Source organism: Odontesthes bonariensis, chromosome 3, assembly GCF_027942865.1.
Source record: "Odontesthes bonariensis isolate fOdoBon6 chromosome 3, fOdoBon6.hap1, whole genome shotgun sequence".
In the NCBI taxonomy this organism is placed as follows: domain Eukaryota; kingdom Metazoa; phylum Chordata; class Actinopteri; order Atheriniformes; family Atherinopsidae; genus Odontesthes; species Odontesthes bonariensis.
The window spans coordinates 12855001-12927089 of NC_134508.1; positions in this window are offsets into that span (position 1 = coordinate 12855001).

Consider the following 72089-nt stretch of genomic DNA (forward strand, 5'->3'; position numbering starts at 1 on the left):
CAGAGGATCCAAGTGAGCGTGAATAAGGGATTCTAAACACTGAAACTGTCAGGATCTGGGTTTTTTGTGATGTTTTTTGTACTTAGTTATTGGTTCTATTTTTATTCGGTACTCTTAGTGTTTTCTGTATTTAGATCAGTCTTGGTTTCACCTTAGTTCTTTTTATCATTATTCAGTTATGTTGTATTACTCCTTGTGTATTCTTTGTGTTAGATTCATTTCAAGTTGGTGTGCGCTCCCTTGCCCCCTGTGTTTTGCCATCTCTCTCTCTCTCCTCAGTCCGTCTCCTGCCCTCTGCTCTGTTCACTCTCACAGGCAACCTGTTACTAATCAGCCACCAGTTCCTGCTCCAGTAATCACCTCCCCAGTATATATGCCTTTCTAGTTCCACCACTCCTCGCCGGATCCTTTGTCTTACTCATCTGAAATCCTCGCCTGTATTCCTCGTCAGAATTTCCTGTCCTATGCCCCTGGTCCATGGTTTTCCTCGTCAGTCTTGTCCCGCAAGTATTCAGTCTGGTTTTGTTATTTTCTTAGTTTTATGTTCAGTATAGTTTTTTCAGTGTTCCAGCCGTACTGCGCCTTTTGTTTATATTTGAAAATAAATCCTTTAACTTAATTTCTGGCTCTTTTCCGTGTCTGCACCTGGGTCCTCCCTTAAACGCACCAGAGACATTCACTACATTTAGGAGTTACTTTTTCAAAATGTTTTTTTTTTTTTTTAATGTTTTTTATTTTCTAAAAGGTGGAGTATTTTTTTTTTTAAACTTTGATGCATTAAGTACAGTATTGATTACTTGCCTGATACAAGGTGACCTATTTTAGGATTTCCTTTATTCTTTAAAATATTTAGAAAATATTTTACAGTGGTCATACCCGCGTGGCTCATCTTGCTTTTTATCGCTGTCATACTCTGCTTCAAACCCCTCTTACACTTATAGACTGGTCGTAAATACACTGAAGTACTCTGCGATCCCCTGGTGTGTTACATTATACAGAAAAGTGAAAATGAAAAAGAATCCCTCCCCTTAAGTCTTTTAATGAGCATATATTCAATATTGCACTTTATAAAAGCTTTGTGAAAAATATTACTCTCTGTAAGCTTGAGGGGGCTGCAGGGCTCTGTAAACTTGTCTCTGCTGTGGGAGTGTGGGGGAGGACTGCAGGCCAGTGTCACAGGGGTGAGGCTGCTTTGCATATTCATAGAGCCCCGAAAACTAAATGGGGCAAAGGTATGGAGTTGCACGTTGAGCAATTTTAAAGATGTCGATGCCTGGTCTTATGTGCTCCTGATGAAGATGTTTTGGTTTGCGCCTGCACTTTTTTTCCCTCTACCCTGACCCACCAGAACTCTGCCTCTGCAGGCGGGGACCTTCTGCATAAATGTGTGTGAATATCTACCATACAGTCTATGTATACTCTGAATAATGAGTGCAAAAGTATCAGCTACGGATTTGTAAGTAGTCGGGTAAGCTGTGACCTTTCAGTAGTACTTACTCATGTTAATTTGATCCACAAAAATGATAAATTAAATATGTAAAAATAAATAGACAAACACTGTAAAAATAGTTTGTAAGAATTGTGTAACCCTCAAAAGTTCACAGATCATGATTTAAAAGGAGCTTGTGTCTTATTACTAAGAGCAAAGTTAACTTTAGTGCTCATGGTGACGTTGGGATAAATGTTGGCATTGCCGGTCTGAATCTGTGTGCGTGTAATCTTGTGGCTGAGGTCAACGAAGACTCATAAACAACTTCAATAAAAGAAATTGTGACTAAATGGACATACATTTATCAAAGAGGGAATATATATTTATCTTCTGTGCATGCAGTAGCATTTCGAGCAAATAATGTAGTATGATGTGGCCTTGAAATCTCTTTATTTTTATATGAATATACTTTTTCTGTTCACGGTGGCTCTTTATGATTCACCTGAACTCAAATGGAGTTGGTTACCTTGGTGACCAACGCAAGACTGGGTGATTTCCATGGTACCAGACACATTATTTTACATGTATCGTGTTGTGTTATGAAGTATTGCCAATCTCTGATATTTTCTTAGGACCAGAGCTGTTAGGGCTAGTGTTGTGCACAACAAACAACCACACATACCATAACTCTTTAGGACAATTTCAAATCACTATCTTGCATGCATGCAGGGTCGGACTGGGAAAAAAAATCGGCCCAGGCAATTTTCCCCGGGACCAGCCCCCCCCCCAAAAAAACTACCAAAATTCCTGTTTCACCCATAGCTGACAAACACACATTATTAAGCTCAATGAGAGTCGTGTTGTTGCAGCACCTGAAAAACAGCCCAAACAATTAACTACAATAACGCTTAATGAAGTCTCTACAGTCAAAATCAATAAAAAGTGCCGTATTGCATCAGTAAAATAAATAGCTTATAATTATTATTAACCACCAACGTTCAGTGCCATTCTTGCAAAATAACCACCTATTTAGTGCCTTTTTTGTGTTCTCAGTTGGGTGATTTTTCTCCAGCAACGTTTTTGTCATAGCTGTGGTGGCTACTTCCACTTGCACTAGCGGCACTACAACTGGCAGCAGCAAACAAATTGTCTATTTGAAAACATTTGGCAGCGTTGGCCTGAAGGGCTTTTTGCTTTTTGTCGCAGATCTTCTCCGCTCCCCCTTTCCTCTTCTTGGAGCCTCTGTCGTCCTCCATAATAATTTAGCCTACTCTGATCATTTTTAAGTGAAACATAGATGATGCCTAATGGCGGTATGGACAGATCCACTTGAGGGATGGGGCAGGGGGCGCAATCGTAACACGCACCTGCTTCTGAAGTTGTCCTGAAGAGGCAAAGTCAACCCCCCCAAAAAATGTATACAATACATTACGAGCCACATGGCCATTAACAGGCTGCAAGCAAATGTAGACTAGATAAATACATTTAAAAATCGTATATTTAAAAAAAAATAAAAATCGGAGGCCACCGGCCCAGATGTGGACCGGCCCACCGGGCATTTGCCCGGTCGCACAGATTGCCAGTCCGAGCCTGCATGCATTAGCGCTGTGCGATACTGCAAAATTTGGTATCGATCCAATACTAAGTAAATACAGGGCCAGTATTTCCGATACCGATACCAATACCGATACTTTTTACTACTACCATCTACTTTTGTTTAGGGGAGATCAATGTATCACAATTTATCAAGTGAATGCATCATCAACAGTGTTGGGAGTAACGGCGTTTAAGTATAATGGCGTTACTAACGGCGTTATTTTTCCAGTAACGGAGTAATCTAATTAATTACTTTCCCCATCGTTACAACGCCGTTATCGTTACTGAGAATATAAAGTGGCGCGTTACTACAATTTGGTTGTAGGCTTTCGGCTACACATCAGCTGCACGCTGCCTGGAGAGAGCAGGGGTGGGGATGATGACACCGTTGATTGGCTGGGTGGGCGGATGACCTACTCGCGCTGTATCACTGCACGCGCTAAACACACACAAGACAGCGGCGACAAGCCAGGGAAGTTCACAGGTATCGTTCTCTAACTGGAATTTCCAGAGCCGTACGGCTCCGGTATTTACTGGCACTACTTCTCACCCGTGGAGATAAAAGGCAAGAATGTGTATGTAACATGCATGTTATGCCCAGGGAAAAAAACTTTATCCACGTCTGCCTTAAGTAACTCAAATCTAATGAAGCACCTCACATCAACCCATGCGAATATGAAGCACTTGTTGCTTCTGCAGCTGCTAACCCAACCCCAAGCCCAAATGCAGCTAGCGTGAGCCCCAGGGAAGGAGGCGGAGCCACTCGAAAACAAACAACACTCGATTTTTCTGGTCAGAATTTATTTATTAATTTATTTCTATGCATCATATGGCAGGCTGCAATCTATTGAGTTCAAATAAATACCGAATGTTCTAAATTACTGTATATAGTGTTTTTATATCTTCTATATAGGGAGTATAGGGAAATATTCACTGAGTCCATTTTTTTCCTTTAGCACAAGTTTCTTGTGTTTACCTTGAATGAATTCAATCAGTTAATATAAACATATTTGATGTTAAAGTAACAGCGTTATAGAACACAAAAAATAACGCCACAGTTACTTTGCTGAGTAACTAATTACTTTTACAATGTGGTAACTGAGTTACTAACTCAATTACTTTTTGGGAGCAGTAACTAGTAACTATAACTAATTACTTTTTAAAAGTAACTTGACCAACACTGATAATCAATATGCAAATTTGAATGAAAACTTGAATTTTTATTATTATTTAATTAAATATGTAAGTTTTCCTTTAATTAATCATGTTTATGATGATAATTAACACAGGACAAAGTTTACAGGCAAATAAAAATGCTTTTTATTAAGGAACTCAGAAATGTTTATAGAAAACTTCAAACTTAAATTTCCCTTTTGGGGTGGCAATCTGCTGCATGTCTTCCCCATCTCTCTGCCCCCTGCTTCCTGTCTCTCTCTCCAACTGTCTGTCCATTAAAGGCATAAAAAGCCCCCCCCCAAAAAAAAAAAAAAATGGATCTCATCACTCAAGTATCGATCAATACCCAATACCAACGTTAGTATCAATATTTTAAATCGATCCACCCACCCCTGGCATGCATGTCTTTGGACCCTGGGAGGAAAACGTATCTCCCTGGCTGATCGGAATGTCCAAACCCAGAACCTTGTTGTTGTGAGGTGACGGTAGTAATCACTGAGCCATGTAGCAGTCACAGTGCCGTGTGGATTAAGAGTTTTTCAAACTTTGACAAAACCAACATTCCTGTGGGGGATGTTTACGTATGTGGATATAAACCAGATCTTCATTTTCTTTCCACAAAGGAAAAAGAGACAGAAAACTGCCTAATTTACAACACCCTTAAGAGCTTTTGGGAGTGAAAAATAAGCAACAGACACTTGCCATAAAAATTGGGATAAACTCGAATGAACAAAGGATCTCTTTGTTGGAGATGTTGGAGACCTCACTATCTTATCTTCACCATGAATCGCGGTTGACATATTAACACCCTCTCCCACCAGAGAAAGAGACCAGATGGCTACACACGAACTGAGAAAACTTCACTAAGACTCACTTTTAGTCAAATCTTAAAACTATATTAAATGTGTTTGATAACCGTATACAATTTCTTTCAGGTTTCCAGCTTGATCACAAGACGCATATAGAGACAATTTGTACGATTCTGGCTTAAATATTGACAAAGAACTGATCTTGGTTGAAAATGCCCAACCTGCCTGATGGAACCACATTGCCCCCTAGTGGTCTGCAGTGTTGATTAGTTGAACATTTAAAGGGGAACTCTGGGGCATTTGAAGCGTGTTTCCATTGCTAGAGGTTGTCAAATACTGATAGTAGGACACAGAGAGGTGCAAATCTGCGCTCCCTGTGTGGAGATCGCTCTGTTCGCACACCCTGTCATGCGAGGCTAATACGTGGTGGCTAAGGGGCAAGCGCTAACCCTTCCACGTAAAACAACAACTTGCACACTGCAGAAACGTCACACCACTTTATAAACCATCCGACAATAAAGTCACAAGCCTTACCATCAAAACCATATGCATGGTTCTCACATTACTGGCATGGGGACGTTACAAAACAACTTTATAAACAGCATGTAACTCACCGGCTGGTTGTAGGCTCGCGCATGTGAAAGCCCAAAAGAGTCGATGGAGAATAATCCCATATACAAAACAATTATATTCTCTAGAAAAACTGCGTTCAAGTATTTAAAACATTACAACAATACATGCCCAGTAATATTGTTGTAATGTTTTAAATACTTGAACGCAGTTTTTCTAGAGAATATAATTGTTTTGTATATGGGATTATTCTCCATCGACTCTTTTGGGCTTTCACATGCGCGAGCCTACAACTACCCGGTGAGTTACATGCTGTTTATAAAGTTGTTTTGTAACGTCCCCATGCCAGTAATGTGAGAACCATGCATATGGTTTTGATGGTAAGGCTTGTGACTTTATTGTCGGATGGTTTATAAAGTGGTGTGACGTTTCTGCGGTGTGCAAGTTGTTGTTTTACTTGGAAGGGTTAGCGCTTGCCCCTTAGCCACCACGTATTAGCCTCCCATGACAGGGTGTGCGAACAGAGCGATCTCCACACAGGGAGCGCAGATTTGCACCTCTCTGTGTCCTACTATCAGTATTTGACAACCTCTAGCAATGGAAACGCGCTTCAAATGCCCCGGAGTTCTCCTTTAAATCCCAGAGGACTCAGTAAAATGGACAAGATACATGCAACTATTAACTTCTAACGATGTCCCTTCGGTATCTATTTGGTATTTGTTTGGTATCCCCATTGTTAACACAGAAAATTAACATTGTGTGGTTCACTATTCATATGTCACGATTTCATAGATATTCATCTGAATTTTGAAAGTCATAATCATCAATTACGTTGTGTGTTATTTTGATGTCTTTATATTGCAAGTCTATGTTATATCTTTAATCTGCATATCTTAACAAGATGTGGTGTTTTCAGAATCACCGAGACAAATGTTCTATGAGACGGAGTAATGGAGAAATAAGAGTTTTTTTTTGTCTCATCCAGAAAACCCCATATAGCACAGATCATCTTACACAGACACCCAGGCAGACACTCACTACAGTTCAGGCATATCATTGGCTGAAAGAGTAGTGTAAGCTTACGTCACGCCCCGCCTCCGAGAGTCAAAACCCGGAGCCCGCGAAAAACACATCCCTCTCGTTCTCTCGTTTTCTGGCTCTCGCTTCAGGCGTCTTGTTTCTGGCTTCATGCCACTTGTTCCAGAAGAGTTTCAACTCAGAGTTTCAGAAGGAGATTTGAGCAGAGAACAGTTGCTCAGAGAGATTTGGAGATGGTTTGAGCAGAAGAGAAGAGCTCACCAGAGTTTGGGAGTTTTCCCATAATCTCAGGAGAGAGCGGAAGGACGTGAGGATGAGCGATGCAGAGGACGACCGGAGGAAACCCTCCAGTGAAACGAGAAAGAAAGACCCGAACAAAGATAAGAACAGAATGAAGTTTTCCTACCAAGAAAACCAACTCCAAGCAACCTTTTATTAATCTTCTGTGAACTTAAGTTCACTTCATCAGAGAAGCAACGGACCCACTGACACTCAGAAGATTCGATCATCTAACCACAGCCCTCGGCACCATCGTTCCCGTTTCCCGGTGAAAAGAAGCAACTGAGAAGTCCGCTAAAGTCAGCCACCACAACCAGGAAGGCCCAGAGAGCGGAAGAGAAACCCCCTCGGACCCCGCGTGGCCGCTGCCGTGTTCCGAGCTGACTAAGCAGAACTTCAGCACAGTAAGACCGACCCGTTTTCACCTTAAAGTGGGTTTGATGGATGTCTCGAGGCTTTCACAGAATGATACATTAATCCGAAATGTCAGTATTTAGCGTCAAATAGCCAACCTAAACTATTTGAATACATCCAGTATCTCTCCATTCCCCATATTTTATTTTTCATTCACTAAGTGTTTTATATAATCACCCATATTCAATGCATCTCCTGTTTGTTTTAAAGGTTCATGTTTTGGTCATATCATTTTAATAAATAGTTCATATATCTATATATATGTTATAATCACAGATTGTGTCGTATGCTTTCTTTACGTAATGTCTGTCCAACCAAACGAGAACTTCACGAAAGTAGCGAGATATGAGACTGATTATTAATTGATTATTAATTGATTATTAACTGATTATTAATTTAACATACCAGGATCGTAATATTTCAACAGTTTTCCTACCTGACTGTCATTTAAAGTAAATTATAGGTAGGTGGTGCCCTTAATTCGAGGTTTAAGATAAATCCTTATAGTTGATAACCAATAACGCTACAGCCATGTCACCCTATCTGTGACAAACGGCAGACATATTGACTGCATTCCACGTTTGGGAGGTTCTTCATGTCGTGCAGGCTAGGAAACCATCATGGACTACTGGGAATCTTAAAGGAGCTGAGTCATCATTAATTCTGCCTGGGTTTTCCCCCCGTCAGTATCACGTCATTCATGAATGATCTTTTGTGAATGGGCTGAATCTCTCCCTGAAACATTCCCTTCATAATGTGAACTACCGGTACAGGAAACCAAGAAAAGCACAGCCCAGAGTCAACTGAGACGGAAGAGGGTCAGACATACCATAAGGCCATTCAGAAAGATATTAGCTGATGTATTACATCAACATTGTTTCTGCTGAGTGGGTTTACCGTTATAGCAAGGCAGACTGTACAGATGAAATGGGCTTAGATTTCTGGAGGGGCATCATGTTTTATATGATGTCTGGCGACAAGAACGCAACCTCTGAGGGATGTCTGCTTGGATCGTGCTGACTCCATCTTTCAGCAGCTAGGATTTAGTTCCCCGGCCATGTTATATGAGTGTTGTCTGACAGAAAACAACAGCTAAAGGATGTGCTACCAACTTGCAGTCATGCATTGTGACAGAGCAACATTATCAACACATAGACAAACTTTCCCATCCAGCTGTATTTGCTAGCCACTTCTGAAAGCCAGTAGTGAGGCCTTGCGTTGTTCACTGCTTTGTTTTGGTTAAGTATTATTGCTTTTAATTGGCACTTTTGGTACAGATGTTGTTTACTTTCCTTTATAAATTAGAATTGATCAAACCTATTCATAGAACATAAGGTGATGATGAATAAATGTCTGTCAAATGTACACTTTACTCTTTAGCAGCTTGAGTTTTTTTTTTTAATTTTTTAATTTTTTTAATTTAGGCGTGATTATCATCAGGTGAAGAAGGGAAGCAAGTAATGCACTGTTAAAAATGAGCTCATTTTGTGTAATTTTTGTAAAATCAAGTTGGATACTCTGGCTGTGTACGCCACGTCTCACGCAGTGTCAGTTGTGCTAAACTACAGCTGCCTGTTACACTGAGCGGGGCTGAAGCAGGTGCAGAAACTGGTTGGATGAACATTTGGATGCATTTACATGGAGAGGGAATTTCAAGCGGAACTGAAACTTCTGTTTTGATGACCAACCCATTGGCTCTGCCCCTTCGATTTTGTGAAGTTGTCCTACCCCTGGGAAAAAATGACGGGGTCTGCAAACAGTGCAATTCATGACCGCTTATCTTGCATGGCAGCTGATGGATCAGCTTTGCAGGAGGGAGTCGTCTTGGATCATTTTTATTAGAATTCAGTTTTCCTGATAGATTTTGGATCGGATGGCACATTGCTTTTTTTTCCCCAAAGCTTTCACGGCCGAACTGGCCCTTTACAACATCCACATTTTGTTTGTACTTGCATCAAATATAAGATACAGCTGGCTGAGAACGACCAACTTCTTTTGCCACACCCTCAGTTGAATTACCTTCTTTAGGGAGTTTCATAATCATTTCCACCGTTTCCTGCCTAGTGCAACAGGTTGTTAAGCTTTGCAAGCATTCTCGTGTAACTGCAAGACAGTTGTGCTGTACAGAAAAAGCTTTACATATTTTAATGTTTGTACCTATGCCCTGTGTAGTTTGATGTGCGCTTCTCTCTGTGCCTTTTGATTTCCCCGTTGGTGATAAAGTGAATCTAAATTTTAATTGGAGCTGCAGACTCATTTGCGTATTTAGACTTATGCAGGTATTTGTTTTAGATGCAAATTACAGTATAAGTTTTTTTTCCTCACTATTGAGTGATTCCCTAACTTCATATGAATAAAGCGAGTTTTATAAAACATTTGGGTGTTTTTTTTATAAAGCTATAAAAGCTATGAAGCTGAATAATGTTTTTTTTTTTTGTTTTTACGGAATAAAAAAGCAGAATGAACGAACATACCTGAAGTGTGGTGATTCCATAATATTTGCCAGGTGTCGTTGAACCACTTTTATTTACTCCATCAATCAACTGCCGTTCGTTTTTTTTTTTACCTGATAAAGCGTCTTCCTTGGGCATGTTAACTTATGTGCCAGCCTGACTTAATATATGACTATATTGAACAAAATGGACAATTTTTTTTTCATTTCTTTCTTTTCTCTTTTTCACGAAGCTCGGTAAGGTTCCTTTGTGGTATTTTCAGATGTGGCCAGTGAAAGCCTGTGTGGCTCAAATATGCTGTACACGTCTGTGCTGTGTTCGCATATTACCGTAGCAGTCCAAGTCATTTGTGGCCTTAAGGTAGGTTCCACTAATTTTGTGGTCCTGAGTTCAGAATGAGATGGATATATTCTCCTGGTATCCACTCTCCATATCTCGTCTATTAGTTGAGCTGTATACAGCTTTTACCAGTATACAGAAAGATGGAAACATCGCAAATGTATTGCTGCTTCCATTTTCTGCCGCAGGGGGCAATAATCAAAGGAGAGATCTCTCGACTTAACTCTCCCCAGTGACCTCCTCTAGCTCTTCTGAATTTAGCCTAAGCATTCCAAAGCCAGTCTCACCTGTTTGGACATATCGGAAGTACCTCTCCTGGCAGGTGTCCTGAAGGAATCCTGACCAGATGTTAGAACAACCTTAAAGGGGAACTCCGGGGCATTTGAAGCGCGTTTCCATTGCTAGAGGTTGTCAAATACTGATAGTAGGACACAGAGAGGTGCAAATCTGCGCTCCCTGTGTGGAGATCGCGCTGTTCGCACAGCGTGTCATGCGAGGCTAATACGTGGTGGCTAAGGGGCAACTGCTAACCCTTCCACGTAAAACAACAACTTGCACACTGCAGAAACGTCACACCACTTTATAAACCATCCGACAATAAAGTCACAAGCCTTACCATCAAAACCAAATGCATGGTTCTCACATTACTGGCATGGGGACGTTACAAAACAACTTTATAAACAGCATGTAACTCACCGGCTGGTTGTAGGCTCGCGCATGTGAAAGCCCAAAAGAGTCGATGGACGATAATCCCATATACAAAACAATTATTTTCTCTAGAAAAACTGCGTTTAAGTATTTAAAACATTACAACAATATTACTGGGCATGTATTGTTGTAATGTTTTAAATACTTGAACGCAGTTTTTCTAGAGAAGATAATTGTTTTGTATATGGGATTATCGTCCATCGACTCTTTTGGGCTTTCACATGCGCGAGCCTACAACCAGCCAGTGAGTTACATGCTGTTTATAAAGTTGTTTTGTAACGTCCCCATGCCAGTAATGTGAGAACCATGCATATGGTTTTGATGGTAAGGCTTGTGACTTTATTGTCGGATGGTTTATAAAGTGGTGTGACGTTTCTGCTGTGTGCAAGTTGTTGTTTTACGTGGAAGGGTTAGCAGTTGCCCCTTAGCCACCACGTATTAGCCTCGCATGACACGCTGTGCGAACAGCGCGATCTCCACACAGGGAGCGCAGATTTGCACCTCTCTGTGTCCTACTATCAGTATTTGACAACCTCTAGCAATGGAAACGCGCTTCAAATGCCCCGGAGTTCCCCTTTAACTGGCTCTTTTCTATGCAGAGAAAAAGCAACCCAGATGGCTTATGAGCCCAGTCATCCTTTAGAGGGAGCTAATTTGAACTGTTTGTATTTACGTCATTCTTTCCACAACACATGGCCATAGATGAAGGTTGAAACGTAGATTGACTGGTAAATCGCAAGCTTTGCCTGCTTGCCTTGGTTACTCCTCACTACGACAAACGGTTACAATGTTTGCATCACTGCAGATGCTGTCCCTATCCCACTCTCCGTTTTACCGCCCACTCATGAGCACGACCCAGAGATACTTAAACTCCTCCTCTTGAGGCAATGACTGATCCCCATCTTCGAGTGGGCAATCCATCCTTTTTCGACTGATGACCATGGCATCAGACTTGGAGATGCTGTTCCTCATAGTGGTAGCTCATAATGGGAACAGGACCACATGCAATTTTAAGTCATCAGAACTAAAGTCCCCCAGGTTCTTGGTTGTGCCTATAAATTCAATCCATAAAAGTTTTGAACTGTAAGACTTACCAAGTAGATCTTGGTAGTAGAATTGGTGACATCATCCCTGATGGAGTCCAGCATGCATTGGTAAGGGCCTGACTTGATGCCTGCAGTGCGAAGCGAGCACTGAATGGCCTGTAAGAAGGGCCGTCTCCCAAAGGACTTCGAACAAGACACCACATGGGACATGTTCATAAGTCTTCTCTGTGTCCACAAAACACATGAAAACCTACAAGCACCCTTCAATATCCCTGTGAAGGTAAAGCGCTGGTCCATTGTTTCATGACCAGGATGAAAATTAATCTGAGATTCAGCTATCTGTTGGACTCTTCGCTCCATCACCCCGGCAGAGACTTTCCCAGGGAGGCTGAGAAGTCTGATCTTCCTGTGGCTGGAACACACCCTCTGAACCCATTTTGTAAAAATAACTCTGGCCTGCTTGTCCTGTGGGACTGTCCCTGACTTCCATAAGGAACTCGGAGTCAATCTTATCCACTCCCAGGGTCTTACTGCCACGGAGTTATTTTAAAATCTCAGTAGCTTCATCCCTAATAATTGGTGAGAGCCCCTCAAAGTCCCTTGTCTGCGCCTAATTTTCTCTTCACACGATAAATAACATTTTCTTCAGCTCACGGGGACATTTACTGCAGCTTTGTGCTAAGATATGGTTTCTTTTCCATTTTGTTTAGCATTTGATCTTGGCAATATTCGAGGTCCCAGCAAAAGAAAACAAATCTGCAAGCGTTGTCAGCTTGACAGCGGCCTTTGTCAGAGGAAAGCAAAGTGAGAGATCTGTCAGGGCCAGTAAAAGGATTTTTCCTGTCCTGATGCACTTTCAGTCAGATAAGCTGTCCCAAGATCCTCTCCACAAACTCCACTCACTTCTGTTCTCCCCAGTCTCCGTGGAAACACTTGGAAAACATGATTGATTGAAAGGTCCAGGCAGAGGAGTAATGTCAGCACTCGCTGCCTAGCTGAGGTCTGCATCAGTGACACAGTTAACACACATTCTCCATCCAACGCGGAAAATCTCCAGACATCTCACAGGTCTCCAAACAAATGTCACAAGGACCACTCTCCCTCGCTTTTCCATTTTACATAGAGTTAAGGAGTTCATCCAAGTGCTGACAGTCAGTGAGGACAGAAAGACACTTTGAATTTCGAGGAGCTATGACTGCAGTCATATTTTATAAATGCTTGTATTGTTCTTTGTCTACTGTTCTATGTATTATGGTACATCAGTCCTTCAAAACCTATATGCTGTTTCCGTCATGCTTACGAGCTGGAGCCAAAGAAAACATATCCAGCTTTATTGGAACAGTCAGGGGAAAATATAATTAATCTCAGTAAGTAACTTGCCAGGACTGATGCACGTCTAAAACTCTTGATTCAAATGGGGCCGTAAATGTAATCCGTGATTACAGTTTTGCGGGAAAAGTGGTCCTTCAGGATCCATTTGCTCTGAGTGAAGTTAACATGCTGCTACTTTAAAATGATAATTCACATTTACTAGAGCCATGTAAAAATGAGCCATTTGTCATTTATTTATCATATGACACACGTGTAAATGGATTAAATAGCTGAAGTTGGAGTCCATTCTCTCCTGCTTCTACTCCTCTATTCCTCATCCCTCACTCCCACAGTCTCCTCTGCTGTCACCAGAGCTGTGCTCATATCCATTACACGGCTCTGCTTCTGTGATAAATCTGTCTGTCAGAAAGACATCATAATCAAATTGTTCCAGAGGTCATTTAACATTGCAGAGGAGGGACTTCACTTTAGCCTTTGGAAGATCCAGCTCAAATACAATTTATGTGTCAGAGATGAATTGTGGAATGAAACATCCACAGAGAAAATGAACTGTCTTCCATCACTGATATTTAGGTGCTTTTTTTTCTCTCCACCTTGTCTGAGATTTAAATGGTAATAAATAAGGCAAATGTTGATAACAGGACTTTAGTTTGGTGAATGACTAAACAAAACAGAACTCTAAAGATTCAGTCACTTAAGTAGAGAAAAGCTGCATCTCAAATTCGGGTGGACGCTTTTAATTAGGTCTTCATGTTCGCAGTAACTTTATCAACACAACTGACCTAGAACTATGCTGGTCTTTCAGGTCATAGAATACATCTGAACTACCTAATACAAGACAAGGATGTTTTCTTCATGAACAATAACAATGATTCACATTTTATGGGAAACACTGTATATGTCCACATTATGTAAATGTTAAGATCTGCTCGATCTGCCCCATTTGGATCGACTTATATTTTTTGGGGCTCCAGTAGAAGAGGAGACTTCTGTGTGGAGTTTGTATGTTCTGCGATGTGCGCCTGCCTGGGATTTCTCTGGGGGTTTCCTCCCATAATCCTTAGACAAGCAGGGTTGAAAGGTTGCATGCGAATATGAATGGCTTTCTGTGTTAGTTCTCCAATGTACTCCACCTCTTGTTCAATGTCAGCAGGGACTTGCTCGAGTTTCACTATCCTCTACAGGACAAAGAGGGTGTTGATAATGGATAGATGGATGACATGCATTCTGGATGTTTCCCTGTTCTAAGTGTGCTGCATACTTTTTGTGTGCATGTAAAAATTCTGTAACAGTAAACTGCCCAAAGTTATTCTTTTCCAGAGAAGATGCTGCTGGGCTTCCTAACAGTCCAGGATTTTTTCTCTTAAACACTTAATATAACTATTTTATTACTATGCATAATGGCTGCCTTGTGGTAAGTTTGGCACACCTTAAACAAAGAATGAGTAGCTGACCGCAGTACACTGTTTCATTCGACGTACAAACAGGATCACGTAGGGCCATGTGGGCACTGCAGCATTGTCCAATATGCAGAGAAAAAAAAAGTATGGTCTTATGGTAGACCTCGATAATAAAATTATGAGACCTAAGCTAGGCTCTTTAAATACTGATCAGCTGCAGCCTCAATTGGCCCCAGCTCTCATAGATATAAGACTTACCAAGTAGAAATGGGTATCTAGTACCCAGATAAATTGTTACCTATTCTGAACTGGTTGATATAGAAATATTGATGGGCTGTGCAGTTGTCAGAATTTAGGTGACATACATTGATTTGAACTGTCATGGTGACAAAGATACCTGCATCAGTGCTGTCTTGTCATGCCTGACCAAAAAAAACCTTCTGAAAAGCAGACGAAACCGATTCTAGGTGCAACAAAATTGCATTGAATGTTCTGTGTTCAAGTGTTACCTCATGAAATACAGTTTGAACATTTTCATAGATCTAAGGCAGTGCAGAGCGCATGATTGCCTTAGAAATGCAGCGTCAGCGACTATTTTTCACCACGCCACCTGTGGGCCCTGATGTTTAAGAGATATGCTAAAGAAAAACAAATCCAACTCTCAAGCTTGTCACTCAAAGCTAGCACCGTTCTCTTCAGAGACATCAAACGGTCATTATGTCTGGATGCAGATTGGTTTAAAGTATTTCTAATTTATATTTCTATATAAACCCACCAATAATGTTGGTTAGTTAGCAGCTAATACTTGGTCAGTAAATAGTGGTCAGACACTCAGGTTCAAGCCATTCATCCTTAGAAACAGGAGTAAATTGTAAGGATGTAAGCAAGTTTATTGTGAAAGATTTGTTGCTCTTTAATACAGTGTAGTTAAGTCGGCCTGTATCCAGTAGCTAATAATAGCTAATTAAATGCTAATAAAATGCAAGGCAATTAGCATAAGTTTTAACCTAGTATAAAGGCATTCCTGACTTAGTTGCACTCCACGTTGGTTCACTGGTTTCAGGTTTGTCTGGATGTGCGATTATACTACTGCAGTCAATGCCTCATGCATGTTTATTTCTTGCACAGTATTTGCTGATGTTGATGACATTCTGAGCTTTTTCCTGGATTTTCAGTGTCAGTTTCAGGCTTCCAAATAGGCGTAGTGGCTCAAACAATGTTCTAATGAATTAAATGGAATAAAAAGTACTGAATTGAATTGAATATACTTTATTTATCTCTTGCGGGAAATTCTTTCGCCACAGCGCTCCAGTGCACAAATTACAAAAGATTAAATATAACAAGAGTCCCCCCCCAAACAATGTACAAAATAAAAGATAAGCATAGAATAAAACAAATATATATAAATATATTAATTATATATAAATTGTACATGAAGTGAGGAGTTATACAGTTTGATGGCCACTGGCAGGAATGAATTCCTGTGGCGCTCTGTGGTGCAGCGTGATGTAATAAGTCTGTCACTAAAGGAGAATTTGACAGTTGAATAACGTGACATTTCTAATGTGTCATTACTATCAAGCCTTTTCGCACATTTACATGCCATGTTTTCATGTTTTGCATCAAATTTTGGAGAGCAGCATCAATGAGTGTCAATAAGTATCTCTTGTATTAGCAAAGATTTCCTCACTACTCGATTTCCTAATTTTGATGCAACACGTGCATTCTTGATGACACAAACACGACTGAACAATGCGTATGATGCTGCCAGTTTGCGGCCTCTACACAAAGCATCGGACAATCTCTGCTGTAATTCCAGAATTGCCATTTCATTGTGTCATGTTACTTTGTCAATCGCTCATAGAAAGTGGATACTGACTAAGATCGAAATGGTCATTGGAAGGGTATAAATGGTCCATTTATTTGGAAGCCTTTCCCAGCTATATACACCCTACAGAGGTTGACAGGCCTTCACAGCAAAGGAAAAAAATCCTCTAAGTTTTTGCTTTGTATGTTGGACACATTCTTGTAGTGGAGTTAACTTTTACTCTTTCTGCGAAAGAATCTTGAGTTGAGAATCAATCCATTGTGCTAGGAATCAAGCTTAATTATAATCTTCAACTGTAAATTTCCACTCTCATCCTCCCCTTGGTGCTGGAATAACAAAATAAAAAGCCCCTTAATCAGGAGGGTGCAGTGTCAAGAGCATCCAAAGTAAGAAGACAGTTACTATAGGCAGCATTAGAGCTTTTATCCTCATTTTCAGGCACAGCTACTTTTCTTTATCTGTTCAGAACAACAGGACTTCATCAGCGGTTTCAGTGTACGATGCTGTTGTTAAGTAGCTTAGAGCAGTGTGGTCAACCACCAGTTTCAAAAGCTCACCTGGTGATTGTAGTTTGGCTTTGAAAATTAACAATTGGAAGGTTTTGAATTCACTCACATTTCATATTGCAGAAATTCACAAGTGTTCAGTTTGTCCACAGTTGTGTTGGTACTCATTTGGAATTTAGCAATCAATTTATTAATGCTATTCACAAACAAATTTAGCTTATAGACCTGAAACAAGTTATGGATTCTTATTCTGTGTGAGTAATGGTTTTAATACATTCCACTTAGAACTCTTGAGTTGACCTGTTTTCTCTCTCAGGGGTCATTTTTCTCCTCACCATAAGATTATCTGATGACGTTAACACTGTTAAAAACCTGGGGTGACAGTGTGTATTTTTCTGTAATGGGTGTTTATCTAATTCACACTGTGTAGTACATGTCTGTGCAACTTCACAAAAGAAAATCTTTTGGGCATTGTGAGTTGGGGTTACTGCAGGAACAGTTTTTCCAACATCAAGGCCCATGTCATGCTTGTTTTTGAAGTGAAATAAACATTTACAAATAAATAATTGATTATATCTGTATTATTTTTGGGGGGGAAGGAGTAAGGAAGTATGCATGTTTTGAGTTCTTCAAAGACCTACCTAATGCATAAGTAATGCTTTCCACTTTCAAGTGTAAAGTCCCACTTTTGCCTCAGGTATTTCATTTTCTCTGTGTTTGCATCTCTGGCAGTTTTCCCCATGAACAGTAATCAAACGAAATTTAGAGAGGGAACACATGGAAAGGCAAGACATGATCATATTTACACACTAGGCATCACAAAGCTTCCTATCTTTGTCAGTCTCGTCTGCTTTTCTATTATCCCAACACAGTGACAGGGTTACCAGAAAATTGGTTCTGTTTTCAGCTCATGTAGAGTTATTCCACAGCAATCGCAGCGTATGGCGTTGCAAAAGCTGTCGGCTCTCCTGTGACCTGAGAGCAGGTCAGCAGGTATGGGGCTACGATGGCGGAAATGTAATTCTCTTGAGGAGATTGGATTCAGGCTGCTTGACCCTGCGGCAAAGCTTAGCTCTCAGCGTTGCACATCTGTTTGGACATTAATTGGCTTCAGTGGTTCAGGAAGGGCTCTTAGAATAGAGCACAGCTCAGGGAAAAAAAAAAAAAGAAGAGAGAGAAATTGACTGTGGTCCCTTCCTAATCGATGTTATCCTTAAGGCCAAAGTCGGATGTACAAGAAGCAATCATGAAAACAATGCCATGTACAAGAGTGATATTGTGAGACAGCAGCTTTGCAGATGGGAGGGTGAACTAGTTAACTAGAGCAAATCCATTAAAACACACCCCCCCCAGTTTTTTCAGGTTCATAATAACAGAACTGTAGTAATAATGGCAACTGCAACAGATGTAGTCCCTACATTTGGGATAGCGACAAAAAGCAAAAAAAACCCTGCTGAATTTAAGACATCATGGTCCTGAAAGGAGGAGACTAGCTGTTTACGTCTCATGCTATTGATAAGTGATGTTCAAAAGAAATCTGTGATTGTGTGTAATATAGGATGAAAAAGTTCAATAATATGAATGTTAAACAGCCAAGAAATGCATTTACGGGGGATTTCTATTGAATTCACTTTCCCTTAATTGATGAAAACTATAAGCTGTAGCTGCTTCTCTATGAAAAGCTGTTATCAATTATAATAGTTTGGATAGGTCTTTGAGATGTCTGCAATTGATTTTGACTGCAGTCAAAAATTCCAACAACAGCTTAGTTACTCGCAGGACAAAGAACATGTTTGTAAAGCATATGTAATGGTTTCTCAGTACAGGTATCTACAATTCGCAACAAAATTAGGAATGGTTATAATTATGGTTTCAGATAACCACAGTTTCATGATTCGTGTTCAAGCTATGGTTATTTCCCCTCAAATCAAGATCTTTCATTTTCGCTCCCCCTAGTTTGTTTTTACATAAGAAACTACAGCAAATGGGAGGCAAGAGCAGAGCCTTTTATCTAAATACACCCTGTCACTGCAAACATATGGCCATTTTACCTCTGCCATGTCAAAGTAGCCTGAGGCTGGAATATGAATTTGGACAGTGTTTTCATAATGCTGCTGCCTGTGCATGACGAGAGCTACCAAAACAGAATATACTGCAACTGGCTCTAGTTATTCCAATTTCTAACTATCTTATCCGCCACAGTAGTCACCATTACTGCTGTTGACGCTCCCCAAAATGCTTTGCTGAGACAATATCTGCATCATTGTTTGTTTGAGATACAATGTTTGAAATATCGTTGACTGAATATTTTATTAAATGGCATTTTGACTCATTTGAATAATTATTAGTTTGATAAATATGGTTAAACAAAAGCTCTGATAAGTTCTAGTGCTGTCGACATGTAATTAAGACCTGACAACTTGGAGGTTGTTGACATCTGAAGTGTTGACTCCTATAGTAAAACTTAAGTAACTAGTGCTTTCTATAATTGGGTGGTGGCATACACTCGGCTACAAGTTAATTTTTTTGCTTGTGTAAAAATACCACCGGAACTGTAGCTGCTGATTGGACAGTGTGTGTCAAAAGTGAGAACCTGCATTGAATTCTGTTACATTGGCTGTAGCCCTCTGGGACTGTGTTGATCCGCTTGTTTTATGTAGCTTACCCAGAGACAAGCACATCTTGCCAGCCTGAGTACTCAGCCAGAATTTATACTGGCCATACTTTTTCACTGTCAATCATTATACCTTTTAATTAATGACAATTTGGACCAGTGACCCGAGAAGGCTACACTTTCACACTTTTATTAAATTTTTATATTTGAATTGGAAGATTTGATTAGGAGATCAATGATCGTGAAATCTCAAGCGGCCAGGCTCAGTACTATACAGCCTGACCTGATTTGTAAGAAGGAGAGAGTTTTAGTAATAGTGATAAACTGTACAGCAGATGGCTTTAGACTGCATTGACTTCAGCACCATGGACAGATCCATGAAATTTAGCTCCAGCTTTTGTGCTTGCGACTGATCACGTTGTTCATCTCAAGTCTGAAGAAATGGGACCCAGTTATGTATTGATTTTTACTAAAAATGAGTCAATGGTGAATTATTGTTGAAATGTACGATTAAAGGGAAGTAGAACATCTCTTCTGTTAGTATTGACTGAACATATCATCGACCAATTTTGTTTGCACGACTACTTTTTCTCTTTGACTTGAATAGGTTGGTTAGCACAAATATATGCAAATACTTGTGTATTATTGGGTAATATTACATGATTTTTTTTAAACAATTTGTTAATTGGCATTTTAATCTGCAGCTACTCATGGCTTAAAATGCTAATGTTTGGAAAATTAATAGCAGTTTAAGCCCTTTTAAGCACTCTTGCGCAGTAAATTTGATCATTGGATGCTTTTCATTCTTGGTGCCACAGTAGATCGAGTATGTTTAAGTTTTGAACAATAGATCAGTGTAAAGAGGGCATCACTCTGGGCTCTGGGATACTGTAAAGGAAGATTTGTTTTATTTGTTTTTTCATTATCAATTTATTGATTTTGAAGAAACAAAGAGCAACAGTAACAACTATACTAAGTTGCATCCCTGTATAGAAATGTAATCGTAATGGTCTGCTGGGACATGTAATGGTGTTGTCCAGCACATTAAAAAATCCATGCGGAGGCTGGAGCAATTCTCATCCTACCATAATGTGGTGTAATGAGTTTAAAGCTACATCCCCTCGGGTCATCTCTTAGCCGTGAACATGAGACTGGAATCTCAACAGGCTTTGCCATTATTTGAAGGATATTGTGTTGTAATAATTTTTGACATCATTATACTCCAGTAAAGATCTTTTTCTGCTCAGAGCAAAGCTGGCTTTTACCTTCTGTGCTGACTTGTTTATTAAAAAACCTTCCTGCTCTCACTCATATTTCTTAGGAGAACTGTGTAATTATGTTAAAAGTGGAGAATTTCTTGCTCTTTCAATATTCAAGGTCCTTGTCGAATTATGCTACGCCATATGAAATGAATTGGCTTTCGTTGCAAAATACAATCTTTGAATGTTGTCTGTTGTTTGAGTTCTTAGTACTTGAGGAAAATAATTTTTTCCAAAAGTCACAGAAAGAGAGCACTTCTCCTGCCTCCTTGTGAGTTGAAAACAAGGTTTTCTGTTTGTGTTTGAGTGGAATCAATAGGAGTCAACAGTAAACGTGTAAACATGATCAAACTTGAAAGTGCTTGGACAAGACTTCAATATGGTATGTCTTACTTCCAGTGAAGCGGAAAACCATCACTTGTCCTTCTGTCATTGCTCATGAATGGCATGTGTCAGATCAATGGATTCGGTCCTCTCAAGCAAACAAAGCGTGACAGTAAAATGTACAGACGCGTCCATGCACATCCTGCATTTTAAACGAGCATCTTCTCAGGTGAGGTTGAAAATATAGAACAAAAAAAACAAAACGTGCAAGTAGTGGTGAAGAGTTGACAATACAACAGCAGTCTTCGAAATCCCATCGGCTTCATTTAGATGCTGTTAGCTGTAGAACAAAAGTTTCAGAGTCGCTTGTAAGACAATCCGAAAGCAGAAGTGTCATGAGCAGTGCAAGACATTCAGGGTGATGACCCCTGACGAGTATTCCAGCTCTAGATCTAATGAGGCCTGGTTCACTGGTGTCTTATCCTTATTACTTTTAGTTATAATGAGGGTCAGGTTGTTGGGCCATTCAGCTCTGATCATCCGCATTAAGAACCAACAAAGGGAGAGACGGATGGAAGAAAAACTGGTTCTTCAAAGAAAGGGGATTTTTTCTTTTTCTTTTTTTTTTTTTACTGCTCTGCTTGTGGACATAGTGTATGTTTTTGTCTGGATATAGAATACCCAGAATGCATCTTGTGCATTCCGTTTGATTTAGTTTTCTATCAGCAATTATCAGAGGGAAGGTACGGATACATGAACAGCCTTTGATAATTACACTTGGCTTCACAAATAGTCTCACACATGAATACATACATGCGCAACTAACATCTGTTGTCTGTTTCCAGCTCCTTTCCTCTGATCCTCTAGTGTTCATTTGGACTGCGTAAAACAAAGTGTAATCAGTCAATAACGAGAATTTTTCTTTTAAAAGGTCCCTTGCGGCTGCAACATTAAAAACGCATACAAGTGATTAAATTACGTGTTCTTGTCCTGCTCTTCTGCATGGGTTGATGAGGTTATTGGGAATTAATTGAGAGAATTCAGAGTGGAGGAGTTTATTAAGGTAGAGGATGATCAAAGCAAAGCATGGTTTGAAGCAGCAGAAAAAGCTTGGGGAAGCCAAAGAAGACGATCATGGTAAGGAATCATTATCATCATCATCATCAGTTTAGGCTCATTTCCCTTTTCAAGGTTGACTCATGTCATCGCACAATCAACTGTGTCTACCAACAACGGCACTAATGTACGTATAATGTTGGCTTAAGATATCAAAACATCAAATTTCAAAGCACACTTTTGCCTCCAACCACAAAAATCTTTATTAATGTCAATGATGTTTGCCATCAAGATGTGATGACCTTGGGGCTGACAGTCATAGATGCTCTGCATTCACACATCTGAATGCACATTAGCTGTGCGTCAGGCCTCAGCCCACACATCTCTGCTCCTTCTCTGAAAGCTTTTATCAGTGTCACTTGATCCTAAGGAAGGAGAGAGTAGCTGCTGTACAGAAGGTCTTTGTGGTTTTTGAATGAAGGGGTGGGGGACTGATGTCTCAACTTTGAAAACCCAAGATCAAAACACTCTCCGCAGGAGGCTGCATGCACATACATGTTACATGTTGGCAGTTCCATGCTGTGCAGCATATGCTGCAGGGAGTGTGCTGCACAGAGAGAAATGTCCAGATACGGCACTCCAAACACTGATGCTTTGCTGAGTTTGGAACATTCAAAAAGACCTTCAAACGGTTGGCATTACAAGGAGAAATGTGCACTCGTGAAAGAAGCTGGAGCTGCTCTACTTTCAAATTGCAAAAGCCCTCTTAGCAAACACAGTAGTTCCTACAGGAGAGGAGTCCTTCTTCTTCCATTTGGGAGGATGGATAAAGACGCATGGTAAGGCAGCTGGCTGCAGTCACTAACACGTGACACGGCACGCCGCACACGGTGAATTAGCAGAGAACTGATTTTTGTCATAATGGGTTACTTACGCTCATTACGTCACAGTGAATAGTCTCATGAACTTGCTCAAATAGCTTTCTTTAAACCTGTGTTTGCAGATTTATGGGGGGCAGGAGAAATGAGCAGGAGATCTGTTTATGTATCCCTGAAAAATAAAGCTGATGGCCACCTGTTAACATGGTGCTTTTTCATTAGTAAGCAGGAAAAAACTAATAGTTAATTGTAATTGTGTTGCATACCACTTTGACTCAAAACACCAAAAAAACCCATTCTCTTTCTTTTTAATCTTTCTTTTTTTCAGCCACCCTCCTTTAGTTCTGAGGTTTTACATAACAGAACATTAAATAAATCAAGTTGAGGTCTTGACTTCGGACCACTGCAACTACTCCTGTATTTGGGATCATTGTTGTGCTGCATGACCCAGTTTCAACCAAACTTTAGTTGTCAGACAATTGGCCTAAGTCGGTTTCACCTGACAACCGTTCCTAACGAGCCATACTCGTTCAGTCTGTCGCTAATTGTACTGTCATGACTTATAACATTTATCTTGCTAACTGTGGCCTGTAGAGTCAGAGATGTTCTCTCTTTGTTTGTTTAGTTTTTTTTGCAGTTTCTCTGAGCGTTGCATGATCTGACCATGCTGTGTTGAATGTTTTCCCACTTGTGACAAATTACTCTCACTGTAGAACAATGGACTCCCAATGATTTGCATTTTCTACAGCCTTATAACCCTTCTGCGATTGACGAGCAGCAACAATTACTTCTTAAGGTAATTGCTGATGTCTTTCCTCCTTGCCATTGTGTTTACACACTGGAATACTTCAAAAGGCCAAAACCTCTGCTTTTGTAGAGGTGCTCACACCTGCTGACGATCAGTTAATCGAGTGTATTTGATTCGCAGCACCTGGTTGCTTCTTACCCTCTTAGATTCTCTGGAAGCAGTGGTTGTGGCCTTAGTTTTTCACACATTGCTTTAGCTTCGTATTAATAACAACAACACAATGTGAAGTGTTGATGCTCATCTGAGGTCATATCTACTTAACTTTAAAACCAGTTAAGGACCAGAAATCAACTTTTTTTCCATGTCCTTGTATGTAAAACTTCATTTCTTTTTCACATGACTGGACGTTAAAATACCTTTTTTCACAGCTCACATTTGGACTGCAACAGCAGGCAGTGCACAGACAGAGTGTCCCACATAGCCATGGCAGTGAACCAGCAAGCACAAAAGCGGGACCACCCTCCCTCTTCCCCATCATTATTGCACCTGTGTAATGCCTCTCTATTGTGACAAATCAAAAATGTTCGTCTCTGGAGCGTGAAAATGGTTTAACGCCAGACCCATGATTCTCCATTCAACCACCAGATGCCCTCAGTCTTTCCCACCTGTCATAATCACCTGATACCTCCCACCTGCCAACGGACCTGCTCCTGTTTCCTTGTGACTGGTGTGCTGCCACTACTTTCATCGTTCCACTTCCTCAGTTTGTCAAAGTTGTTTCTGACCACTGTGTTCCAGTCACTACCCAAACTTGTTCCCACCTGCCATCTGTATCTTTACTTGTCTGTCATTAAGTACTCGGCTCTTCCTGCCAGCCTTGGTTTTCTATGTCAGCATTTGGTTTTCTATCCTGGGCTCTGTACACCTTAGTAGTGTAACACACCAGTGACTGAAAGCGGTAAAACATTTCCTATTACTCACGTTGCCTCCCGTTTATGCTTGACCATGTTGCTTTCTCAGTTTTACATCCTCGGTGAAAGAATTTAAGAGAGGAAATGAAAAGCAATTGTGCTATTTGGCACACAAGGGTGTGGAGATAAATATTTTTTTGGAGTTAAAATTTCCTAGGTAGTTTGAAAAACTGCTCAGCTATGTCCCTCTCTGAAAAAGTTGTATGGCGTTTCAGCCATGTAAGCTCTAAAGCCAGAAGTTCTGAATATAATACATAAACGTTTTATGCTGTGTTTTTCTATATTTAATTTAAGTAATTTGATGTTTATTTAATAGAGACAGATACAACACACATAATTCAGCAACTTATGATTTAGTAAATTATCCAATGCAATGTGTTACTGAATGGGTGAAGACTGCCAATTCCCCTAAAAGGGATTTTAAAATAAAACACTGAAAATATGTGCAGAAGTGCAGAAATTACAGTTGTTTATTTATCTGTGTTGAAGCTAAATAAGAAATGTCACAATTTTCAGTCTGGAAGATCTCAGAGAAAATCTAAACTATTTCAGTGTTCAGTAGCTTGAAATGGTGCTTGCTCTGTCTTGATATTGTTTGACCTGGGGGTTGTCTTATTGATTGAGTTTTCATTAGTGGACCGTGACTCACAGTTGTTGTTGGCATGTGAGTGATGAAAGTGGATGGGTGTATTTGTGCAGAAGAACCTGGAGACTTCGGAGCAGTCGCCATCTTTTGTGCTGTGGAGAGGCACGTTTAATATTGACTAACTTGTGGAAGTGGAGTGGAGGTAGCGGCCTGAGGCCACCGCCTCTCGATGCTGCCACTTAAAACCAGCGAAATGAAATGGAGGAAGTGATGAAGGGAAAGATGCCACTCATCTGGCCCGACCCCACCACCTCCTTATCACCAAAAGCAGCCAGTGGCTGGAGGGCCCCCACACAGATGAGAAGCTGAGGCCACAGGGTGTAAACCAAAACATTCTCAGGGTATGAATGATGCATGATCTGGCTGAACTAACTCAACTCTAAACATAGTCAAACTGCTGCAAATCAGGGCTCTGAAAGGTTGAAAGTTTCAGGCTTGCAAGTCTGCATCAATGTATGGCTTGTGTTTCAGAGAGGTCAAAGGTTAATTGCCTCTCCAGTAGTCTCTGGGGTAGACTGCTGTGTGCTGCAACTACATTGTATTTCATAAGCACAGTACTGTGACTCTGCCTGTCTTTCTCTCGTCTCTGTCTTGGTTTGTGTACTGCAGACTATAGCCGTGTGGGAGGATGCTACCCCTGGCATTGCAATGGTGAGCTGACCAATTTCAAAACACATCTGTTCAATTATACCTGAGCACCTTGAGATAATTAACTCTCTTCCCTCTGGCTTCAGCTGAATTACTATTGATTCCAGCAACTTAGAAACCAGCCTAAACTCTTAACTTCAGGAGTGTAAGCAGAGAGATTATAAAGTCATAAAATTGCTCAGCTTCACAATCAGCAGATTTTAATGCTTGTTGTGCGCACAAAGCTGTTCCTAGGCAGTACTATGGAGAATTAAAGAGACCTTTGCAGTCACACAGTCAGATAGCAGTCTTTGAATTTACAATTGGTTCAGTGTTTTGAATGCCATTGGCCAACCTAGGAGTGGTTACCATAGAAACAAACTCCACTGAATCTTGTAATTATAAAACAAAGAAAATGTACATGTTAACGAATAATCTACACTCTTTGCAGAAGTTAAAGCACTCTGAAAGCCATCGCCTTTGTGAAGACTGATGTGCATTACCACTGGATCCGTTGCCATAGCAGCCATCCTTCAGTGATTCCAATAACGGCTTCAAATGAAGAGCTGATGCAAAGGAAATGCGTCTTCATATTGTTGAGAGAAAAGTGAAAGTAACAAAATATTAGGGAGAAGGTGGAAATTTCAGTAGCAGGCTGCTGTGAGGGAACATGAGATGTCTCATGAGCAGGTTTTTAATATTCACAGAATCACACACAGTCACACGATTGGACGTGCTTTCAGTGCGAAGCATTTTCATTTACAGAATATTTGATTTGCCCCAACCTATCTGCCCTCAGCTGCCGCATGGGCGCAAGATATTCTTAGGAAATACATTTGTTTTTATCACTACTTCTAAGATAACAGACCAGGAAATTCTTTCATGACATTTTGTCTGCGTCAGTCCACGGCTGGTTCCAAGTTCAGCAGTAAAATACATGCTGCGTCATTACTTCAAACTGTACAGCCGCATTTCAAACTTTCACTCTTTAAGCTCACATAAACGTTGGTGCAGAAAGAGCACATTCATCCATTTCTTTCTTGAAGTACAATCCTCAACAGTGTCCTACTGTAAGCTGTCTTATGAAGAGATAACCCTGATGGAAGTTTTCATCTCTGCAGTGTGTTCACACCGCACAACTGCTCGCTGTACCAAGCTCTACAGAAAATCAATTTGCACCCTTCAGAATTAACTGTGTCCAATTCACACAGATGTGTTTAGTTCATTTTCTCCAAATGAGATTACGGCCCAGCTGAGTGACCCTCGCAAATATCCGTGGCAAATCCATTTCATGATGCATAGCAGAGTCTCTGTATGACTTATAAGACGGTGCAAATATTGGGCTTATTTACTCTATTTTACGGTTCTCTTCAGTGAGAGTGCCGTAAAATTAGATTCATTATTATGTCAAGTAAACAAATTGAATTTTTTTTTTTTTTTTTGCCGTTTCACCATCTGGGCAGTAGCGATGCATTATGGGATGTTATGATTTGGTGATGGTGCTCAGTGAGGTTCAGCAGTGTTTATCAATATCCTATCGGAACCACATTGTGTGTTTAATCTGACTCGCATGCTGTTATTGATTCCAGTGGTTAGTTGTTTCTTTTGAATACTTAACTTTCGACCCCTAATGAATTACATTGAATGATGGACTTTACAAGCAAGTAAAACATTAATATGGCTACGATATAATGCACGATGCTGCCCTGAAATCAACTCTGTACATGATGAAAACCTTGTTCGGCCTTGAAACCCTTGATCTTGTGCTTCATGCTTGTGTTTACAGCTTCTAGAAAGATGATAAATGACAGTTTTATTTTTGGAGTTTGACAATCTAGCTGCCAAAGCAGCATTCATTCATAGACTGGCAGACAAAGTGAGAGTGTCTGTGCCTCTGGCTATTCAGGGAGTGAAAAACACTCCCACTGTAACAGCAGCATTGCAAACATAAGTCCACGTGATCGCTGTGGAAGAGTCGAAAGTGCAATGCTAAAACCACGAAGATGTATTCCATTTCTCGCGCTGTGCATGGTGAACATATAAACATATTTTTTCTTTTAAAATTAATCATTGTGACAGGAGCCTACCTCAGAGAAAAATTCTGATCTCAGATTTTCTTGTGCTTTTCTGCATTTAAATTGCAGAAAATATGGAATTAAAAGGTGTTCTCCATCAAAGGTAAGTCGCGAAAGAGGTAAATATTTTCTCTGCAGGTAAATGATCAACTTCAGCTTTATGAAAACCAAATGTATACCAGAAATCCATCAAAGCTGCAGCTACTGAAGATTACACTCCAAAACCGCCTCAGAGAAGCAGAACAGGGCCAAGGATCAATTCTGACTTCATTGGACACCAATTTAAAGTCACTCAGAGTGATTCAGTTGGCTGCAGGGGCAGGTCCAGGGGCCATGGTAATGAGATTCATGCTGCTTCTCCCTATCTTAAGCCAGCACTGACATCCTGGATACATTTATCCTCCACACTCCTTCACACATCTCATTTACCATTGCATCACTGCATTAAGGTGTGTGCTGCCAGTACGGATGCTCCCAAATATTTGGCTAGATTGTACTATAACTTCAGTGGAGGAAACTTTGAAGGGGGATTTGTTACTCCATTTAAAGTGGTTGACTGGGTCAGTTGAATGAGATGAATGGACTTAAAACATGCACGCTTCACAGAGCAAATAAGTTTCAAGGAGTGAAGTGTACTTAAAATGAAAAATAATTAGTTTGACTCAAACTTTTAAGTGTGACTCATTTGGTGCAGAGACGCACAGTGTTCATGTGAAACTTAGATCTGGAAACGCACAATTTGTAAAATTCTTGGAGGTTGTCACAGGGCTGAGATTGCTTGTACATGTGTGTATGTAGAATGTGTGTATGATTACTGAGACCTGCTGAGAGCACCCCAGTCAACCCAGAGGGGTGGCAGGGGACAGATGGCAGGGAGGGACGAGTGTGGAAGCTGCCAAGCAGCATTAGTCACACCCATTACTCACAGACTCTGTGCTGGCAGACAACAAGTGAGTGTGGGTCTGACGTCTACATAGCAGGAAATACTCATTAAGAATTTGCTCAGGAAGGAACAATGGGGGAGCAATTAGACACAGGCAAATAGGCATTACAGAGAAAGAATAAGGGGTGAGACCTCCTCTTTAGTGTCACCGGAGGCCTCATCGCCATCACTACCGTCACCCCTTGGCATGTTATCAAACTCAAGCATCAGTTTTACTTCCCCTGGAAGTAAAAAGACAACACAAAATTAAACACGTGAACCACAGTAAATGTGCAAAAATATGTGGTGTTGGCAGTTTGAGATGTCAGAGAGTTTGGCATTGTTTCCATTGTTTTGTCTCCTTGCTTTTCTTGTCATTCCTTAACATCCAGGGACAAACCAGTGTGGTTTTGATCCCTGCTCACTGGTGTGTGATCTAGGCCACACGTTCATTTTCCCCTTTTAGAAGCCTGTTAATGAAGTCATAAACAGGCTGACCCAGTGGGACATGCCAAGCCACTTCTTTAAGGATGGAGGGAGACTTGAGGACTAATTGGCAGCACCCTTGTTTCCAGTGTAATTGCACTTATCTAGCAAGTCACCTTCGAGGGTCATTAAAAGGCTCTGGATTAATTGAGCAGAGCCTTGCCGAGTTGAAGAGAGAGAGAGAGAGTGGAGCCAAGCGGAGCAGATATTTGGCCCATTACACCAAATGTAAAACTTTCCCTGGGTCCGGCATGTCTGCTCACATGGGACACTTTCAATCAGTCTGCCTTAATCGTGCCTCTGCTGTGACCAACAAACGCTCGCTGCTGCCTTCTTTTTATAGAAATCTTAGTGATCATTATTTCACGGCCCTACTCCCACCAGCACACTCTAATGGGTCAGATACACCGCTTTAAGAGCGTGATGGAGTAATGACAGTGCTTTTAGCCTGCTCATGTGTAAGGCAGTATGTGGAAAACAAGCTGCAGAGAGGACAGAGTGAAATGTTTCAAGTGGGATGTAAATTATGACTATGAGGCAGTGTGGCTGAGAGGGCAGCACAGAGCTATATGCTTTAACAGCACGTCCTGTACAGAAATTCACATTTCTTATCACATCAAGGGCACATATAGAGTCTGGTGAAATAGAACTGAGGAAACCAAAGTGTAATGAAACTCAGTGCTTGGGGAAATGGCTGTTGAGTGTGTTTTGGCTTGCTTTAATGATAGACCTGAAAGGGCTGAAATTTATTTTCAAGGTCACTTGTCTCTGTGTAGACAGAACTCTGGTCTTGCCATGGACATGTTATGAGAAAATGGGCTCCAGGATGTTTTAAATTTCTACATAGTTTAGTCTCTCCATTCAGTTTGAATCTTTTTGTCACTACGATGGAGTTCTCCTGTGTCATTTCAGCCCTGTCTCACCAGAAAATGTGTACGTGCAAGAGTAAGAAATTATGTTGGAAACAGAGAAACACAATCTGCAATTCCTTCCAGCCTCCTTATTGTTTGTTGCCAGCCAAACACAATCTTAAAAAATAGAACAGTGGAGTAGTCTGTGTCTTACCTGAAGTAGATAGCTGTTACAGTGCTTTTAGTTTGAAAAATTAGGTTAGCGGACAGACAAGCTAAAGCTAAAATCCACTCAGGGCCATGACAGTAGCAAATTGTTCGCAATCTGAAATCATTTTCACTTCAAAAATTTCATTGTGGTTTTAGCGAGAGAGACCACTGTTTACCTCTACTACTTCTACTTCTAAGTAGTGCACACAACTCCAAAAACCAAAACAAGAGTGAAAAAGAATTACTTTACTGTCGGGCGGTGAAGTTTTTGTGTCCGAGGAACACCACAAGGAAAGCCAAAATTTCCAGGCCTGCCTATATTCAGATTTTTGCAAAATAGCCCTCATAAGAAATAAGTAAAATTTGGTGTGAGGTCACATTGATGCTTTTGGGTACAAAAACTTCTACCACAGCATTTAATTCACACTGAAGATGAAGAGAGCTTGTTTGATTCTTGTCCAAAGCTTCCAGTCACAAGACCTTCACCAGCACTGCACAACATACATGTACATGAAATAAAATGGCACAAAAGATAAAAAGCATAAGTGACAATAGAAAAACATCAAAGAGGTCCAAAAATGCAGTGTTGTTGTTCTATTCTGATCTTGAATCAAAGGAAAGCGTTTTCTACATTTTACACCTGAGCATTTCACTCCCATTTTTACTAAAAAAGGCCTGGAAGCATTTGTGAGTAAGACTCAGAGACAACAATGAACAAGACAAACTGATCAAGCATGTAATACTGTAGACAAAGAACCTGTAGGAAGCAATCACTTTTTTTCGTGCTGTTATTGCTTTACACTGAATTGAGGCTTTGTGCTTTCTGCTGTGTAGTTTGTGAAAACTGAATGAGAATGGGTTGATGTCTTTGAAAATACACTGGCAGATTTTCTTGAAAGCAATAGTTATTTAGCTCAGCGGCTCAGAACTTGGTAAGTGCTCAGATAGGCTTGCCAACATATACATTTCAACAGGAAATGATAAAGGTAAAGTGCAAAATCCTGTTTTAAAAACATAATGTATTACAAAGTATTTTGCTGACTAGACCCCTCCGTGCAGTAGAGTTCTATTCAAGATGAATATGGAAAGGATCCCCTAAATGTAGACTGGTAGGTGTAAACATCTACTCAAGAATCAAGAATTCTCCATTAACATTATCCATTCACATAACACCATTTTTAGTTGGTACCTCATTATAAAGGCAGTATGCATAAAAAATATCAATAAGGCAAACAAGGCAAAAGCAGGGAGATGTAAACAGGGAAATGAACGTGTAGTGCAAGTGTGATAAAGTGCAGCACAGTGCAAAGTTCCAGTCTTTAAGGCATGATGACTTTGTGTGTGCCGACGGGGTCGTAGTGGTCTGTGGGACTGCTGGGGGAGATGGATTTCACAGATATGGAGAAGAAGCTGTCTTTTAGTCTGGTGGTGCGCGTTTTATGGTTTTGTACCATTTTCTGGAAGGAAGCGGTACAAACACTCCGTAGCCTGGGTAGGTGGGATCTGCAGCGATGCATCTGGTCCTCTTCTGGACCCGGCCGGCATATATTGAGGCCAGATCTGGGAGAAGGATACCCCACGATCCCCACTCTTTCTTGAACATGAAGGTTGTCACCTTTAAGTGTCCCTACTTATTAGTTCACGGAAATTATGAATTTAGGTTAGGTTAGAAGAAATACGTGTTCTTAAATGTCCTTACATGTTCGAGTCAGACTCAGATGAAAAGTCTGTTTTGCATTAAAAATAACTACTACGTATTAAAGTCCCATTACAGAAGTTTTTAATTCCCTAAAAACCCATCTCATCATAATTGTACACTCCTAAGTTTTTGCAATGAATAAACCTCTCATTGCTTGAAAATAGCTTGGGGTATGACTCTTTATGATACTTTATTCCTCATTCAGTGAGTGGGATCTATGAATCTGCTAATCTTGCCCTGCCCACATCTCCATCCACCATGAGAGGACACTGCCTGCCCTGTCTGTTCTGAATCAGTTTATGCTATACTTTGTTCATTAACTCTAATATTGGGATAATCCTCTCTAAATGTTTGAGCCAGAGAACACTTCTCAAGAGGAGTAACAATACCAGGTCTCGTGCAAGGGAATATATCAGAATTGAAGTATATTCTTTTACAGAGCACTGGGCCCCATTGGCACAACGAAAATGGGAAAGAAGATAATCAGACGAGTGCTGAATCATTTAAATTTGAAATTCGGTGATGATGACAACGATGCAAATCACAAATAAAGAGAGCAGAGCAGAACTTCCATAAAAGCTTCATTACAGTACAGGTTGTCTTGGTTTAAAACTGCAGTTTGCTGCATATATCACTCACAAGCCCAATGTAAGCTCACGTCTGGCATGTAGTCAGTTTCAAAGGTTTGGGGAGTTCGGCTCTTCTTTTGTGATGGCAACATCCTCATAAGTTAACAATTACAGAGCTTACAGCAGTAAATTGTATTTCACTCAGTCAGTGTGACTCCAAATGTAGAACACGGGCTCAGTGGTAACATTTGCCTTTATTCATTTGCATGCAAGCCAACTGATGTCAAGCACTTGCTGAACAAACTGAGGGTCTTAACCTTCTCTAATGCTCTCAGATTGATGCATCTATTGGAGTTCTTGCCGTCCAGCGCCTTTGTTTTTGTGTTCGTACGGCTGGATTAGGCCTGTGTCTCTGCTTTTTGAGGGGGAGATGGATGCTGATGGGCCTGACCTTTCATTTGCGTGCTCCACCATGCATGGCACACCAGCAGAGAGAACGCTTGTCAACAGCAAGTGTATGCGCACAGTATGTTTGTGTGCTTGCTGTAATCTCTTACTAAAACATCCATAGCTTTCTCATTGGAAAAGAGGCAGAAGACAAACGGAAAGGGCATATTTGTGTTCTGCCACTTTGTGCTGCGGAAAAAAAGCTGTAGGGCAGAGCTTTGAACAACTGCATTGTATGAGCCAGAGAGAGACAGAGAGAGAGAGAGTAGCATTGGCTGTAGTAAAATGTCAACATGATAAATCCAACCTTTACAAGCAGTCTGCTCTAAGCGAGCTTGTGTCCCAGAATTAATAATCAGATATATCAAATTGTTTTGAAATAATTAATTCACTACGCTCTGTCATATATCCCCACTGAGGGGTCTATAAATCCTTCTTTTAAAAAAAGTTATGGCTGATAGATACACCAGTACTGGCCTGTGAGATGCCTTAGGGGGGAAAAAGGTCTTTTTTTTATTGGCATAGAGGATGGCTCTTGTTAAACAAGCCTTGCTAGGGCTCGTCGGTGTGTCAGGCCCACGTAAAAGAGAGCTCAATCTCTCTGACCTGTGTCAGGTCTCAGATAGATGAAGCTGGGGACAGGGAAGGACTGTCAGTCTCTGAGGTAAAAGCATCTGAAACAATGAGTCCACTGGTCGCTGTTCTGCAATTTCCCACTGAAGCCCAGTGAGACCGGTTGCAGACACTTTTCACTCTACCAAACCAAAACTGGCCCGACACTTGGGGAATTGGGGAACATACTTTTCAAACATATAGGTCAATGAAAGCTCACAGATGATAGACTGCTTTTCCTTTTCCAGGTTAAAAGCAGCCAAGTTGCCAGAGTAAAAGGCTGCAATTTTATGGTTTATGAAACCACATATGTAGGCTACACTGTCAGTGTTGCTCAGTCAAGAGAACCCAATGCCTCTCCCACCTTGTCAAAGCAATCTGTTTTCACACATGATCACCACAGCTTTTCTGGAGATGGTGCAGACAATCCAGTCTGGTCTTCCTCCGCAGTTGCTGTCCACACATGCACTTCACAGCTGGAGATTCTCTGCTGGAGATGTACGCTCGCAGACGGACATGCAAGGGAGGGGCAGAGTATATAGACAACACAGAACGTGATGTAAAAAGATTGCAGTTGAAATTGTTGGGTTTTGTTTACAGCATATCAAGTAGGGCAGATTATATTATTTGATGTTTTTATTTATTTTCTATCAACACCACATGCAGTTTGGAGGTATCATTAAGGAAGTGAAAAGCAACATGAAAATCAGAAGAGAGTTTAAGCAGCAGCTGTTACTAGTATACACACTTGATCACAGTAAATCCAGAAGAATAATTGCTACATTCAAACTCACTAAGGGATCCTATTGTTGGGAAGATTACTGGGAAGCTGTATGTAATATCTTTGAGGGAAGTTTAAATCGAATGTGGTGGACACCTGCATTTTCACATGCCACCCCTTGGTGCACGTCACAAAAAATGTCAGCGCTGCAGTGCATGTGAAAGTAGCAATGGTGAGGCTTTGTGAAGAAACATGCTTGTTTTTTAATGGAGTATCATCTGCTAAACCTCGATCCTTTCCTAACTCTTAAGTAGTTCTGGCACCTTAATCTGAGTGAGAACAAAAGTCTGAAAATTTTATATTAGACCGTCAACTCACACCAAGCGTTCTCTTCTGGCACTCCCACTTTCTCCCACTGTCTAAAAACATGCATGTTAGGTCAATCTGTGGTTGAGCGAGTGTGAGTGTGCATGGTTGTTTGTCCCTGTGTGGCACTATGATGGACTGTCCAGGGTGTACCCCATCTCTCGCCTGATGGCAGCCGGAATAGGCTCCAGCCCCCCTGCTTTTTTTCTGAGCTGGCTCAGCATAAGGTGAAATGTTGGCTGTGTAGAAATTACAGTTGAGAAAAAGAAAATTCTCCCTGTTTAAATTTCAGCTTTTGCGTATCAGAACATAATGACAAATCATCTTGTCCCTACCAGGTGAATACCATCTCAGATGAACAACAATACTTTACATATCGCACTGCGTTGTCCTTTATTTAGTAAGAGGAAAAGCCAAATTGCAGAGGCAGTGTGGGGAAAAACTAAGCACACCCACACCCTGCTTCCAAAAGAATTAAGAGTGTTAGTAGCAGGCTAGCAGCCAGGTGCTGCTAATCCAATACACTTGATTAACTAATTATCAGCAAGTGTGAGCACCTCTATAAATGCATAGGTTTGGAGTATTCAGGCGTGTGTTGACATAGTGCCAAGGAGGGAGTACACCAGCAATGATCTTGGAGAAGCAATTGTTGCTGCTCAGCAATCTGGGAAGGGTTATAAAGTAATATTCTAATTTTTTTGTGTATTATTCAACTCTTCAAAAATTCTGTTTGTCCGACTTAAACCTGACATTTAAAATGCATGTAATCACATGAAATTGAGCTTCTCCAAACTGGACTAACTCCCCTAGTTGTTGGATTACAGCTTGCTTTACTCCCAGCATGTGTCAGGTTGAGGGTGTGGAAGGGAGGACACGGACTTTCAAAAAAAAAAAAAAAAAAAGTAACGGGTTTATTCACAAAAACAAAGTAAAAACAAAAAGCGCGACAGAGCCGGATTCAAAATACTTGACAAATACTTGGAAAAACAAAACAAAGGACTTAACATGGCATGGATAATAAATACTTAGCTTGACCGGGCTCGTGGAACATGGATGGCAAACATGACAATCAACCAACAACAAAGATCCGGCAAAACTGACAGGGGAGGCAGGAAACTAAATAGGGAGTGAGAGTGATTGGGGAGTGAGTGCAGCTGAGGGAAAAAACACAGGTGAAGTGAGTGAAACTGATAACCAGAGTGCAGGGAAACTAAAATGGCAAAAACTAAACATGGAGTGAAAACAAAAGCATAACCTACACATGGAAACTAAAAATGAGTCCCTGGGCGTGACAGAGCCCCCCCCTCAAGGGGTGGATCCCAGACAACCCTTAAGAAGTCTGAGGGTGGGAGGGAGGGGCTCGAAGCCGGTCAGGCTGGGGACCAGAAACGGGTATGTGGTACCGGCTTCAGGCAGCAGGAGGCAGTGGTCTGGCGGACGCCCGGACCGCAGACGGCATAGCAGGAACAGGCAGTGGTCTGGCGGACGCCCGGACCGCAGACGGCATAGCAGGAACAGGCAGTGGTCTGGCGGACGCCCGGACCGCAGACGGCATAGCAGGAACAGGCAGTGGTCTGGCGGACGCCCGGACCGCAGACGGCATAGCAGGAACAGGCAGTGGTCTGGCGGACGCCCGGACCGCATAGCAGGAACAGGCGGTGGTCTGGCGGACGCCTAGACCGCAGACGGCATAGCAGGAACAGGCGGTGGTCTGGCGGACGCCCAGACCTCCGTCGGCGTGGCGGTAGGAGACGGCGGTCTGGCGGACGCCCGGACCGCAGACGGGGCAGCAGGAGCAGGCGATGGTCTGGCGGACGCCCAGACTTCCGTGGGCGTGGCGGCAGGAGGTGGCCCGGCGGACGCCCGATGACGTGGCAGCAGGCGGTGGTCTGGTTGGCACCCAGACTTCCCTCTGCGTGGCGGCAGGAGACGGCCCGGCGGACGCCCGGACCCCCGATGACGTGGCAGTGGGCGGTGGTCTGGTTGGCACCCAGACTTCCCTCTGCGTGGCGGCAGGAGACGGCCCGGCGGACACCCGGACCCCCGATGACGTGGCAGCAGGCTGTGGTCTGGATGGCACCCAGACCTCCGTCTGCGTGCCGGGAGGAGGAGCCGGGGACCGTCCCACGGTCGGCCGGACCTCCAACGGGGGGGGGGGAGCCCCCCCTTCAAGGGATGGATCCCAGACATCCCCAAAGTCTGGGGGTGGGAGGGAGGGGCTCGAACCGGTGAGTCCATGGGCCCCATGGGCTCTGAGGCTTTGTCGGGCTCTGCCGCCTCGTGGTCAGGCCCGGAGGCCTCGTGGTCAGGGCCGGAGGCCTCGTGGTCAGGGCCGGAGGCCGGCTCTGGAACGGCTGGGGCCGGCTCTGGAACGGCTGGGGCCGGCTCTGGAACGGCTGGGGCCGGCTCTGGAACGGCTGGGGCCGGCTCTGGAACGGCTGGGGCCGGCTCTGGAACGGCTGGGGCCGGCTCTGGAACGGCTGGGGCCGGCTCTGCAACGGCTGGGGCCGGCTCTGCAACGGCTGGGGCCCTGGACTGGGATGCTGGAGTGGTGAGGGAGGGTGTGTACAGCGCAGCTACCTTCTGTGGCTCCATGCCAAAGATATCCAGCATAGCAGCGCGCTGTACACACCTCACCTCTGCCCAGATGTGCGTCACTCCTGACATGTGCTGGAGGACCTGCTTTTGTACAAAAAAGTCAATTAGGTCATTGGCAGAGTTCAGTTTCTTTCAGGAGGTGCAGCTCGATGAGAGGCAACAGAAGTCCCCAGCCAGCTCCCAGAAGGCTGAGTAGTCCGCCGCGTCCATATCTGGCCGGATCTTTCTGTCAGGTTGAGGGTGTGGAAGGGAGGACACGGATGCGGACTTTCAAAAAAAAAAGGTAACGGGTTTATTCACAAAAACAAAGTAAAAACAAAAAGCGCGGCAGAGCCGGATTCAAAATACTTAACTTGATAAATACTTGGAAAAACAAAACAAAGGACTTAACATGGCATGGATAATAAATACTTAGCTTGACCGGGCTCGTGGAACATGGATGGCAAACATGACAATCAACCAACAACAACAAAGATCTGGCAAAACTGACAGGGGAGGCAGGAAACTAAATAGGGAGTGAGAGTGATTGGGGAGTGAGTGCAGCTGAGGGAAAAAACACAGGTGAAGTGAGTGAAACTGATAACCAGAGTGCAGGGAAACTAAAATGGCAAAAACTAAACATGGAGTGAAAACAAAAGCATAACCTACACATGGAAACTAAAAATGAGTCCCTGGGCGTGACAGCATGTAGACACTAACCTAGACTGAATATATCACAGATGTATTTTGGGCCTAAACCGTTCTGGGATTTGTAAACCATCAGCAGACTTTTAAAATCTATTCTGTGACTGACTGGAAGCCAGTGTAAAGATTTTAAAACTGGTGTGATGTGTTCAGATCTCTTAGTCCGGGTTAAAACTCTAGCAGCAGCGTTCTGGATGAGCTGCAGATGTTTAATGCTCTTTTTGGGAAGTCCAGTTAAAAGAGCATTACAGTAATCGAGTCTACTGGAGATGAATGCATGGATGAGTTTCTCCTGGTCTTTTTGGGAGAGGAAACCTTTAATTCTGTTGATGTTTCTGAGATGGTAAAAAGCTGCCTTGGTGACAGCTTTGATGTGGCTGCTGAAAGTCAGATCTGAGTCTATCAACACTCCGAGGTTACGAACTTGGTCAGTGATTGTAAGGTCCCGAGTCTCAAGATATTTACCAACGCTGACCCTCTTCTCTTCGCTCCCAAACAGAATGATCTCAGTTTTGTCTTCATTTAATTGTAGAAAATTCTCTCTCATCCAGGTGTTTACTTCCTCCAGACACTGACACAGTACGTCTGCTGAGCTGCAGTCGTCCGGTGACAGAGACACATAAAGTTGTGTATCGTCTGCATAACTGTGATAATTGATGTTAAAATTCTGCAATATCTGACCCAAAGGGAGCATATACAAGTTAAACAGAAGAGGTCCAAGAATTGACCCCTGGGGGACTCCACAAGTCATGGCCACTCGCTCAGATTCATAGCTGCCAATTGTAACAAAATAACTCCGGCCTTCTAAGTAGGACCTGAACCAGTTAAGGACCGCTCCAGAAAGTCCAACCCAGTTTTCCAGCCTGTGCAACAGGATTCTGTGATCTACAGTATCAAACGCAGTGCTGAGGTCCAACAGAACCAGGACTGAAACATTACCAGAATCAGTATTCAACCTAATGTCGTTTAACACTTTGACCAGAGCTGTTTCAGTGCTGTGATGACGTCTGAAGCCTGATTGAAAGTTATCAAGACTTCCACTTTCATTCAGAAAGTCGTTGAGCTGGTTAAATACAACTTTCTCAATAATCTTGGATATAAAAGAGAGATTAGAGACAGGTCTGTAGTTGTTCATCATAGAGGCGTCTAGAGTTCTCTTCTTTAGGAGTGGCTTAATGGCAGCTGTCTTTAGTGACTTGGAAAAAATGCCTGATGCCAGTGAGCTGTTAACTATTTGTAGGAGATCACTTTCTACTGAGGTAAAAACAGTTTTTAAAAAGTCGGATGGTATTATGTCCAGAGTACAAGTGGTTGATTTAAGATGCCGAACTGTTTCCTCTAGGATTTTTAAATCAACAATATTAAATTGTGACATAACGTCAGAGTTATTTATAGGTTTTAGACACAGATTAGTTTTCTTGTCTGTCTGTGTTGTGTGAATGTTTTGTCTAATCGTTTTGATGTTTTGGCTAAAAAAGTTGGCAAATTCGTTGCATTTCTCTGTGGAGAGGAGGTCTGGATTTGACTGTTTAGGAGAATTTGTGAGTTTTTCAACCATAGCAAACAGAGTTCGAGAATTGTTGACATTCTTATAAATAATTTCAGATAAATGCAGCTGTCTGGCCTTGCACAGCTCATTGTTATAACTACGCAGGCTTTGTTTGTACAGCTCATAGTGAATCTGAAGCTTTGTTTTCCTCCATTTACGTTCAGCTTTCCTGCATTGTCTTTTCAGGTTTTTGACCGTAGTGGTGTTTCTCCATGGTGTTTTCTGTTTGCTCAAGGTCCTCTTGATTCTTATCGGTGCAACAGCTTCAATTACATTCATAAAAGATGGTGACTCTTTCTCAGGAGTGGGTGTCCAGCAAGTTTGTCCCAAGGTCAAACAAACCCAAGAGCTACTTTTGCAAGTGTCACTTAGGGATGTTGAATATTAAAGTTCATGTCAATTAGAAAATGACTGAACAAGTCTTTTTGAACAAATACGGCTTGCTTGGAAAGGCTGCCACTAAACCAAAATAGTGATGTTTGGCCATGATAAATAGCACCACCTTTGGAGTAAAAACAAATGGAGCATATCAGCACAAACGGCTGAGAGAAATTGTCAAGTACGGAGGTGGAGGGCTGATGATTGGCGTTTGTTTTGTAGCCAGAGGACTTGAACACCTTGCAGTCATTGAGTGGACCATGAACTCATCTGTATACCAAATTAATCTAGAGTTCAATGGTGATACTACATGCTATTGAATCATGGGATGTCTTTATTCTTTTAGATGATTTATTTTTTTTTGGTTGAATGAATCATGACTATGATAAATTTATCCAATTTTGCTCTCATTACACGGTCTGATCAAACTCTTGATATAAAATTTCAGTGGGAGATTTGACAGCTTTCAAATATTTATGTATGCTAGTGAAACTATTCTAGTGGCAACTATTCTAATATGAGAAAAATTTTCAGACCATAGCTCATGCTGTACAAGGCTGAAAAAAACCTCTTCTCTCTCACAAGCAGACCTTTTTTAAAACAGGAAGATGAAACTGAGATTTATCATCTCTTTTAGAAGAGTGTCCTGGCCAAGACAGACAGCAGCTCAGTCTGTAAGTACTGTAAGGATAAACTACAGAAGAAGCAGCAGTTGGCTAACGTCTAAAAATAAAGACTTGAGAATATCAGACTAATTCATCGCTGGTCAAACTAGAGCAGTTCTAGACAACCCTAACATTTGTGACCCCAAGTCCTTGCGTCCAAATTATATACAAGTTCTGTGAATTTATTTGAAGAAACCAGCTTCTCGGATTCAGTATGTTTTGCTGCTAATTCAGAGCAGAGGGAGCTGCATATTTAGACAGCCTTTTTCTCCAATTCATTGCAGGCTTTAACGATGGTTAAAAAGATTACGTCTTCAGAGTGAGGACAGCAACCCTTCACACTTTTGAAAATGAAGTATGTTTGGCTGTGTAGATATAATCCTTGCTTAAATCTACGGGAGGACTCGGGAGGGCAGAGGAGTACAATGTGCAGGTGGGTAAGGGTTTCAAGGCTTCTGATGTCCTGTGGAAAGCTACATCAGATGCATGTAGGCACCACAAAGACGCATGCATTAAATGACGTATCCATTATCCAGCAGTGATATAAAAAGTGATAGTGGCGAGTCTCATCATCATCTCAAAGAAACCATGAGTCCTGAAGAAAAAGTTGGCCCACCCCCAGGGGTGGCAAATTATTCACCAGCTGCAGGATATGAGGCGTGAAAGACAGCGAGTCATCAATCGGAATTCCTAAATTTTTGTTTTGGGTAAAGCTTTGAAAAAGCAGTGATAGATGGAAGGATTTTTAATTATTTTTTGCATTTGAGAACATGGATATTTATGAAACTTTATGAAACATTTAGCAGAAATTCTTTTTTTTTTTTTTTACATGACATATGGGTATAGAAAGTTCAAGTAAGTACATTCAGAAACTGAAACGATCTCTTGAAATTCCTCAGAAGTACATTGCATACAATTTAAAGGTGGGGTCTGAGATCTTGGAAAAACGGTTCCTGCAAGCTATATTTTTGAAAATACACAACCTTGCCTCTCCCTTCAGCCCACCCCTTGAAACCACGCCTTCAAAACACATGAACGAGTCACGAGTCTGTGAACATGCAGGGGGTAGGGGGGCTGACGGTTGATTGGCGTGTCAGAATCCAATAGAAGTAACTCTCATCATTACTTCTATTGGTCAGACATTTCCTCTTGCTACACCCTCTACAATGGACTAAAATATTATTTTTTTTCCAAACATTCTATTTTAGTGGGTGCAATGGGGTCGTGAGGAGGTTTTCAGACAATATAATAAAAAAATGCTCCAGAAAACATCACAGACCCCACCTTTAAAAGTGCTACTATTATAAACAATATAGTAGTCACTATTTAATATTGTGATGTTTTGATAAAGTTCCTTCTTGAAAGAGCAATTTGCAGGTTAGCAACCCCTGTGACTTACACTGTAGGAACATGTAACAAGTTTTTTTTTGTTGTTGTTGTTGTTGTTTTAAATATGCCCAACACTAAAAGTTAAAGATGTTTTACAATCAGAGTTTTTGTACATAGCTGAGCAGTGACGTAGCAGGAGGGACAGCAGCCAAGCTTCAATGCTTTAAACGATAAGAAATGTGGTTCTACACAGCAGTTTTGATATCAAAGGAGTTGAGAGGGGGGGTGCACAAGCGTGGCAGACCATAGCCTTATGAAGGGACAAGGATAAGTAGAAATTCTGCACATCAGATTGGAATTCATTTTTGGTGTGAGGGGAACCAATGGAGAACTGAGCTAGTGTGCTGGTGAGTTAGCGACGTTAGCTCACAGCTCTGCTATAAAGCCTGAGTAAAGTTTGTGTTGACTCAAATACAAACAGAGGTGGTCATTTACTACTGGAATATTGAACGGGATACAAAACAGAAGCTAATGCCCAAGGACCAGCTGGAGGCTATTTATGTCTCATTCTGTAAAACAAAGCTAAGCTACATTTTATGATGCCAGAGACACTGGAAACAGAGAGGGGGAATAAATCATGACGGAACTGAAAGACAAACTATTGGATTAGAAAACAAGACTTGCAGTGCACAGTTCCTGTCTCTGTGCGGCTGTTTCACAGACTAAAACTGTTGGTTCCTTGGTTTGCACTGTGCACTGATGGCCGTACTGTACAATCTGTTACAGCTCAAGACAAAAAGAGAAGAGATTAACTGGTTTTACAAGTCTGCAAGATAGCTGGCTGCTTACTTCCAGTCAGTCCTGCCGTGTGCAGTTGACGTCTGCGGTCCTGTCAAAAATAATAAACTAGCCCCATTAAGAAATTGACAGAAATCGCTGTCCAACATGGACTGTAGTGTGCTGCCTAATGCCATCGCTTTATGTTGTGATAGTTAAAGGCTTGTCCCCAGGGAATTAGCCATAGTTTCTGGACTGATTCTGAATACATTGTAGCCCCCATAGCATTGAGGATAAACACTACTGTAAAAAAAGGCACAACACACAGGGATATGGCGGGGGGGGGGGTTCCACACCTTGTTTTTACATCGGTATGAACCAATCAAACACTGACTTTAGAGCATGCATTTTCATGGTAATTGTAGTTTTAGCTGCACGCTCGAAAGTGAAAGATGTGCCGGGGGGGTTGCTGTTTGCAATCATGGATGTGACTACATCCCGCACACTGGACCTTTACCTCTTAGCTTAGTTGAACGTACTCTGGATAGATGCTGCATGCAATAGTTTGACAGAATAAGATCTATACAAAGCTTAATGAGTGTTCTCAGGTTTGCACAGAAGGGGGCAAAGACTGATGGCTTTCATTGAAATAAAGGTAATCTTATTACATGGCCATTAATAAAACATCATTCATTAAGTGGAGCAATAAAGCTCCCATCAGTAATGTTGACTTCAACTGACACATAATCAATACGGTCAGGGGAGTCCAAATGTCAGAGGACATTTACTGTTAATTGTAACCTTTTACTAGAACAGAATATTAGTTTATTCAGTTGTGGAAGCTTTGAGTCAGTGAATGAATCTCTCCCACTCTCCTTTGTCTTCTTAAAACTTCCAGAGTTTCTGATGAAGATTGTCAAGGAGAGGAAGCAAGTAACTGCAAGTATTGTTTCACAGATGACCTCTGTTCACAGACTCCTTTGCCTTTTACTCTAAGAACTGGAGCTTAGTTGGGCAGTGAAGTTTAAGACGACTATCTCAGCTCTGTCTCTACAGGAAGCCTCTCAGAGGCAATAGTTTTCCTGCAGCAGATGAAGAGGTAAATGCGGCTTACCTAACTGTTGGAGAGTATGTGGGAGTGATGGAGGTTACCGTGAGTCAAGAGAGAATAGTTCAGAAAAACATCATGGGCGGATGAGAAGAAAGATTAAGAGGTTACACCATTTACTGCATAACCCATTCATCTGGCTTCAAATCATCAGTTGTTTTTCATTTTTCGAGTGGAGGATGTTGGAGAAAAATACAGAATTTAGCTCGGTCACTAGAATACGTTTGAGGCAGATTGAACGGAATTTCTACATAGTTGAAGGGAATTGAATTCAAAGTAATGTTATGGTTGACAGCAATTTTTGGCCGTCTAGTGTTTGGTTTAAAGGAGACGGTGTCTCAGAGAAGCAGAAAAAGACTTAGGGGATTTTGCTGTTGGCCATGTGCCACTTTGTATACATATATGTGCATCCTTTACTTAAGACTGTGGTGCAAATTAAGCAAAGGCAGATGCATTCATTGTTAAACTGGGACGCTGGTACCATCAATAAGATTGTTTTTGTCAAATCCCTTTGAATGGGGGAAATTTTAGATTACACTTAATCTTGCCCTTTTGTGTTAGACTCATAGCAGATGCAGTGGCTCCACTGTCTATGCTGGAGAGATGACAAGATAAAGCCAAATGAATGAAAGCGACAGGAAGTGATGTCACTCGTGATAAGCAATAACAGGGACACCATCAGACACCGAGAGCTACATAATTTGAGCCTCCATCTTTACAAATGAATGTCTTCCTTTTTGTCCCTGCTCTTTTCCCATAAGCGCCTCTTATCTTGCAACAATAATTAAACCCTCGAGGGAGTATTTTATGATGGACATATAAACCTATTTATAATGGAATTAAAGATGGTATCACATTGACAGAAATAATGAAAGGCTTTGGGGAATTACAATCACCAGGCTGCTCTCGCCTGCTGTCTCCGACTGAATTAAAAGGAAACAAGCCTGCCATGCTTAAGATTACACAAGCCATTTGACTTGTTGCTCTCAGGAACTTTGCTTTCCGTGGCAAAGGCACGGAAGATGAAACTGTGATCACAGTGGTATTATGCAAAGGGAATGCACGTTCCTTAGGAATGACTCTTGCGCTCACATTATGTTGAAATGACACTCAAAATTTCTCAGGTTGAAGGCTTTTTATTTATTTTTAATTTTACCAAGTAATCACAATTGGGATGGTTTTCTTCAATTGGAGGGCATTAATGTAAGAGATGGATGAACCGAGACTCAAAACCCATGAACAGCCTGTGAGGGAGTGTCAGGCACACAAAGCCTTCATTTTGTTTCCAGCCACTTTTTACAAACAAGATTTCACATCATTTTTTATTTTTTTTCCCCAGGTCTATTACTCCCACTGGGTCATGCTAACCCCTCATGAAAGTCGGTAGGTGCTGTTCCATGACCCTTTTTCAATGCTAATGATGCAGTGAGTTCCTCTCTGATGCACAATAATGCAGTGTTTGGAGAAGATGGCAGGCAGTGTTTTAGAGAGATAACCACTATCTCATTAACAGGAGCGCTTTCAGCTCTCCTGCTACTCCAGTCGGGGAGAGAAAATAAGGAGGATTCCTACAGAAACATTAAGGACTAAAGGATTAGTCGTAACTAATGATGACAGGTGAGTTTTAGCTTCCAGCCGCTACAAAAGGTAGATGCTGCAACTTCAGCCCATCTTGAGTTTTAGTCTAATTACTCACAAACTTTGTTCTCGTGGAAGTTAAAAGAATTTACAAAGGCACACCTAATTCTATTTCCTCAAAAAAAAGATGCAGTCTGATATTAAGTAATCTGTCCACTTGCCTTTCCTGATGGAGTCTTATCCCTCATGGAGGCAATTTGCACTGTCAATGGGCTTCATGTTTCCCTGACATTAACTGCACGGTTTAAAACTCATTTCAGCCGTAATTCCACAGTTAAGCACCTTTTCTTCCCATGTTAGTCTCTCATAATCCTCCCTGTGATGTATGCTTCTCCCTTTCACAAGCCGTTCCAACCTGCCGCTACTCCAAATGTTTTAATTAAAAGGAGGGGGAAAAACCCTGAGCTCCAGTAATAACACTCCTCTAATTAAAGTTTTTAAGCTTGAGAATATCTGGTGAAAAATAACAAAGACGGAATGCTTTGATTGTGCGGTTCAATACAGAGAAAGATTGTGAGATTTAGTTTGACAAGCAGCTCACATTCACATCAGCAGAGGTGGAGTTGGCACCATTAGGGACATTAAATAATGTGGTTCACTCGTGCACTCAAGGACCGAGTCATCAAATATTCATGGTAACCAGTCTGCACTGGTGTTCTTTTAAACACTTTAAGCAGACAGTTTCCCATCTTCGCTGGTTCATAATTTAGTTTGAGGTTGGGTGATGCTCATCCTTGAGGCCCCACTGAACACTGTTGACATTAAAAACTCCGAAGTTTACTCTGGGTTTAAAGACGCGCACCGTTCTGTTGGGGATGAGAAAGCTGCCAGCAGAGAACCTCGGGGGAACAGAGCTATCAATACCTTCGACTTCTTTCACCATCTGATACATTGTTTATAGTCACATCTGGAACATGGTTGGATCTCTCCCTTGTACGTCTGTACTTTAAGATTCATTTAACTCTCTGAGATGGTGTGAAGTGTATCGTATCATCACAGGAGCCCGAGAGACTGCAACAGTGACCTTGGGAATGGACTGGATCTTATTTCTCAATGTGTTAAGGAAGGGTATTGTCATGTTAGTGGAGTGGTGGCTAATGTGTGTGTGTGGAAGAGAAGTTAAGGTGGTGGAGGCTAAGGAATCACAGGCAATGAGGATGTTATCACTCCACCAGAGGACTGCTGCGCCACTCCTTAGATGTCTTCGGAGATTTATAATTTGGGTGCAAGCTCTGCCAGCTGCAGTATTGATCCCTCCTATAGTCTATTGGCAGCACATGGCCACTCTACGCAGGAACCATACATTACCACACTGACGGAGGGAAAAACTGCCATATTTCATAACGGAGCTGTAAGGTCATTTTGAGCCTGCACTTCAGAAAACGATTCGCTTCATGAATGATGTTTGTTGCTCTGTTTCAACGAAACTTGTTACAGCCCCCCCCCCCCAGTTGAAGGAAGGTGAAAACATAAGACAACCACAATAAAATGAGTCTCTGTAAATGACAAAATTGGGTTTATTTTCCTTTTTCAAGAAAATCCCAAAAGGGTGAACAAGCTGTGGGGGAGAGAGGGGCTGTTAGGTTGTGCCAAATCAAAGAAATAAATAAAACAAAACAGGGCCTAACTCTCACCTAAACTAAGCAAAAAAAATAAAAGGGAAAGAAAAAACCCGCTTTTCTACTCTAACAAAGAAACTCACCAAAACATTACATGGGTGGCACCAACCAACTTACCTAGTGTGCATAACAGAAAAAAAAACCCCTACGTGATGGAAATGTACAGGGTACCCCAAACTTACCTAGCCCACAAACTCCCATCACAAAGTACAAAGCATGTGTCAGCTGCTTACCCTACAGGTGAGCAGCTTATATAGAGTCCTGATTGGTTCCCCCAAGCTGACAAGCCAATCATGGTAAATTAGCACCAGCCTGCACACTGAGCCTGTGATGAGACAGGAAGCTCCAAGAAGAGGAAAGACAGTCGGGCAGACATGTAACAACGGAGCAGTAAGGTCATTTTGAGCCTGCAGTTCAGAAAACGATTCGCTTCATGAGTGATGTCTGTTGCTCTGTTTTTAACGAAAGTCTGCAGAGGAAGGATTTTGTAAATCTGTCATTTTTTTTTAGCAATGTGTCAGTCTGTGGTGGTGAGGAGTCAATGTCACTGCAAACAAGAGAGCCTTGAGCTATGAATCCAAACACTGTTCAACTACAGTTTAATCTTCCAACTGTCACGGCAGTCTGTATAATTGGACACACAAGTTCAGACACAAACCAAGAGCTCGGAGGTGGTGGTGATAAACCGGTTTATTGCCAAGACACGGGTAACAGGTGGGAACAGAGGTGCGGGACGATGGAGATGGACCAGAAACCGGTTCGTGGGGAATCCAGGGAAAACAGGGACAGATCTGCTGTGAGGGAGGCTGGCGGCTTGGTGGAGCAGAAAGAGGATTCCAGGGAGACCATGGCGGAGCAGGTGAGTAGCTGGGACCAGGAGCTGAAGACAGGGAAACAACAATCAATAAATGCAAAGAAAACACTAAAGAAGAGACCAGAGCCAAAGCACTATACCACTATAGGTAAGCAGACGATCTGGCGACGAGTGGAGGACTGAACCAGTGCTGTGTTCGAAACCGCCTACTTCTCCTACTACTCCCACTACTCCTACTAACTTTAACTTTTTTTAAGTTTCCGGATGCATACTAGATTTGCCGAAATGTTGGGTATGCATCATGAGATTACTACTCATACTCAAACTACCCAAGATGCAATGTAACGTGACGTCGCCGATCGTCATTTCCTGTCAAAACGGCAGTTACAAGCTAGCTACCATAGATATGTATAGAATGGCATTCTATACATATCTATGCTAGCTACAACGAGGGTAGGTTTACTTCCTGTTTTCAAAACAAAAGCACCAATTGTATCGTAATGGCTTTCCCTATGAAAAAAGGCAACGGGTATTCTGTTTGTGAAAATCACTACGGCTAGCTTTAGTAGCGCTGAATTCGTCGAAACAAAATTGTAAATAGCCGGTATTTTGTCAGATTTTCAACACGTTGGGGATCTAAACGATTACTTTCTCGCCTGAAAATGTTTCAAATGTTGCTAAAGTTATATATTAACAGAGTTTATAGCTTAAGCGAAATCAGCTTCAGGCAGGAGCGAAGTGCATTGTGGGTAAACGCTCTGCATACTGTCTGATCGATGAGTATGCCGTTTGCAAGTATGTAGTATGTAGTAGGCGGTTTCGAACACAGCCCAGGACTTTATGGATGAAGTGAGTAGGTGCGGACGAGGCTCCACTGAGTGCAGGTAAGTGGTTCCAGCTCCGCCCAGCTCCAGACTAACCTCCAGACACACAGGAAATCCTGACACCAACTTCCATCTAAATTATATCTAAGGTCCATCAGACTCAGAGGAAAAAGTGCCTTTTACTGCAGAAGGATTTGATGATTATGAAAAATAATCTTCAGAAATAATGCAGATCAGCAACCAGAGCGCAATGAGAAATTCTGCAGTGGGAGTACAATCATATTAACCTGCCACATCATGCAGCCATATTGATCTATGGGAAGAGTTCACCACCAGCTGCCTTCATGGTTTGTGCAATATAATTAAATATGCATTACAACAGACCTTCCAACGTGTGTGGATGAAAAGAAAAATTCAGGTTTCTCATTTCCGTGTTGTTGATTAACTTAGTTGTCATAGACTTGAAGGAACAGACACAGCTAAACATGGGCCTGTTTTTACCATCAAATGTAGCTCTAATGTTAACATAACCCCCCCCCCCCCCCCCAAAAAAAAAAATTAAAAATTAAAAATTGCCTCCTCACATCATTTCATCGTGAAGTTTCAGGGGTTAAATTGTGGTTATTGCATGCCTCCATTATGGCTTGGAAATGTATGAAAGCCTCAAAAACATAAAGGATGAAAACAGAACACTGCAGGCAGTACATTATGAAATGCATCATTTTATTGCAGTGTAAAGGGAGGAAATGTATTAAAAACACAAGATGTTTTTTTTTTTTTTTTTTTGTAAATGCGTAACACTAATATAAATATATCTATAATTGAACATAATTCTTCCTACACCACCTTTTATTAAAGCATGTGAAAAGCCTCTGGCAAATACGATACAGGCATTCCATGGTAAAAGCTGGTGGCAGAGTTGGAATAAAAAATAAATGATAAAGATCTCTATTTGGCCTTTGCTCTTCTTAATATCCTGTGCTGTTTGATTGGCTGATGGGGAGGAAAGAGATGCCATCACTCATCGCAGAAATACGACCAGACTGGGCAAAAATATTTGTTGGGTCATGAAGTATCTCTGCCATGGAGGGGAAACATTGTAGTGTTTATCACATGGGTTATTTATGCACTGTGCCGAGTGCAAATTGCTTTATTTATTCAGAGAGGAGCTTCATGTGTTTGTGGATTAATAATTGTACAGATATTATGCATCTATAACGGTAACCACAAAGGCAAGCATGTTGACACTGCAGATTTTTAATTTGTTAGACAGATGTAGCAAAGAAGAACACATGTTGTGTAAAATCTATGCAAATATTTTCCAACGTAGCCGTGTTGTGCTTTGCCTGTTGAACACAAAAGCAAAGCAAAACTAATCAGATGCTGTAGTTTTTCATATCCTACCTTCTATTACACACCCTTCAGCTTTTTTAATGAAACCATACTATGACTCAAGATTGCTAACTTGTCTTCTCCCACTGTTAAAATCCATTAGTTTTGATATTAATTTCCCCACAAACCATTAGGCGCCGCTGAGCTTTTCTTTAGATACAGAATGATCCTACCGTTTATTACTTTCTAGGTCATGGCTCAAACAAAGATCGTGTTTTAGTTGATTCATTTTGAAACATTGCTCCTAATGAAATCTTATTGGAAGTTAAGAAACGTCTGAAATTTAAAGCGTTTAGTATGCATAGATTTCTAGCACGCACAAATGTCTTTCTAGTTGAAAATTCACGGGAGGAAAAATATACGACTTTACGTTTGGATGTAATTGTGCAGGCTTTATTATTGGCTCCTCAAGAGCACAAAAAGGTCACACACGAGACAGGACACAAAGCCTGACTCCCTCTGTGCGATCAGACTCATCTTAATTTTCCTTCCCTGTGGAATCTATGGATTTGCACAGCCACACCTTGTCTGCTCAGAGAAAGCTTTGCCCTGCTGCAGTCACTCGTCAGGACGCCACCCGAGATCCCCTTACAGTAGATTAACTGGATTTGTGTTTTTCTGTTCCAGGCAATTAAACTTGTGTACGTGTGTGGAGTTAAATTAGATCTCTAAAAGTAATTAACAGTATCCATCACTGCAACCCTGCATGTCTGCAGCTTGCATCTGCCCCCCCGTTTTTTTTTTTTGGTGAGCTTGCAACAAAATGGCTTTTGAAAAATCATGATTTTTGTACATTCTATTCAGCTCTGTGGCTGTGATTATAGTTAGTTTAGGATGGAAAAATAAGGGCTCATCCCTGGCAAATGACACGTCTTACTATGTGTATTTGCTAGCTTTATTACCAACACCACCAGGACTCGTGTGTCATCTCCTCCAAATCAAACTGATTTATTCAAAATTCTCCTCCAAAGGCTTAATCCCATTCCAATCAATGGTCAAAATGAAAGGGACTGTAATATGCTGACTGCAGCCTTACCAATGGGTAAGCTTCAAAAACCCTAGACTTTATTCTCCCTGTGATGCAGCTGAACAGCCGCTTCTGTGGCATGTGTTCTGCATGCTGACCGTAAGGATCTTTTAACATCCACACCTCCTGTTTTTGACACAGGTTTGGTCTGCTGTCGTTAATCTCAGACGATCTTGGGTGATGCTGATCAAAGGTCCCTTTTTGAGTTTTCTCAGCCTAAATGGTGATTCTCAAGGAGAATAAAGTCATGTTGATGTCTACATATGTAGACTTTTTATGTGCCACTACAAATTTATTGGCGCTTGTAGAAAAAAAAATCCTTCATAGTTCAGAGGAGTAAGTAAGTAAGTAAGCCGAGGCCTGGGCTGGGCGGTATAGCAGCTTTTTTTTCTAGTATTTTTTAAATAAAAAAAAACAACAACTTGTGTTTTATCATGTTGAACAAATGGTGCCTAATTTCCTTTGAAATGTTGCCAGAACCACCCTGCTGGCCCAAGCACACTATCACATTTTCCTTTATCGCCGTGTGCCTATGAGAGCAGCTTCAACCTGTAAACCGTTAATGTGAACTAATATTCTCAGTCATAATGAAAACGCACACATTGCCAAAGGTAATTTCATCGGATGATGTTGTATTTGTAAAATCGGAGATTTGCTGTATTTTCTGAAAAATAAACCAATGAATGGTTCATGTTAAGACACCTGTCTTTTTTTTCTCTTTTTTTAAAGTCAAGTTTTGCAAATATTTTTCATCCAGTTACTGATTAATCAATGGAATATTTGACAGAATACTCCTTTACCTAAATATTCGTTTGCTGCAGCCGTATTATTAACAATAACCAGTGGCGGCTCCTGACATTTTTTTTAGGTAGTGCAATTTCCAGTCTGTGAAAGCTGCATCAGAGTGTGCTGTGCGAAGCTGAACCGATAGCACTGATGCAAACCTGTTATGTTCTCACGCAGGAAATAAAATGTCCAATCGTCCAGAAACTCCTTGTCTTCCTTAAATAAACACAACGCAGAGTCGAGGGGTTATTTGGTCTGCCAAATAACCAAAGTGACTCTGCAATTTCCCCCGTTATGTCCATAAGTACCATAAAAGTCCATGGGACTGAGGTATATTTGTCTAGGTAGCATAATTTATTGTAATAATTTTTCATAATTTTTTGTTATTTTTTGCATAATTTGCCAATCAGTTAATATTACACCTTAACCTTTATTTATATTCCTCATATTGTTCCAGGATTCTATGAAATAAGTAAACACATAAGCTCTTAATGATAAGATTCATTCAATTTTCATTCTAAAGAATGTAATTAAAATGACAGCATATAAATCCAAGTCAAGTGTTTATTGAAGTTTTGGAAAATATCACTTAGAAAAACATAACCAATTGTCAAACATGGTTAAGTGCAGCTTACTTATGTGAGATTTCTCTCTTGTTTAAATATAATACTGCACCATTAACAATTAATGTGTCATTATACATTCTGCTATTATTGTCAACATTATATAAAAGATTTAAATCATTACAAGTCAATGACTGAGCACAAAAGGTTAAGTTATTTAGCTACATCAAATACTACCTCGAAAAATACCAGGGTTGGTGGAGCCCTGGGTTTCATCTTTGCCTCGCAAGGCTAGCTCGAAAATCCCGCAAAATTCTTCCAAACTTCCTTCTCCGCATTAGTACGGCGACTAAAGGGTACTTCTTTCAGAAACACTACCGTATTGTTGCACTCGCCATCTTCTTCGTAGAATGTTCAAGGTCCCGCACAACAGACATATGACGAAAGCACGTCGTTTGTGCGAGCACATAAACCCTCATAGAAAATGTATTGGGAGCATGATTTTTGAAAAAAACTGACGTACCATTCATGTCAATGGGAGATTTCTGGTGCGAATTCGACCCTGACAGAAATCGCCCCAAATGGGCGTGGCAACACCAGGCCCGACCTTAATCTGATTGGACAATGACATATACAACCAGTTTGCCTACAGTAGATCAGTCCCGCCTTAGCAACTAAATAAAAAAAAATAAAAAAAACCCTCCGTGTTTGGTAGTGCGTCGTACAAATCGCCCCTATGAAGGAACCGCCGCTGACAATAACTCTGGTATGAAATGCAAATGGGGTGAGAGTTTCTTTCTCTTCCCTTAAATCTTGGAGATCTTGGCTCACGGTTGCTTTAAAATGTATATTTCAACTTTGAAGATTCAAAGACTTGATTGAAAGGTGTGTGCTGCTTCGAAAGTATTCCTCGTGGCCTTTTCTTTTGTTGCAGATGTGTATGATTTTAGAGAAAGAAAAGTTCAAGTTAACAAGGCCAAAATGGACATGGGCTGGCCTTTTCTCACATGTAACCTTTTACTTGGCGCATGCTGTGACGAATGAAGTGTATGCTTCGAAAAAGAATGGTCAGATGAATGGATGTGTGCTTTAAAGAAGAAATGGGATTTTTTATTTATTTTTTAAACATCCTGATGTTCGTTTTCCTGCCCAAATTCACAACTCTTTGTATCCACCCAGTTGGTGATGAGTTGGGTCTGCTTAACTTTGACTGGATATAAGAAAGATGAAAGGAAAATATAAGTGGAAGCTGGTTGCTGGCACTGGTAGGCAGCTTCTGCGTTGAATATATGATGCTGCCTGTTTAAACAGCTGTTTCTTGGCAAACTGTCTGGTTAAGTATATCATTGTTATACTAAAGCCAATACTACAACACATTATACCTAATTAACTCTTTCAAAGGACTGCAGTTTGTGATAGGTATTGTATGTCTACATGAAATATTTTGTTCACGCTGGCATTAGGCGCAGGAAGAAGCCGATTGATTTTTTTTTTTTTTTTCTTGAGCAAACCCCCGAGGGTGAAGCATATTCGGCACAAGCATTCGGTTTTCTCAGAGTTGTGGCTGTTATAAGGGATATGCTAAGTCGTGTCCACAACCTCTTCCACTCGTTCTGTAAGCCCTTGGTACACTTCGATCTTCTAATGCTCCTTCTTTGTGCTGTTACCACACGCAGCCATCTATCACAACTGCCCTCCTCTGCTGCTTGCCTAACAGGATCCTGATATTCTTAAACACTCTCCATAATGTCACCCATTGGAACTTGGCAAGTATTAACCCATACTTGGCATATATATTCTTGTACATCATCCCAGCTTCTTTAATATGCCATATCATACCATTATCAGTGTGTAATGGCATCAGAAAGTGGAGATCCCATCTTTATCCATAAGACTCAGAATACAAATAGACACTGTAAATATGTTCAAGATTGGCACTGTTTTTATATGCTAATATATCAGCAAACAAAGATAACCAATAGGAATCATATGGGAAAAACTAATATGGCAGCTACTATATACACAATGAGCAGTAAAGCTCTTTTCAGCTGTGTTCCTGGTAAATAAAGAAAATATGTAGCTATTGCAGCTCATTGGGGGGCGCAGGCAGCTGTATAAACCTGGATAAATTTGTATGATAAGTGTGTCTGATATTGCCTGGTATTACTCTATTCATCCACAGATACACATGCCTGGGTTCTACCTTTTAAGAGCACAAGGCATATTTCTGAAATACAGTGTATCAATTGCAGGGGTTTCCATTTTTGATCCACATTTAGAAGATGTGAATAAGAAAAAGTGACTGGAATCTGTAAATATTGGAGAGAAGGGAAAAAAAATCCACTGATGCATATAAGAGATTGTATGCTCGCTTTAGGTGTTTTCTTTTTGCCTGTTTCAAAGATGTTCTGCTGTTGGAGGGAATGGAAACGCTTTTATGAATCAAGGCAGACTTTGCAAAGATTTAAATGACATCACTCGGCAGCTTGTTTCTGACTAACAAACTGATGTAATTGACCTGCGAGTTCCCAGAGATGATATCCCAGATATTCCCAGAGATTAAAGCAACCCTTGAACTGGAGCTCTCTCTTTTTCCATTTTCCTCTTGGAGCTGTCCACTGCAGTATTTGTTTTTTTCCCCCCTCTTCGATATAAGAGGCTTATTTCAGTTCTCTAATTTCAGCCTCTTCCTCTCCTCTCTCCTCTATCGTCCCGCTTGTGACCCAGAAATTGTTTGCAGCAAAATATTTCTCAAGTCCTAAAATGCACCTGGAGGAGCTGGCAGGGTTGGCAGAGGAGCAATATGAAAGGATACAACAGTGTATCCCACACTTTAAATTGAATTCAAAGTAAATTTATACTTTGTCTGACAGCATTAATTGAGTGCTAAACTGCAACAAAAAAAATGGTTAAATCATAAAGTTGTGGCGCACGTCATACTTAAGTGATGTTAGTTTAAAGTCAGTGGTTCAAAATAAGGACGTCTCATTTTGTTAAATACCTCTAACCTCACCTCCTGTCTCTCAGGTGGGACGGGACAAAGACAAATAGTCAAATGGACGAACTGAATGTGTGCAAATTGGTTTCCAATTAAAATAACTTCTTGTTCTATTGAATCACAACCACTTGCAATGTAGTGATGTACCATCACTGTCTGCGTAGACACTACACAGCCTAGCTTTTTCAATTCAAATGAGTTTACGGAGATGTGTCTGATTCACGTTTACTTTTTAAGTCAGGTTTTCTTTACTTAATTTAATGTGTTGTCAGTATACAACCACTCGTTGTAAAGACACAAAGTGAAAGTGTGTACGTTGATTGTACTTTACATCTCTGTCCCACTCTTTTGCCTCAGACAAGCTTAAAATGACATAGAAACTGAGTTCCAGAGACATTGAATAGAGGAGAAAGGGAGAGCTGTACTTATCCAGTTCTCTCTCTTTCAGGCAAAAGCAAGGCAACATTGTAGAAAACAGTACATTTAAAAGGGAATAAGGGTTGGGAAAAAAAAGATCTCTTAGCGTGTTTTCCAAGGCTCCTTTACATAATAAGGCCAGTGTGTTTGGGAGCTGACGACTGATCCCGTAGACAGAAAAAGAACCCAAACAAAAACATACACATCTAACAGACTCTAACAGCAGCTCAAACTATTTCAACTTTTTTTATTTTTTTTATTTTTTACAGCAAACAATAACACTATGTGAGCTGACATGTTCATTTTAGTTCACTTTCAGTTACTGGACAACTTTTATGTGACGCATTCAATGTTGTGCAGGTACTTACTTTTGATATTACAGAACAGTGGGGATTTAATTTTGCCCTGCATGCTATTCTAGCCACTTGAATTTCACACCACCATGGCCACACAGGTACAAGAATAAAGATTAAAGAGGAAAAATGAATGGAGAAAGTGCGGCCTGATTCTCTAGACTCCCTGTGTGGAGCATGCGGCTGCCTGCGGAATAACAAATGGTCTTATATAGAGGGTATGTGAGAATGGATCCCTGTTTAATATGAGAATAATGTCTGTGCAGAGTGTGACCCATTGACTTTTATAATAGAGCTGTGAAGTCTTCTGCAGAGCTCTGAGAGTTACTAGGTTAAACCACAACTGCTGAGGTCAACTCATTGAAAGGCAATATTGAGTATGTATATAACCTTACTTAGGAGAGGCTAATGGCGGTTCTGGTTCAATGTGGTAATGAACCCTTGCAGTCACACAGTCACCACTGATATTATCTGTTGAGTAATTGGCATGCAAAGGTCCAGTTTGTGGTGAACAATGCTGAACTGGGGGTGTTTGGTCAAGGCACAGATTTACCATTGAGTAATATGTAATATGAAACTTAATATAAACTGGTGAACTTGCGATACTTGGAGTGGGATCTGGATGAAGTTTGGAAATGTTAAAAAGATGGTTCTTTGTTACTTGTAGCTTGTCATCATAATTCTGACTCTATTTTTGAAGCTTTCAGCATGACCTCACAGGTTTAAGGAGTTAGATGTGTTAGATGCACCAAACTTTCCTCAACTGATTAAGCTCAAGACTGTGATGTTCCAGGTAGCTCAAAGTATAAGGTACTGTAATCTCTCTAAAACAGCAGATCCTATGCTAGTGTCTCTACAATTAGCCCGCTGTGTAGTCGAGATGCTAAATTGCTCTCATCTTGGAACCATGAGCCTATTTACACACTTCACTGGTTCAGTTCAATTTAAACAAACTCTGGTGCAATTGCTCTGTTGGGGCTGATTATCTGAAGAAGCATGGATGTTTTCATTCACACCAAATAAGCAGACCGAAACCACTTCAAAAGGTGGGTCAGAATCTGCTACCAAACAAACTTCGGAGCTGTTTGATTGAAATATGAATGAAGCACAGAGGATACAGTGCTTGATTCCACATTTCAAGCTTACCTTGTATTAATGAACTTAGAAGTTGTTGCTAATTACAGATTGGTACATCTATTTTACTCCAGCATGCCTTCAGTTGTGTGTGCAACACAGGACTTCTTTATATAAATTTAATAAAAATTTAAAAAAAAGATACCACAATGATGAAGCCTATTCAAATCCAACAAATGCTGACATACGGCATCAGTTGGGAAGTTTAAAAATGTCATCAACAAAATAAATATCAGAGAAGCCGTGCAATCACAAGAGTGTGACCTTATCCTTTCATCGGGCATCTGTTGATTTGATATAAAAATATGTCGCTGTTAATCGAAAAATTGAACCAGGACTAAACCTTTGCTTTGTTCCAGACCAAAAATTGGAACCACAATCGTGAACGCGGTGTCAAATAGACTTTTTTTATTTTTTATTGAGGATCAGACCACACATACACTAAGCTGGGATCTGAGTCTGCTGTCATGAAACTACAACTGTTCGAAGCTCTTCGCCCAATGCATAATCGTGTATCACAGAGGTCATATTATATATCTCTTATTAGTATAATAAGATATTATATTGGACATTACTTTGTCAAGGTTTATAATTAAAGGACGGTACAGAAAAAGCCACAAAAGTGAAATATGTCACAGGCTGCTCACAACCTGTCCTCTAATTCAGTTACATGAATCCTAGTTAGTGTCACTGGATGAAAATGACTTTGAAAGTTGCAGCAACAAGACATTTTGATATATAATTATCTTTCCTTTGCTGAAGGAGATACTGAAAAAAATTGAATCTCCTTTCCTCATAATTTAAGGAATTTGATCATCTTTTATTATTAATTACATACTTCTGGGTCATTTCACTTGGTTATCAAAAGGTTTTTATTCTCATGTGTAAATAGTAACATGTTGCTACATGCTGTAAAATCGCATAAAACTCCTTAGATTAAACGATTGAACATGTAACGGCAGATAAACTATAGACCGTAACAGTAGAAAATGGGCATTTCTACAGCCACTACTACAGTGAATTTCTTGACAGGGTTTTGCCTCTTTCCATTAAATATTCATGTGCTTTAAGAGTGACGTGCATCTGTGACAGTCCAAAATGTTTCCGTCACAGTAACCACCTTTAATTCATTGACGTGTTTCATCGAACACACAGAGTAAACAAAGCTCTTACCAACACTGGGAAGAAAAATAACCCCCCTTGTCACTACAGCAATTTAGAAGGGCAGGAAGCAGGCAGGACTCTGCAGCAGTAAGTGAATGGATATTCTTTAAGCACTGGAGAGTAATTCACTCGCTGAACAAGCTGCCCTCCTGGAAGACAGATGTGTGTGCATACTGCTGGGGAGCATTAGCAGGCAGGGTTTTAGGGGAAGAGATTCTCCTTATTTAATGTACTCTTTGCAGATGCATTGAGGCAGTGAAGCCGCCTACAGTAGCACGATTGATATTTTGATTCGGACTCGGGGAAAATTATATGTACAGTAGTAATGTATTCCCACTGTTATCTGCTCTCTGTGGAAATATTGATGGATAACCTAAGAGGTTAGTGTACCCCTGAATTCAGCATTCTTCTAAAACAATACAAGCAAGGAGATGGTCAACACAAAACCTGATCAAAGAAAAAAAGGGACTTTCCAGTACCCTATTTTTTTGCTCAGATTGGCAAGTGTAGATAAGAATATAGCTCTCTTGTTGATAAATTCCTCCGTGCACAGTGATGCCTTTAAATTGGGTTCAGTGGACCATCGTTTCCTGCAGGGAGTCGGGGGAGGGGGTAAACTCCCGACGTCCACCACAGGCCGGCCATCGGTTACTCACCGTGCAGGTGAAGCCTGGTGGCGGTGAGCAACTGTCAGAAAGGCCTGTAATTGGAGCCCATTGCACCATTAGTCCTGCCCATTTGGCCTGTTATGATTGCTGTCTGTCTCCGCTACACTTCTACAGTCACTGTCTCCATTTGACCCAGGGCGCTCCCATCTACAAGGGGACGGAGCTGAGACTTAATGACTTGTCACGTGTCCACCTGTGACTCTCCGGGCTGATGAGCCAGCGTGACACATTCCCCTGTGTGCTGTCTGATCTGTAATGGTCTCCATCCATACAGAGAATAGGGGGTGTTCACCCAAGGTGAAAAAAAAAAAAACCCTCAATGATTGTTCTCCGCTGGTTCTGCACAAGTGATTGCAAGTGCAAGTCACACAGGTACCAGAAACTGTTAGTGGTGACATGTAAAATCACCAGGTGTTAGTGCAACAAGACTGATGTACACAAAATGTCTTCTACTAGTCAAATGTTTGGAGACACGTCTTTGTTCAAAAAGAGGAGAAAATAAATCCAAAGTCATTGGTAGATGCTCCTAAATCTACAATGTTCAGCTTCCTTATTTGGCATTTCTGCTGATTACTTTCTCACAAAATAATCAGAAGTATGACACCTGGAAATTGATTCGAGCAGGAGCCAAATCCTGCTTGTTTAGCGAGCAGCATATTGATTCCTTCTTCATTGGGCTTGAATACACTATGTACTGAATGTATCCTGCCGGAAACAAACAAGCGTGAATTAGCAGTGTGTGCACCAGGGCTTGTAGCTGCACCAGCTTTGGCTGTAACACCAGACTGACTGTGACAACTGCTGACTGTGAGAGGGGAAAAGTGAAAGCTGAGCTCACTTTTGGCAGCCATAATTGGAGAAAGAATATTTTTAGAGGGTTTGTCTTGAAAGAAACGAGGGTGGATTTGAAATTAGTATAAAGAGTTTAGAAATGATAATAATTGGTTTGATGCTGAGGCGTTCTCATGTGGTGGAGATGAATCGATTGGTTTCTTTGTTTTTTGCATGTCTTTTGGCCATTTTGACCTGAACAATTACATTTACTACAATTACCTAACAGTTTCTTGTGTAATTATTTCTATCTTATTATCCTATTGCATTTAGATAATGTAGCAAACTAGATATTAATGCAACACAGTCAAAATAGTTTGGAGAGAATCACATTTTCCATGGTGTTACTTCACTGTTCTTTTTTTAATTTGTCAAACTGCCAATGCAATATTGCAATATTGTGATACCAAATGGCAGCTAAGCATAGCTTTATGTTAAGATACATCAGCACTTTGACACAAACTAATCATTTTCTGTATAACATAGGATATTTCTTTGATATTTACAAATGATACACTTTCCTAAAAGTTTCTTAATTTTTTTTATAGAACTTATCGATACGAGTGTCTTAAAATCCCTCCAGTGCAGAAATTTTATTTTTTTTAAGATGACTTAAAAACTGTCAAACTTTTCCTCTCAAGCTGTAGTGGCTGATTTGAGGAACCCACTTTCAAGCACATTTAGCTTGAATTAAGAGTGTATTTGATTATTAAATTTACAAAAAAAAAAAATATGGTGGTTGCAAAACCCTTCAAATGTTGACAATGTTTCTGAAGTGCAGAAAGATTGACGAAGTCTGTGGAGACGAATGGATTTCTTAGAGGACCGATCTGACAAATCTTTTGCTATGAGGAAATAGTTTCGATGTCGAAGATATCCACCCTGGGCCTTGAGATGCACAAACACACGGCCTCTCAGTGTCTGTCCAGTCCCAGTGGCAACGTTAATCATGACATGTCTGGTTTGAGGACTCAAAATAGCTGCCGTCGTGTCCACTGAGGATTCACAGCTTCAACACAGTGTCTACATTGTCACTTGAGGCATCAATTAACCACTCCTCAATTCCAAATTCATGCATGCAGACCACGCTCACACCTGCTATTACAGCACATGCATGCACATGTACATAAACAATTCACTGCCCTTTCCTGCTGTGACAATGGCCACAGGCAGCTCTCCAGCGTTATTCATGGGAGATTATGTGTCTGGACTGGCACTTGCTGTGACCTCCTGGGGACCATTGTCCTGGCCAGCAGTCCTGTTGTTTTTTGTCCCAGGTGACCTCTTCATCTCCATGCTGAGTTTCTCATTAAGGACAATCATTGCGCCCAGATCCCAGATGGCATGTCAGGATTGCTTATTATAGAAGTAACCTCTGGAAGGCCCGAGTCATTGTGGATGAGCTGGATCTGGTCTACAGCAGTATTGCAGTCAGCCCTTAAATGGACTCTGGCAGCAGGCTTTCTTGGCTGTTAAACAGATTTCAGATTCCAGTTCAATCTCTGTTAACTCTTTCACTCAGTGGATGCCTGTGAGTGGAAGGGTTTGGTTATCCATGTTATCATGCACTTTCCTGACAACATACCATAGCAATGCTTCAATGTAGTAGTGGTGGCAATTTGGAACTAGAAAATAATCTTAAAAGAGAATAGGGGGTCATTAACTTAAAAAACCTCTCGGTGACCAATTTTGCAGAATATACAAATCTACGTCAAACAGTATAACTTTGTTTGCTTCTGAAAACAGTCATGAGAACAGTTTTAAGTGTTGATTAATCAGGACATTAGAAAGAAGTCACTTGGTCCTTACCAGGTCTTAAACTGAAGCAAATACAACCTCAGATAGACAACAACACATAAGTTGTTATAATGCGTAATTTATTTAACAAAAACTAAGCCAAATGCCAAAGTAGTTTGTGAAAAAGAAGTCCGTCCTTACTGCTTTCACAGGAAAATAAGAGGATAAGGTGTAGCCAGCTGCTGCTCATCAAATGCACTTAATTAACTGATTGTGAGTAGGTGTGACCAAGGGGTGTCAACACAATGCCAAGAAAGGAAGACATCAGCGTTTATCTTAGAGAAGCAACAGTTGCTGCTCATCATGGGTAATAGGGCCGATTCTAAACAACTCAGAGCCCATCATTAGAGAGATAAAGATTATTCACAAGTCAAAAACATTCAAGAACATTCACTTCCCAGAAGTGGAGGTCCCAGCAAGTTCAGCCCAAGGTCAGGCCTTTCAATGCTCAGAGAATTTGTTAAAAACCCATGTTTGCCGAAACTTTGAATTTGCTAAAAACCCCAATCTCAGACTTTACAGGCCTCAGTTAACATGTTAAATGTTCATGGCTGTAATTTAGAAAAAGGCTGAACAAGTATTGTTTCTTTGGAAGGACATTTGGAAGAACATGGCAGCACAGCTTAGGTTTACAAAGCTATATCTGAACAAACCACATGCCCTCTGGAACAAAGTCTTGTGGACAGATGAGACTAAAGTAGAGATATTTGGTCAGAAAGCACTATGTTTGGAGAAAAACAAACAAACGCAACATATCAGCAGAAACACCTCATACCAGCTGTCAAGCCCGGTGCTGGAGTAATGATGATTTGGGCTTGTTCTGCAGCCACAAGAACTGGGCACCTTACAGTCATTGAGTCCACCATGAACTCCTCTGTAAACCAAAGTATTCTAAAGTTAAGGTTGTGTTATAATTGGCTTTTTTCTTAGACATTATGTATTCATATTCTGTATTTTTCTAAATAAGCCATGTTCCTAGTTTGTACTTGTCCACTCTGCTCATACAACGCAATGGATGACCTTAAATGGTCCAAAACTTTAAGATGGCATAACGGGACCAAATAACTGGGTCAGATAAATCGTCTCTATTAGGTCAGATAGGTCTGGTATATTAGATACACGCCTAAAACAACACTCACACACACGCGTTGTTTATCACATCCAAAGAACATGACGTGGTCTGCTCATGTCACTAATAACTGGTTTCCAGTGAAAGAATGAAAGAACAGTTGAAGGCATCTGTCTGAAAGCTAAAGCTTGGCTGAAATTGGGTCATGCAACAGGACAATGATCCAAAACACAGCAGCAAATCTCCAACAGAATGTCTGAAAAAGAAATGAATTCGAAACGCTAATAAACATCATACAGAAGACGTTTACTTCAACTTGCTGTTGCTAAAGTTGTTTAAGAAGCTGCTGAATCATGGGGTGTTCTTACTGTAGCTTTTCACACATTGCTTCTGCATTTTGGCCTAGTGTTGATTCAATGAATAATAACACAGTGCAAAATGTCAAATGTTGGTGTTTATGAGGTTGTATTTACATGTCCAAGTGTTGATAGAGGTTGTACTTGACACAGCATCCTTGTCAAACAGATGAAAAAATGCATCATAGATTTCCAACTGATTAAAAGTCATTCCCACTTTCAAAAAGACCAGGAGAAACTCATCCATGCATTCATCTCCAGTAGACTCGATTACTGTGATCGTCTTTTAACTGGACTTCCCAAAAAGAGCATTAAACATCTGCAGCTCATCCAGAACGCTGCTGCTGGAGTTTTAACCCGGACTAAGAGATCTGAACACGTCACACCACCTTTAAAATCTTTACACTGGCTTCCAGTCAGTCACAGAATAGATTTTAAAAGCCTGCTGATGGTTTACAAATCCCAGAACGGTTTAGGGACAAAATACATCTGTGATATGTTCAGAGAATATAAACCCAGCAGAGCTCTTAGATCCAAGGAGTCAGGTCAGCTGGTCCAGTCCAGAGTCCAGACTAAACATGGAGAAGCAGCATTTAGCTTTTATGCTGCAAACAAGTGGAACAAACTGCCAGTGGAGATTAAACTTTCACCAAATGTAGACATTTTTAAATCCAGGTTAAAGACATTTCTTTTCTCATGTGTCTATGCATGAAATCTGCACGCTATCTTTTAACTTATCTAGACCAGGGGTCTTCAACGTTTTTTAGGCCAGGGACCCCCAAACTGATGGAGAGTTGGAGCAGGGACCCCCCTACTATTTATATGGCATACAATTGTGTTTTATATTTAACGGGGCCTAGTGCCGTGTATAAACATAGCTACTCTGTTATTGTACATTCAATACTAAGCTATTCAAATAATACACAGGTTAATATATTCATGTTTTTATTTTAAACATGCGCAAGGTACAGGGTGGCCGTGCCACTGCCAGTTATAAACAAACATCTTGCATACAACACTGAGCTATTCAAATAATCCACAGATTTTAACTTTAAACATGCATGTAGATGGGACAATGAATCCTCAAACCATCTGTGGATGGCACACGTTTGCACACAATTTGTGAGAAAAAACTGTTCGAAAAAAAAAAAAATTATTATTATATTTTTTAAATCGTCTAATCAACCAAAGATTTCGCGACCCCCCTGCAGTACCCCCTGTTGAAGACCTCTGATCTAGACTGTTGCTTGTTTTTAATTCTTTTTAATTATTCTATTTGTTTCTGTTTATATTCTTTTATGTATTTTTAATGCTTCTTACACTCCCCGCTGCAATGCTTCTATTTTATGTAAAGCACTTTGAATTGTTTTGTACATGAAATGTGCTATATAAATAAACTTGACTTTGACTTTTGACTTCAAACTCGCATATTTTCATAACGGTCAGGTTCACACGCAGCAGGAACACGTGTGTTGTGGAAAACTTAGATCTTGTTTACAAGACATCATAAAGTTTGCAGCTCTTTGGGGAACTGTACAATTTAGTAAGGAGGGCAGATACTCAAGATGATGAAGATACTCAGATACTGTATCCTCAAAGTCGGTTGGGACCAAAATGAAACTAAAAGTAGTCTGACTGCTTGATTTCATTAAGCTGCCAAGAACACAACACCAAATAGAAGCTGCAGTTGATGTCTAGTGGATGGTCTCTACAACTACTATAGTAAACGATGTCCCGGCTTTTATTTTTCAGGTGCTAGAATACAAATGAATGAAACTTTAAATGGTTTGCAAACCCACTAGAAAGTACATAATTGTCAACGTTTTGTATAAATGTGGATTTTCATCCTTTCAACTCACAGAGTTCCGCTATACTTGAAAAGATGTCCATCAGACTGGTGTGACATCACGACTAACACGGCATGACACCTTCCATGAATGGAAAGTCATTATGTATATTTGATCAGAGACACGTGTAGATTTTCCATAAGTCTCCCGTTAAATAAAGGGCTGTGGTTATGACTGGAGTTTAATTAATTAATGCAAATTTAGATGAGGTTGCAGAAAATATTTGTGAGGCGGTTATAATGACCTCATGAAACGTTAAGCCAAATTGTTTCTTTGGACTTGATAAATGGGGTCCGCTATATGATGTTTATGCCAGATTGATGTTGTATTCATTAAATGATCATATACAAGACATGTCAAACATTGTCAGCTTTTAATAAAAAAAAGAAAAGACATAACTGACCAAAAGGCACTTAGTGTAATGGCAAAACATTAGTAAAGTTTTTTTTTTTCATGTAAAGTGTCATGTCAGAGTTATGAAGGATTTGTGAGAGTCATATTGTGTCTCTTTATTAAAAAGTGCTACTAGTCTTTTTTTTTTATTTATTTTTATTTTGTTAATACATCTTGCTCTTGTGAAAATATAGTCAGTTAACATTAGTATTGGAGCCATCTTACCTGTAGCAGAGCTGAAAGCTGGGCATCATGGTAGCGGAAAGAAATATCAAAGATGGAACCCTTGATGACAAAGGCAATGCATTTGGTTTTCAAAGGGATGCAGATATCAGCACTTTTAAATCGCTTGACCAAGCCTAGCCTTTCCACTCTCTTACCTTTCATCTCAAGAGCAGGAAAGGAAAGAAATGATGGAAGGCTACTCAATATTTAAATGCACCCAGGCCTGACAAGTTCATGCTTTTATTCAGACTCGATATGAATATTGAAAGCCCTGTTTTGTAAGCACCAAATACTGGTCTGAAGAAGGCCTAATACACCATTGCCAATGTTCTCATTGTAATCTGTCAGCCATCTGTTGAAGGATGAAGAGGCCTTTTTATCTCACACCAAATCAATAGACTGATGGGCAGAGATTCATTTTAACATTAATTTGAGAACAAGTGTCCATTTTAAAAAGCCATCTTCACATGTTGATATTGTTAATGATAAATCTCTTTTGACTAAATGTTTTAATGTCATCTCCACTAAAGCCCTGCATGGCATATTTAAGAAATGGGTTCAATCAAGCAATAACGTGAACTTGATGATATGCTGTCATGGGTAACATTTAAATATACAAAGTACAAAATTTGTGTCATGACTGAAGAACAATTAGGGAATAAATCGAGGTAGAACTGATAGTTAAAGCTTTCTCTTATGTGCTTCTGTGTTTAAAGCAGGAATGTGGAGAAGATCATGTTTTAGTTAGGAACTGGCTGTTCAAATCATATTTTTCACTGTCAAATTTGAATTAATATGGTTTCTGTTGAGCAAATCGCTAACACAAGTTATACCATACACCGTAAAAAAAGGCATGTATAGGCTGCAATAATGTTTAAGGCCAGGGGCACACTGCCTTATGTGCAATCCAAAAAATTTTCCTAAGGACGAGTGGTGGTGGACTAAGTTTTGGAACACTTTTAATTCGGAGCCTTTGGTACAAATCCTGTGATTTATTTAGGCACAAAAAGTGCTTGTTTTTGGAAAAGATCGCCGTTAGGCTTAAAACGCCCCGTTGCATCAGCATTTCACCAAGAGGCTATAACAAAGCAGATGTCAACATCCTGGGAGTGAGACAAAATTAAAAAGATTTTGGAGCAACCTATGCTTTCATCAAAAAAAAAATTAATATATATATATTTTTTTTTTTCAGGGAATGTCTTGTTTAATTCAGCAAGACGTGGCCTAACCACATTCCCCATCTATCACTACAGCATAGCTGCAGTTGCTAAACTGCCACGCCTGCAGTCTAAACCTGTCACTCATTTTTGGGGGGGCAAAACATTTTACCTTGATATGAAATGAAATATGCAACAATAGAGGTACAGATGTTTTGACAGCTGAAAGCCAATATCTAGCAAAAGTTTAGTTTCTAAGACGACTAAGGTTTCCTACGTGCTTGTACTGTGATGTTAAAAGAAGTCAGTGGTAAATATGCCTCTGTGCCTGCTCTTTTTGAAAGGTGCTGCTCGCATCAAATTCAAAATAAACCTGGAAACATTTTGTTAGATATGTTTTTTTTTATGCACATTTTTATGCCTTGTTCCAATTCTTTTGGAAAAAGGGTTTCACTTTTGAGTCAAGATATGTTTACTCTCATTCTTGGTACATGAGTAGACATGTTGTCTCTATTATATTGCAGGACATAGGAAAGAATCTAGGATGCTATCAACAGATTTCCTAACTTATGTGGAAGCAAACGTATATAAAGGTCAGCAATCATTCTCAGTCACCTCAACCTGAGTCGAATCCTGACTAACTTGTTCACGCTTCCAAGTTGTATGGATTCTTTTTGCTTTGCTTAGATTATCATGTGGATAAAATACCATTTTCATCCTTTTTAAACAAAATGCAGCTCTAGGCTAATGTCTGGGTTTTGAATAAATGAAGCTTGTGCACCGGTGAGAGTTCCAGTGGTAATCTAAAAGCTTCATTCGTAAAGCATGTTTTGTCATTTCAGTGACACCCATTTGCTAAGTGCTGCAGAAACATTTATTTTATGGTGCTTGTCGTGCAAAAAATATGCCAACGCAAATTTGCTTGCTGCTGAAGCACTCTGATTCAATCAGCAACCACGACTTGCATGCCATGTTTGAAAATGCTTGAGGATAGTGTGAAATAGGGGCCCTGTTTTTCATCTAAATGGAGTGTCATGTATGATTAATTCAATGATTGTGTGCTGGCTATATGGTCAGTGTAAGTCCGCTCCGGATGAGATTATAAAGGATGCCGCCAGATGTCAAGTAATGAGCTGTTTGAGCGTTCGAAGTTAGAAAAGCACATCCTCCTTAGCTTTTCATTCACGTCCTCCAACACCCACTTTAAACCAAGTTCAGTGCAACAGGCTTTTCTCTCCTCGTTAAGCCCAGCAGTGTGCAGGATAAACACTTGAAGACAGCAGCAGTTGGCTTTACCTAGGGGAAGAACACCTGACAGAAACAGCTTGATGGTAATTTTATTGCAACGCATGTTGTTAATAAAGGCCTTATGCTCCACTCTCCTGCTGTGATTTCATTTGGACTCATAATGCTGAACATTAATATCAATACATACACTATTGATTTTTCCTCTCGGCCTGCTTCAAAAGAGAGGGAGTTTCAGAGCGTAGAAAGGGGGGATTCAATTGCACTGAATTTAATTTGGTGGTTTCACGTCAGCATAGATATCCTGAAACTCAGACTTGTCTGATGCTCCGCTCAATATCCTTGCCTGACCCCATCCTCTGGTTTCTTCTCCTCAGAGAGAGCCGCGCTACTCTGAAGAAAAGAGAGAAGCTCTAATCTCTCCCTCTTTCACAAATTCTTCACTACCCTCACCCACAGAACCACAGAGGGTCTCTGAGGGGTCGGAGTAGCAGCATTTCTATGGAGGGAGGAGGCCAAGCGTGTGGGTGTTCGATAGAAATCCAACACCCAGAGTTTCCTTTGGGCTTAACAATGGGCACCTGTTGTTCAAATGTCAAAGGTGGTTTGTGTGATTGCTTGGTCATAAAATTGTATCCTTTGCCGGAAGATCAGAGTTTGCTTGCTCAAGAGGATGTATATTTGATTTGAAAAAAGAATAAAGGGCCTGGGGGGGTAGTTGTGCAGTTGGACATAAAAAGTCATGGTGATTGATGTTGAGGAGAGAGCTGACACTAAATTCATCAAAGACCAAACTGAATCTCGATATATTCCTCCAACTGTGTTCTCTCTTAATTGGGCACAATTATAATTAATGGATGCGCTCAAAAAAGGATATTAAGGAACAGATGTTTACTCGACCTAAGTCAATAGTCACAGAAACCCTCAATTATGGGCCCCCTATGGGAAGCACAGATGCAGCATTAATCTGGGCCAATTGACAGTAGATTGAATTGATTACCTTATTATGAGGAAGCTTGGTTATTATTGCCATAACTCAAAGCCGATTAGCAATCTTTTGCAATGCAGAAAGAGACAGAGTAAACACGATCAAGATCTAATCACAAGACCAGTCTATATTCATCTTGTATACTTTATTATGTCAGAACTACAGAGAAAGGCAGGCAGAGAAAAGAGTGGGTTTCATTTCCATGATATGAAAATCATATCTATAGACACCCGTGGGTAGTGAGAGGCTATTGTGCAACAGCCTGATTGGATACCATTAATCAATCATGACTGGAGAGCATGTCTTCAACGTTTTGTGCACAAACAAACCCCACAGCCAAGTAATTATCAGGAGATGACTTAATATGTACTTTTCGTACACTATATTTCTCTCCCATGATGAAAAACTTTAAACGATTTAAAAGGCATAATAACAATACTCTACTTTTAACAGCGATGAGGAGATTTTCATGCTGACACATTTAGCTGTTGTATGAGCACACACAGCAAACAGATGGAGAATGTGCCTTGATTTGTGCTCTGCTCCCTGTATCGCTTGAATTGAGATGTTTCCCCCCTTGTGTTCTGCCTGCACGATGAGGGCGTGCATCTGCACTTCCATCCTGTCAAGTGTTTGTTGGATGCATTCTTCTGACAGCTCTCTCGCTTTACTTGGCACTCCCACCTCCCTCCCCAGCCCACCATTTCACACGGCAGAGGTCAGGGGATTTTCTGTGTGGTTGTGTGTGTATGTGTCAGTGCAAGATAGGAAGAAAAAAAACCAACAACCCAGAAGTGTGTATGGGGAGAAGCTGTCTAACTTCTCAGCCAGTGGCGTTGTCAGGTCTGCAGTGTTGAGGAAGTCCGACAGTGTGTCCCCTACCTCACCTTGGTGCAAACAGGGCCTGATATCAGCTTTCATCCATGCTACGAGTGTGTGAAGAGTGTGTGTTTGTCCTCTGAAGTGTAGCAAGGTTGTTCTTTTCCTCATAGCTTTTTCTGTGTGCGTACGGTACATATGTGCGCCCTGCCCTCTCCCCCTGCTCTGTATCGCTCGACTGTGCAATGTTGTGGAGACGGCTGACTTGAGAATTATGGTGATCCTCAAACAGAATACAACATGTCAGATTTTCGCACTGTCTCTTCCCCCGGTGACCAAACGGGATGGTTTTCATGAAGAGGTGGGAATTTGAAATGGACTCCAAACCAAATGGTCGACCGGACCCTCTCTGGTTCAGTTGATACAAAGGTCGATTTAAACATATATTGTTTTTGAACATAATGTATATGATGGAGCTGTAAGGCAAATGATAACACTGTCCAAATGTTTTCAATACTTTAATCCACTTAAATGATTTTGAAAAAAAAATCCCCAAATTGTCTTAGTACCCGTCGGCTCACAGCTTCTACGTAATTATAAAAATGGCAGGGATTTGCATTTTTAGGTTTGTGTGAAACCTACAATCCAGAAGATTTGGTCCTTCATAGAGCTGAAGTAATTACTCGATTAGCTAATCAGCTGATAGAAATTTTTGATAATTTTCATAATAGTTTGTAATTTCGTTTAAAGTGTTAAGAGATAGTTTGTACCCCTGCTAATGAATTGATTTCCAGTTCCCCTGCTTTGATTGGGTCAAATATCTAAAATAAAAACAGTTTTATTGATTAAAAGACACATTTATTCAGAGGAGGTGACAATAGTTGTTCGTTGCAGCACTTTAGTTCACTTAAATTTTATAAACTGAATGATGTTACCAGCCAGTTGCAACATCAACACCACAACATTCTCTGTGTGTGTCCTTCTCCACCAAAACAGCTGTGACCTGTAGGGGTTAGGGAGGACACAGGATTTGTGGAGACTGTCCTTCTCCCCAAAATGACCCCATGGCTCTTAATGGCAACTATTATTGCATTTTAAGAATAAGTGGACATTAGAGCAACTGCATGTCAAATTTTAAAAATGGTGTCCATCTGTGTGACCGTGGTGTCTTAGAAGGGCTGTATGTAACAAATCAGTTTTATTGCCTAAATCTAACCAGGAAGTGACAAAAGTGTCATTGTAATGTGTTCTTGTGTTGACAAGAGAACCAAGGCTGACAAAAAAAAATGGCTTTTAAGAATGTGAAGGTGACATTATCAAAAGAATATTGCCTGTTGTAATCCTAAAATAGACAGGATGAGAAAATTCAACCAGGAAGTGAGAAATATCTTTAGTAAAGTTGTCTTAATGTGTACAGTTAGTATATCTTGGTCTCAAGTTGAAATACCCTCGTTAAAGTGCCATGGTTAAATGTGCTTTGACTAATACTGCCATTCCTGTCTTACTTTTTGAAAAGGTATTTGTGGGTTGTTAAAGGAAACACGTGAGAATGGTGTGATCTCTAATGTGGAAATGCTCATATGAATAATATTTGATGGAGTAATAAGAAATCCTGTTTGATCGTTTAATCCTGAATTGTGACAGACTTGTTGCCTGAGGGGGTGCCAGTTTAGACAATGCCTCTATGAGTTGTAGTCAAGGAAATGAACAAACATCTTACAAGGTCCTCAGGATTTGAGGAACTGCATGTCTCTCATGTGGAAATGCTCATATGAATCATATTTGATTGAATAATAAGACATCCTGTTTAGTCCTGAATTGTGGCAGACTTGTAATTACGGAGGTCTATGGCTTGGGCTTCTGGAGCTGTTGA